The sequence below is a fragment of the Erigeron canadensis genome, chromosome 1, assembly GCF_010389155.1.
Source record: "Erigeron canadensis isolate Cc75 chromosome 1, C_canadensis_v1, whole genome shotgun sequence".
Classification (NCBI taxonomy): Eukaryota; Viridiplantae; Streptophyta; class Magnoliopsida; order Asterales; family Asteraceae; genus Erigeron; species Erigeron canadensis.
In genome coordinates, this window is record NC_057761.1 from 43,179,487 (window position 1) to 43,251,575 (window position 72,089).

The following is a 72,089-nucleotide window of genomic DNA, read 5'->3' on the forward strand; positions in this document are numbered from 1 at the left end:
ACACAATTCTTCCACCAATCTTAATTTTAGACCATCAATCTTAGCATGTAGTACTATATTTTATATATATATATATACACACACAACAAAATACATCCAAATTAAATCTTACGAGTATTTTTTCTTCCCATGGAATATGACCCCAACAGATAAAGTTAAAGAGAGTCACTGTAAAGAAGACAACCAGGCAATGGGAAGAGGCCATTATGGATGTTAAGTGCTTTCCTAAAATAGAAAGGATGGTCCACGTGTTAATATATGTGATGCTGACCCTGTTTCGTTGTTTAAGGTAACTTATCTGACACTCTGGTCCTACCATTATTTACTACCTCCCATCTATCTTTCAGTGGTCCTTTCCTTACCCAATAATTCCCAACTTTACACATTACCCCCTCCATAAGATTTCTTTTCGTAAACGCTAAATCGTTTTGATTACTTGGTTGTTAAACGATTTTTTGGTTCAAATGTAATTGTTTATTTAGGTTTTTATTTTTTAGTATAGATATAGATATTTGTATAAAAAAAAGATTTATTTATATTTCTAAGAAAACAACATTTGTTGTCACTAAAACATTTGGTAATTAAAATAACCCAAAATTTAAATGATCGTTAAGGTTTATTTTCGCCTATACGTACTACTAGCTTTAACCTTACTAATCGACTCATGGACTTTATTAATTTGCTCACTTATAACACTTTCCTCGCACTTGACTTTTATGAGCAAATTTATTTTAGCAACGACATCATGCTTAACATAACGGAATTATGGATGATCATATGCTTTTCAGTCTTCTTTAGCAATTTGTATCTATTTATTTAACATATATACTTACTTCTAAACGTAAAATAGAGACAAGTGGAGTATGTTGAGTTAATCATGCGATTTTTACTTGTTTATTATAAGTTTATGTCTCAAGGGGATAAAAGAAAATGCTAGAGTATCTTCTTTTGTCAAAAGCTAAATTTAGTGCTTGTATGGGAAAATGCCATAAAGTGAGAACTTTTAGCATCGAATACAAACAGCGTATTGTATTCTTTTTTGCCTCACCCAAAAGTATTCATATTCATTAGAGACGGTGACGTCCATTTGACCATGTGTTAGAACTTATAAAAAATGTCAAAACTCAAACTCAATGTTCATTTGTATCATACCAAGCTTAAAAAGAAGAATGCAAAATCCAAGTTCCTACCTTTTAAATTTTATATGAACAGAATGTTGAATTAAGGCTTCTAATATTGAGCATGTATATATGTTATCGAAAACATCATCTACATGACCTACAATATAAGTTCAATCAAAGTCAGTATATACTTATTGTCCAATATATCATCAAATTAACACCAACCGAATGAAAGAAAATAGTTATTTTCCATATTAATCAATTGATCATTTAGACAGGGATTTTTGATAACAACATTATTTATGATAAAAAGAAAAGATTATTGTACGTACACTAATGAAGTGATCAATGGAGAATCAAAACAATGTGAGAAATATGAGAACCACTAAAAAACTATCTCTAAGGGTGGAGCCTTTTGAGTTAAGGGTGACGCCCATACCGTATCCAAATTTCAACCACCAACATCTATAGTATTGTCGTCTATCAAATCTGTATTACTCTCATGCTTCCGATGACAACCCTTTTAGATCGGATAAGAACAACACCCGTATCGTATCCATCTGTTTCCAATACATAACCCATATAACTTTTGTTTTTTAAAATAAAATAAATAAATTATATATTTTTTTTCAAATAGGGTTTTATTAAAAAAAAATCAAAAGATAGAAAGTGAAAAACAACAACTAAAAGGTAAAGGAGGAAGAATTAATGGTTCTCACATTGTTTAGGTTCTCACATTAATCTTACCCTATATATATTAATACAAGTAATATGTTTGTGCGATGCGCCAGTGTATGTCAACGGCGGTAGTGACGATGACAGGTGGTGGAGACGGTAACTGTGTGATTATTAATGCAAAAAAAAGTAATATAGTTATTTAAGAGTTAATGTAAATGTTGTAAATTAAGTTTATAGGTGTATTCTGAGTATTTCAATTAAATGATATACGTATTTGAAGTAGTAGAGATCTTTCAAATAATGAATAAAAAGAAAAGAACATTATAAGTTATCAACACCTTAGTTAAAAAAATATAAAAAAATTAAATATTTTATAATATAGTATAAATATAAATATTTGGAAATTTGGGTTTCTCCTATAATCAAATTTCATCCGAGCACATTTGAGAAACTTTTTTTTAGAACAACAAAGATATATTATATAAAAAATCTGCTAGCAAAATACTAAAGGTCAAGAAACATTTGAGAAACCTTATTTGATAACCCTTTTGATACTATTTTAAATTCATTCATGCATGTTAGGAAACTTTTTTGCACTTTGAAAATTACATATTTGTATCAATGATTAAATTTTACATGTTGAGTTCATTAGTATTTAAAATATCTACACTAATTTTTGATATCAATTACTTTTACATGGATATCAATTACTTTTACATTAATTACCTACATCATTAGACACCGATGCCACCACTAACATTAGTCAGGTTTACTATCAGTCATCTCTGTGGGTCGCTACCGTCAATACGTCACCGCATTGCGCGAGTACCGTGTTAGGCTTTAATGAATGACAACATTCTTTGTTAATTGCACGACTTGATCTTTCAAACAAATGCTCTTAGATAACATTTAATTTTTAAGGAATATGCATTGAGTGCAAGTCGAGTATATATTATGTGGTGGACTACTAAGTTGCCAACCAATACTCCATTAGCTATAGGTAGCAAAAAACTTGGTGAGACGATAACTACATAAGTGAGTGTGAGACGACTAAGTAAAAAAGTTATTTCCTACGGTTGAAATGTTGTGAGACGATAACTTAGCAAGAATTAAAATCGGTACAATACAATTAATTTAATTAACAAGAATCCAAAAACCAGTACAATAACAATAACAGTAGACAATAACTTTTATAGCCCAAGAAAAAGAGACGAAAAATTTATTAAACATCTCAATACGTCGAATCTCACGACGTAATAGCGAATACATTAAACCAATACGTGGATGAATTGAATACGCTGGCTCCCTTAACTTGATACTCTAAAAGCTTGGCGTATTAAATATGTCAGCTAATGGAAATTTGGCATGCATGGTTTATTTAGATCCACAAATTAAATCAAAAACTATTATGTCAGTTAAGTTAGATAATTATGTGTATATAGTTTCTTTATTTAAACCATGAGAACTTTTAGAATATATATTTGTTCACATGTTTTTTTTATTCATTCACATGTGAAATAATATAAAAATGTATGTTGTAAAAAAACTTTTTTAAGAAACCTTCAAAATAGTCTTTTGTAAACTTGTGAATGAATTTGTTAATGTTTTTTTGTTCATATGTGACAAACGACTATATATAAGGTTTTAAAAATTTTTTTCTTCTGCAACATATATTTTTATAACGTTTCACATGTGAATAAACAAAAAAAAAACATGTGATCCAATATGAAATTTAAGAGTTCTCACGGTTCTTACAAAAAAATGGGTTTTCAAAATAAAGGTCCCCTATATTTGAATCTGAAGAACCATGAGAACCTCTAACTTATAACTTGATGTTTATATGTGAATGGTGTATATGAACAAATATATCTTATGTGAACAAATCAAATTATATATGAAATCACCCATGTTCACATGTGAATAGTTCTCACATGAACTTTACTATATATATATATATATATATAGTGAAAAGTTATTTTGAGAACCTTTTTTTTGCGAGGACCTTTGAAAACTTTTCAAATCAAGCTCAACCGATGATTATTCTTTACATGAAAATTGTTTTTTGATTGTTTTCTGAATAACTTATGTGTAATTTTGAAATTTATAATTGTGTGGAGGCATGGATTATCATCCGTAATACAATTATGTGGAGATTTGGATTCTTGATTACATGTGCACGAATATTGTTATGATTACATGTGATCGACTTGCATACATGTGATCATGACAATATTTGTGCACATGCGATCAAGAATCCAAATCTTCACATAATTATATTACGGATGATAATCCATGTTCCACACAATTATAAACTTTAAAATTACACATAAGTCATTCAGAAAACAATCAAAAAATAATTTTTATGTAAAAAACAATCATTTGTTGGGCTTGATTTGAAAAGTTTTCAAAGGTTTTGTAAAAAAAAAGGGTTTCTCAAAATAACTTTACCCTAGATAGACATTATAAATTAACGACGTTCTTTTTAATTTAAAATTTTTAGAAATGAGATCCTAGATAGACGAAAACCAAATAGGTTACCATTAATAAGAAATTAATTTGTTTAAAAAATGCTATATTTTTATGGAATTTTCCTTATAATATATAACAACTAGATAAGGGAACTGATGATCGTGCATTCATATGACCATATAATTTCCAATCACGTACCAAAAAGCGTTCTCAAATATGGAACGACAAAAAGCATGTCATGTGATTGAATTTTTTATAATAGTAGAATTTTCGAACCGAAATCATCACATTGGAGGTTTATACAGTTTAAGGAATTAATTGTCGCATCAAAGCCAGCGACCCAGCGTTATGGGATGTCTCAAAACTCTTGTTCGAGTTAGGTGAGCTAATATAGATACTAAATAAACGAAACTTGCAATACTGATCAACAAAAATCGATACAAACTGTTTTTTGGACGTTATGGAAGATTCACAATCTCAAATATTTAATTTCTATCGCGAAGAAACCAAATTACCAAAAGCCATCTTTGACGTCATTGTTCTCTTTTCTTTTAATTGATGTAATATAGAAGTATGAATTGTAAGCTCGCTTTAGCTGATTGGCGGATTGATCCTTCATCGGGTTATGTCTAAACTTTGCTAATTTCTAGCATCTTATTAGATTATTGTGTATTAAAGTTGTGGTTTAAAGAAAAGATTAATAACAAAAAGTCGATGAGAAATTATATAGAGATGACGACCTTTTCCAAATTGCGATCGAGAACAAAAGGACATTTGACCAAAGATCTCCCATGGGAAAGAAGCTAAACTACTTGTTAACACATGTTACCGAAAAAGAACTATAAGGATATGATAGAAGAATCCCAAAACAAGATGTTCCAAAAAAGATTGAGATATATGCTAGTTGTTGATCAAGGAGCTGTAGTCTTAAAGTGAAGGCTAAATATTGCAAACTAATTAATTTAATTTGCACATGTTAGGTGTTTTAAATTATTTTTTTTTCTTAACGATAAATTGAGATTACTAATTAAAGGAAAAGGAAAAAGAGTTGCCCATTGTCGTTTTCTACGGCCTCATACCTTGACGGTGTATATATGGAGGAGGTTAAAATGTAGACAGACCGTACTTCTACGACCTAGATAAAGAGACTATTTTCATGTTCAACTTAAATGCTTATAATAAATTGAGATTATTACTTATGGGTTATTAACTCATTTGATCATCCATTTCTCACATGAGAAATACCGTTATAGGTAAACGCAAACCTCAACACTCTAACATACTAGCATGAAACCCTAACTAATTTTAATCACATGAAGAACTTAAACTCGTAACCAGCCATTATAAAAGTAAATCGTTGGTGGTGGTTTTTAGTCACGACACGACACACCAATATGAGTATAAGCTAGAAAAATCTACATCGACTCTAGAAATTAAAGAAGTCTTAAAGGCATATAACCAATAAATAGAAATAACTCTTTGATGTTAATACTTGTGTTAATGTGTTTAACAAAAAAAAGTTTTTTTAAAGGTAGATATATATTCACATAATGACTGTATGACCTAGCTAGGAAATGCTAGAAAGTCACGAGAATACAATTATTATATATCTACAAATGTTACATAGAAATCAAAGGAAGAAAAAATGATGCTCCAAAATGAGTGTTTCAACTTAAACTCCAAATAATCCTTCGTTGATTACCTTAGTGGTTGAACACTCAGACTTTTGTCCAATAGGTCACATGTTTGATACTCTCGGCCTGTGATTGCCAGCCAGGATTTTGTCCTGGCTTTCGTGGAAATTTTACCGAATGAGGCGGGCAGGGATGAGGGTATCGGGTAGGTCTACGGTATTCAATCCGGATACCCCTGATCCAATCCTGGCTTTCGTGGAGATTTTACCGAATGAGGCGGGCAGGGATGAGGGTATCGGGTAGGTCTACGGTATTCAATCCGGATACCCCTGATCCGGCCCTTATTATTCTAAAAAAAACTTAAACTCCAAATAATTAGTGTCATTTATAATTTTTATTGGAATAACATCCTAAATTAAGATAATTTTTTTCATTATATATATTTATATTAGTATATTAATAAATTAGGTATCAAAATTTAATATCACCAAAAACATGACCAAAAGTCATAAACGTTAAAAAAAAATACCAAAAGTCAGACTTTTCATATTGAAAGGTACATAGAAAGATCATGGGACTATGTCTAAGAAGTTTTGGTCTAAAATTATCACATACTAACATAATATTCACGCATAACAGTAGGTAAATATGTTGTGGTTAAATATTAATTGTAACACTAATAATTAATATTTTGGGCACAATATATATATATAAAGAATATATACTTACATGTCGTCTTTGACTACTTGAAAGCCACAAACATTTTACATTCAATCAATAAGAAACTATTAAACCATCAAAAAAGAAAAATAAAAATTTAGTGATACCTACCTCTAATAAAAATTGTAACTTTATAGTAAAGATTTCACATGTTAACATTTTGACTTCTTTAGTGATATCCATCTCTTTTTTCCTCGATACCCAACATAGTGTATTCACAAATCATATGTCATATCAGTTTATATCAAATGACCAAGTTGCCTTTTGTATAAAGGTAAAAACAATTGATCATAATTTATCATATTGGGGATAAATGACTTAGATTTGTGTCTTACCTTTTAAATATGAGTAATGTTTTATATGAGTATTGATATGCCAAAAGTCATATTGAACAATAAGCAAAAATATAAATAACTCTTAATAGAAAAAACTAGTATTTTTAATTTTTGCATGCCTTTAATTTTACTTTGTAAGTTCTTTTGAAAAAGAAAACCCAATAAACCTCATTTTTATATATTAATAAATAAATAAAAGTTATAATTGTACTCACTATTGTACACTAATAGAAAAAATTAAAATTTATTGGTAAAAGTGACATTCCAATTTTGAAAAGTATTATTCAGTTAACATTTGAGCCATATGATTTAGGGCTCACAGAGTCAGCGCTGGTTGCCAACGGGTTGGGCTAACCGGCCCTAGAACACCGTCGCCGCTAGCAAGGGCTGGCCAGCGGGTTGAATTCGGAGGACTTTAAGCCCGTTCACTGGCTGGGAATTTCTTAGTCAAATTTGAACATTGGGGGCAGTTGACTAGCCGTTGGTGTAACAACCGTCTCAGAAATGTCCTTATTAAGTTCTTGAAAACGTACATTTGCCATTAGAACGGCCAGACAGTTCAATTTGATTAAGTTCTTGACGTACTTTAGACCTCCATTATGTGCTCATATGAAGGTCAATTTGATCTAAAATATTGATCTATATAACGAGCCCATGATTATGTGCAATGAAATAACAAAGTTCGGTTCATAAACGTTCATGTTCATTAAGTTCTAGTTCAAAAAAAATTCGCAAATGGTCCTTGCATTTATGAAGTTCATTAAATATGGAAATGTATATATAGGAAAAGATGGAAACCTAGAGAGGGAAGTCACAACACTATTCATTCTCTTCTTCTCTCTTCTTTCTCACTCTAAAACACCTAGTGCAGCCACATTTTCACACTCTAAATTCATCCTTTGATTTTGTGTTGTTAAACCAAAATCATTTGTACTTTTAGCATCCTTGTGATAATCAAAACATACTTCTTGAATCAAATCTCAGGTAACACCAACATTTGATGGGTTTTTGATTGAATTAAAAGTGTACTTTTTCAAGTTCATGTTCTTGATGATTTGGTCCAATTTTGATTGAAAATCGTGTTAATAGTTAATGGGTTTGTGTCTAAATGTGTCTAACAACATTTGTGTGAACAAATTTGGGTCATAACATGCTTTAATTTACAAAACCCATTTTTGAATATGAAGGTACAACTTGTTCTTGAGTGTCATGACTTGGTCATGTGTTATTTGATTTTGAAAAGCATTCAAAGTGTTATTGGTTAGTGTTATAGTGCATATATGAACTAGTGATATGTTCTAACATATCCTGAAATCGATCTAGACCCTGTCGGTAATCATGTACCTGTTCTTGACTATGAAACGGTCCTGGAGGGACGATCTTGAAGCCAAGATCGTCCTAGGGCAGCTCTTGGTTCTTTCGTGCTTGATTCGTTTGATCTCGTGTGTAGTCGTGTTGTGATGTTGTGTTGGTACACTTATTGGGTAACTAATCCTTTGGATCGGTTTCGCTCAAACATTGTTCTTGAACTAGAATGAACCTTGCACCTTGATCTTATTCGTGTCCTTCTTTCCTTAGAACGATCTTGAGCTAGTGAGACGATCTTGAGCTATCAACCTTTGAAAACGATCCTGACCTAGACAACCTAAAACGATCTTGAGCCTTGGACACTAAAACGATCTTGACCTTGATTCAATAGAACGACCTTGTACCAAAACCCTAAACGATCTTGTTCTATTACTCTTTATGCTTAAACATAAAATGACTTAATCATGTATTTAGACATCAAGTCCATCCTTAGCTCCATGAGGTTAATCACATTCAAGGCTACATATTGACAAAAGAGCTAGTTCCTAAAACGATCTAGAACAGCGTACATTGTGCAAACCCTAATTAAATACATTTAAGACGTGTTCTATCTTGATTATCAAAGTACGAGTTCCATGAACAACTAAATCAAGTTCTAGAGGCTAAAGTTCATTAATAAAGACATATTCCACTTATTAACACGATAAGTACTTATATGTGAGATCAAAGACGTTCAGTTCGAATTCAGTCCATGTACTTAAAGTTCACTTAAAACTCTTTTGAGTCAAAACGTTCAAAGATCTTCAAAGGACCAAATCATCAGTTCATCAAGGACATTTCAGTGATTGAATAATCACATGAACTAATATACGTACTTATTTATGATCTATGATATGTACTTAGGCATCCATCAAGACGTGCTTGGATTGCGACATATATACTCATCTATCTTTGTGCTTGTTCACTGTGCTAATACTACTTGTGCTTGTACCAGATCCCAGTGAGTTCACAAATCCCCCTTTCGTACATTTGTTCAAAGTTCTTTATCGGGGACTGAAAAGCATGAAAACTATTTTCGTACTTGTACATATGTTCGTGAACTATTTTACGTACTATATTATGAGCTTGATCTTGAACTATTTATGAAAGGATTCTTAAACTGTTTGAAGGAGTATTTAAGTCTTGAATGGGCAGGATCTTAAATACATTTATACTACTGTACTTGATCTTTATTACGTTTTAGTTCGTACATGTACTTGTTCAGTTCTTGTTCACTGCTATCAATTCATGTCCCACAGTTCAGGGAATGAACCGTAGGTAATTATGGACAGTGCTGTTTAGGATAGGTCCACCCTCATTCTCCACAGTTCAGGAAGATGCATATTACTTGTTCTTGTTCATGTCATTGTTCCGACATAGATCTTACTTGACGCACTTGAGCTATATGAGCATACTATCACATTAAGGTTCAGTTCTGGCCAATCGGTTTAGCAGTGAAAACTTATAACCAAAGTTTATTATATGTTCTCGTTCTATTCATACTATTATAAAGTGCTTGTGTTCAAAGTGCAGTTCTTGACCTAGTTCTTACCATCATAAGGTACTTATGTTCAAAGTGCAGATCTTGACCTAGTCCTTATTATTACAAAGTACATTGGTTCGACGTACAAAACTTATGGTCTTGTTCTTATTATACATATATACGTATATGTAATCTAAAAGTACATTATGTGAATCTCACCAACTACTTTTGTAGTTGACCTTTTGAACTTACATGCTTTTCAGGCTAGGTTCATAGTTCTTTAGCATAGGAGTCTCCCTTTCTAAGCTCATACTTTTGGCGATTGTTCGAGCGTACAAGTTCAGGAGCTATGAAGATCTTCCTTGCTACATCAGTTCGAATTCTGTCCTTAAAAGACAATTGTTCTGTCTTCCAGATATTGACTATTTTAAGTTCATTTATGTTCTGTAATAGCAAGCATACTTCTGTTCTCTGATTAATCTTAATGGCTGTGTTGGAACTTGTACTATGTGCAATTGTGCTTATCTGTGCATCCCGTATATTCCGCTTTAGCGGGGTGTTACAGTTGGGGAGTCGTTTGGAATTAACCCCCCCCCCCCCTTTTTAATCTATTTATACACAACTATTTTTCAAACCAAATACACACTTTTATCACATAAATCACAATTTAACATGGATCCAAGGAGAGGAAAACAACAACAAAATGTAGCTATTGTCTCACGAGGTCGAGGCATATATCGATAAGAACAACAACAATATCAACAACAACACCAACAACAAAATCAACCACTATATCAACAACAATCAAGCTCACAATACTATATTCCCGAACCACCAAGTCGAAGGCAATCTTATTCTCAACCGATATATCATCCCCCCGCAATGGATCCTCGACAATACGTTGTTCATCAAACGACCGAGATAGATCTCGAAAATTTCGATCCATTTGATTCCCACCGCAACCCAACACCCATTTTCAATGACGATGATGATTATGAGGGCGTGCCCAACACACAAGAAGCTACATTTGGTATAATTGTTATATTCATACTTATATTTATATGTTTTTATATAATTGTTACATGTTAATTACTATACATACATGTTGAAATTTTTATACACTTTTTAATTGTTAATTAACTGTTACATGTTATAAGATTGTTATATGTTAGTGTATTGTTACATTTTTAAATTGTTATATAATTGATATATGTTAGTAAATTGTTATACTTTTTAGTTAATTGTCACATTTTTAAATTGTTATAATTGATATATGTTAGTAAATTGTTATACTTTTTAATTGTAGTTGAAGAAAATGTGGTTCAAGAAGACGTTCCAAGAAGGAAATTTGCGAACCGAGCGGATAAAAACCATGGATGCCAGATGAATAGGTGGTGTTGGCTAAAGCTTGGTCGGGTTCATATATCAACATGTAGACAAGTCGGTAATGAACAAGGTCCCGATAGATTTTGGGGGCAAATCATGTAGCATTTCACAAAGAAATTGGGGGGCACAACTCGATCTAAAGATAGTATCAACACCAAATGGTCGGGAATGAATACCGCAACCACGACATTCAACGGATGTTACATCCAAGCGGTATACTTTATATATATACTTTAACTATGTCAATTATATATATATATATAGGTTTTAGGTAAAATAAAACAAGTATTAAAAGTAAAATAAATAAAACGATAGATTTCTCTTCACTAGAAATCACCGTGCATCGTGAAAATCATCGTGCATCAATTGTTTCATGAATCATCGTGCATCAAACTGAACCATGATCTAATGGTCAAGATCTTGTCTTATTTGTTTTAGTTTAATACTTGTTTTACAATACCTAATCCATATATATATATATATATATGTAGGAAAATAATTAATCCTCTTAACTTATCCTCCTAATAATCTTCCTAATGCCTTAACTCAATGCCAAGTGTAATTCACTAATTCTCTCTCATAATTTCATCTTTTGATGGTAACATGTGTCATGATCATATCGTTAGGAGGATCTTTAGGAAGATAAATTAGGATGATTGATCATTTTCCATATATATATATGGGAGATGGGAATATAAGGCTGTTAGATATCTAAGCTTAAATGTAGAACACTCGCATATTATTTTTTAAATTCATAAAAATCATGGGGGCCATGTGATTTATTTAAAATTCAACAAATATTAAAAATTAGTATATGAGGGGTTCCACACCTAAGCTTAGGTGTCGGACAACCTTATATTCACTTTTCCCTATATATACTTTAACTACGTACATTATATACATGTAGGTCAGTTTAAGGAATAACGGATGTGATGATTTGGACGTGATGACCGAAGCATTGAAGAACTTCAAAACAAAGACCGGCAAAGATTTCAAGAGTGTTGTGGCGTGGAAGATTGTGATGAATGAAGCAAAATGGAAGGAGACACCGCAGGCAGGTTCGTCCATCCGGATAAGCGGAGAAAGTCATCGGAGGGAGGCAATTATGAGTCGTCTAGTAACGATGTCGATACTACTGTGTTGCCGGATTTGAACGAGGATAACACTCCTACTCGCATAAGGAATAGCAAGGCGAGAGGAAAAAGTGTTTCGGGTGGTACATCATCGAGGGGTGATGCTTTTGGGGTGGAAGCCGTTGACTATGTGGCAAAGAAAAAACAAAACATGGAGGAAGCTAATGCAAAGAAGCAAGCACTATTGGACGCACAACTCGAGTATCAAAGTAACAAGAGTATGAGGAGTGATTTCAAGTTTTTCAACAACCCACACACACACTTAATCAATCAAAAATGTTAGCGTAGGTGCTGAGCAAAAATGTTCGATTGCGACAAAGTATGGATGAGAGTTTAATGAGTGATTTCGATGCTATTTATCTATCTAGTTTAGTTGTTTTCTAATTTGTTTAAGCATGTACCGAACTATGTTTTGTTTAGTACTTTATGTGACGGACAATTTTATGTTTAATTTATATTGTTTTATTAGTTATTTTATGTTTTATTATAAATGGTTGATTAAATTAAATGAAAAAGAAATTTAAAAAATTTGAGATGGTTGAGAAAGTCATGAATACCTAAGAAATGAGTTGGGATGATTGGTTGGGAGTTAGAGGAATGTGATTGGTGGGATTTAAGGGGGGTTAAAAATAATAGCTACATGACTCCTCGTCCCCTAATTGAAATAAATATTATGTTGTATTTAAATAAAGAAATGTATTTTATCAGATAAAATTACGTACCTTCAAAAATAAAAATGAAAAAAATTCGAAAATAAAACATCAATTACTTGCATAGAGTTAACTTGAGAGGACCTATAGAGAGTTAAATACGGCTTAGAAATTAAAAAGTCGTTATGAGTTAACCTATTGACACATAGTATCATGGCACCCAATTATCTCATGGGTTTTTTAAGGTTTCTACACTCTCCATATTCGCCTCCTTCCGCTCAATCTAATCACCCACGTCACTTTACATCACCAATTAATTAATACAAATTTTATGTCACCTTTAAAAATGAGAAATAAACAAAATTCTTTTGTTTAAAAATGTCAAATAAACAAAGTTCTATTGTTAAACGAATAAACTTCATTTGCGACTTTCCGTGCATACTAATACAGTAATACCCATCTTCATTCTCATGTTGTTTAAAGTTTTCCTTTTATCTATTTAAGTTAATTCAATATCCTCAACTTTTTCATTTAATTATACGAGTAATTCTTTTCAAGTCAAAAGGGTTTGAGCTACCAATGATGGGCGTATAGCTGAGGTTGGCATTTTATGTTTGGGTTTATAACATTGTAGCGTTTTTTAAGGGTTTGTTTGAGATTACATAGAATACTGGAGAGTGAAAACCGGTGACACAACTTACGCCGATATGATTTTATTTTGTCTTGGGTTTTGTAGTTTTCCACTTTTGTAGTTGTCATCTGACTTTGTTTCACTACAAAAGTCAAAAAAACAAGCTCTTTTTGTTGTCATTTAGTGATATATTTGCCGATGAAACGGTGTCGACTTGAAAAACATGGTCTATAAAACCAAAATTCCTGTAGTGTAATTATTTAGCTATTGTAATTTAAAAAGTAAACTAAGGTATACTTAATTTTAGGGTTAAGTCACGGAATCAATAATGTATTTTCCTTCATTTACATGGTTGTCCATTGAACTAAATTATTGATATGTATCACTATATACTTTTCAATTTTTTACATGGTTGACCAAGTTGACCTGATGACCTGCTATAACAGGTTAATCTCTATTTACATGGTTGCCAATTGAACTGGATAACTAATGTATTTTTCCTCATTTACATGGTTGCCCATTGAACTGAATTATTAATATATATACATCACTCACATACTTTTCTAATTTTTATATGATTAACCAAATGTTGACCTGATAACCTACAATAACAGGTGATATCGCCCTAATAAATCACACTGATCGAAAGTAGAAGCAGCTAGTGAAAATTATTTGGTAAACATATAGCATTAATGCTGTACAAAATTTCCCCATACAAATATTAAGACCAATCTATATATGATGCAACTATATCTCAAAAAGTATGTATATTGTTATCTTTCATTGTTCTAACTAGTCAAACACGTCCATTTTTAAAAATAAATACCAAAAACAAAATTTTATGACGATATAATCAGCTCAATTTATTGTATGTCAAATCACTCTACAGATATTACAAATGTACAAATTATAAGTGACCTAATTAAAATACATCTATGTAGCTACTTTACATACACAAATACAAAATTTATATATAATTAAACGTACAGTGTCTGATTTTCTCACTTTCACTTTCTTACACACACAACATATTAGAGTGTGTGTATATATATAACTGTATCTATAATTGTATGCAACTGTATCTATAATTCTGTCTATAAATATATAAGACAATGTGTGAGATACACATATAAAGAGTGTTACAAGGTATAGAAAACACAAGTAAGGAAAGATATTCAGTTAATTCCTATATATATAAATATTAGATTTTTTTTTTTTCTGATAAAAGAGATTTCATATAGCACAAAAAAAGCAACTAAGAAAATGGGAAGAGGTAGAGTTGAATTAAAAAGAATTGAAAACAAAATCAACAGACAAGTTACCTTTGCGAAACGACGAAACGGGCTGTTGAAGAAAGCTTACGAGCTTTCGGTTCTTTGTGATGCTGAAGTTGCTTTGATCATCTTCTCTAATAGAGGAAAGCTTTATGAATTTTGTAGTAGCTCAAGGTATACATATATATACACACAAAAAATTATTATGTACGTCAAAATATCTTTGTGTTTATAATTCTTTTGTTAAATAGATCCTTGTATCCCGTTTCTGACGGGACTGGACGAGATTGGATATCGTTGTTGTTTATATATAGTCAGTAGATCTGAATATATATATATATATATATATGAAAAATTTAAAGAAAGAAAGAAAAGGAAAAAAAAGTTTGAAAAAAGTTTTGTAAATAGATATGCTGTTTTGGTGAATGTCTTGTTGTTTATGGAACTCCGTGCTTGTTTTGTTTTGTAGATCTGCAAGTGGAAAACCATATATGGTAGTATATAATTTTTTATAATTTTTTGATATTAACAACATATAAAAATGATCTAGCTATATATAAATATATATGTAAACATAGAATTTCATTTTTATGATCAGTTGTTTTTTCACCTTTTTCTAGCTTTCAATCTTTCTTCTTTGATTCATTTGAGTAAAACATTAACTCTTCTTTCCCTTATGAATCAAAATTCTTATAAAGCTTTTTTAGGTTTTTGTATTTTGTTTTGTTTTGTGTTGCAGCTTATTTTTCTCTCTCATGTTTTTTCTTTCTTTTTACATTTCTTTCTACAAATAACTTATTTTTTCAGTTCATCTTGTTTGTATACTTGCTTAATTGCCGGTTGAAATTCTGATCAACTGAGATTCTAGATATATACATATATATTTTTTGTTTTGAAAAATGTTTTAATTCTAGGGTTTAGGTTGTTGGGTCTGAGTTAGTTGAATTCTTTGATGTGGTATTTCTCGAGAATTCAGTATGAGTTATGTGTTTTGGATTCTAGATAGGGATTTTGGAATTACATATTTCTTTTTAATTTTATATATATACAAGTTTTCTCAGAAATTTGATCTACTCCAAGTTCTTAATTATAAGTTGGATTACCAATCTGACTAGCTAAATTTGATGACGATTCAAAAAGGGAAGCTAGATGGTCTCCATCTCCATTTATATCTATATATATTCTTGTTTATATCATGCTAATTGGGTGTTAATATATATCTTTTTGTTTTCTCAAGAAAAGCATCCGATCTGATCTCGAATGCAGTACCCAAACATTTGTTTTCATCTTCAAAGTCGATTTTAGTCAATAATTTCTGTTTTTTATGCTTCCAGATACATGAAATTGCTAGATCTTAAGTATAATACGTAATAATGTTTTTCTCTTATAAAAAGTGGACACAATATTATATTAAGGAAAGGGAAGCTAGGGAAATAAGTATTAAGAAAGAAATTAATTAGCCCTTGTTTAGTAGATGAATTTGTAGTTAAGTTTTTTGTTTATCCTATTTGAGGCAGAACATGCTTCTTACGAAATGATCTAACATCGAATCTAGATAAGTACGTCGTTATGGTGAATTATGTGTTATCTTCTTGTATTATTTTGGGAATGCTAATACCGAACACCCCTCAATTAGGTTGACAAAAGGATTAGCCCTAGAATCATCATTAATTAATGGTGTTAGTTAATTCTTGTTTTATTATCCATTCTGGGATTGCAATATATCTCTAACCTATATAGCTTTTATGTATACACCAAAAGGAAAAGATGTTCCTTAATGCTTTTGCCTCTTGCCATGAAGACATGTAGCTTCATCATATAAGTGTTTTTTTTTTTTTTTTTAAATTTTCGATACACAACTTTACATAAACAAGTTATGTTCTTAAATGAACTCATATATACGTTTAACGTATGGCATAATAAAATCTATACGCATATGTCTTATGATTAGGTATTTTATCACCTAATATTTATTTGGGAGAATTTTGAATTCCATAGTGTTGTTAGTAATCCATTCTAGTCGTTTAGTTTGTTGTTCAACAGGATCATTAATTAGTTGTATATTTTTGTTTCATGTATACAGTATACTTACTATCTATATGTAACTATTCTTCATATATATGTTTTGTGTATATATGTTCTTCTAGCAGCATGCTGAAGACTCTTGAGAGGTATCAAAAATGCAACTATGGAGCACCTGAGTCAAATGTGTCTGCAAGGGAGGCACTGGTGAGCAGTTCATTTTAATTTTCATGCTTATACTTGTTATAATAAATTCTTTTCCCCAAATAATCAAAAGAATTTAAGTTATTGATCATTACCTTTTAGATCAATACTCCAAAATACATTATGGTTTTTGCGAAGTACTTTTTACCCAGTAGATCAAATGGTTGAACTTAGGACTGATGTGACTAATTTTTCTTGGGGTTTCTTGTTAAAAGTGTTTGTGTATATATACAGTATATGTTTTGAAAAGAAAATCAATTAGCTAAAAAACTAGCTAGAAGCTAGAAAATAAATATTATCAAAGACAAACAAAAACACAATGCACCTAAAACTAGCTCTCCTAAACACTTGTAATGCTTTTTGTCTTAAAAAAAAACGGCCTTTCGGGGCAATACTTAATTGACTGTCAAACTAATTAATCGTTAATCGATGCACAACTAGCTAGTAGGACACCAGATTTTCCCTAAAAGATAATAAGCTACAAACTCATTTATAGATGATAAATAATTTTTGTAACTATAAGTTTTGCTTTTTAAAACATCCATGTTAATTAAAGAATCTAGCTAACAAGAACAAAAAATTTCATCACACATGCAAGGACCAGCTGTGATATATTTTATTTTATATATATGTCACACTTAACACTAGAAGTCATGATCAGATATTAGACATAGACCAAGACATGGATCTTATAATCCTCTGAACATTTTGTGAAGCTTTGATATAAAGATTGAACTCACCATGTCAGATAATAATTATTTGGACCCCAAGACTAGTTTTAGTCTCTTGGTCTTTAGAATGCTTTGGTTGGATTGTCCTTCAAAACATCTTTTCATACTTGATTAACAATCCTTGATGCTTAAAGAGTATGTAGTAAAACACAACGTATAAACACATGCTTCGAAAGAGAAGATTCCATGACGATATTGTAATGAATAAATGAGTATATATATATATATATATATATATATCCGGAAGTAGTCTTTCCATCCCGACTAAAGATATGACTGTTTACCTCTCACATCTACTTTTCTTGCCCATCTCACATCTCCTATAAACAGTATATTAAAAACAAATAGCCTCTTAATTCTGTATCAGTGGAGAAAAAATATCGGAAATTCTTCCGCCGCCTATCTCATGCCATGCTTCTTCTTTCTCCGAGTTAGTTCCTAGCTAGTGTCATAGTATTATTTCCCCTAAATATGGGTACTCTTAGTTAGTGAATCCATGAATGATGGCTTAAGTATTTTATTATTGTTCACTTACGACCTAATTAATTAACCTGTGGGTAGTGTTAGGGTTAGTGTAAGTGGTTTATTAATTCATTAATTAGCATTCAGATATTTAATCCACCAGATTTATGTAAAACATAATTACTTAAATAATACTCGTAAGTGACCGTGGCTTATGACATATAATAAAATAACAAGAGTATAATATCAAGTTTAATCAGTGTAACTCAGTGACTAATTATGTCTGCAGGAGCTGAGTAGCCAACAAGAGTATATGAAACTTAAGGCGCGTTATGAAGCGCTACAACGATCCCAAAGGTAAATTTCAAAACGTATATTTCTGAAAATTTTATGTACGTATATTTTGAAACTACTTGGTATGACTGTTATGTGAATACTAGGAATCTTCTGGGTGAAGATCTTGGCCCTTTGAGCTGCAAGGAGCTAGAGTCACTCGAAAGGCAACTCGATACATCTCTAAAGCAGATCAGATCAGCTCGGGTATGTCTACTGCTAGACCACATTAATACACTCTAACTATATATAGCAGCAATCTGCCAATCAAAAAACATACCAAACAAAACATTAATTCCCTCATTGTCTAACTTGTGGTGGATTGGTTATGGTTCTTGTGTGATATATATTAGAAACATATGTATCTTGAAACTTTAGAGGTCTTTGAAATGAGCAATTAAGTTGATGTAAAATGTAACGAAATCGATTGAATGTGGGTCAAAAACAGTAGTTGGACGAACGGCCTGCCCACGAACATATGTTTATCTATTTATTTGTATTTGATAAGGACAATTAAAGATGTTTTTAGGCATTTGTATCACTTCATTTCAGTTGGTTTGACTAATCTATCTTTTTTTCTTTTTTTTTTTTTGCTTTTAGTCAAATGTTTTTGCTTAATCTATTTGACCCATTTAAAGTAAATCATATCCACTCGTTTATAAGCTAACAAATCAGCTTTGCCACCTCTATTAAATTAGTATAATGGTACAATGATATGTTGTCTCATATACCTTGATCAGCAGTAATGATAAATAGATCCATGGATATATATGCCTTTCATATACAGTATCAGTCAAGGCTTATAGTCAAGTATTAAGAATTGATGTCGACGGTGCTTTCTTGTTCGTTGTACCTAGCTATATATGTCTTCTGCGATATGTTGTTGGCACTAACTTTTTATGTATAAACAGACTCAATTCATGTTGGATACACTTACAGATCTCCAAAAGAAGGTAAATTAACACTTTGAATGTTCGAAAATATACCAGTTCTTTGTTTTCTTTCTTTCCTTTCTGCTTTTGTTTATCAGGTTTAATTTCTTGCATTTGCAGGAGCATGCTTTAAATGAAGCAAATAGAACCTTGAAACAAAGGGTATGTAATATATCTATGCGATGTCATCGTTTTGGCATATTACGTTTAAATTGGCATTAATGTACTTTTGGTGGATTTGCAGTTGATGGAAGGACATCAAGTAAGTTCGCTCCATTGGCATCCACATGCCCAACAAGAAATGGGATATGATAGACAACATGAACATCATCATCATCAAAATGATGAGGCCTTCTTTCATCAACTCGACTGTGGACCCACTTTACAAATGGGGTAAGCACCCGAATATCATCTTCCTATTTACTAGCATAACAAGTCCTCATTAATCAGGCCGGGCTAGCGTGATACGGCAGCAATATTGTAGCCAAAAGCTTTATACAGTATTTGTTCGACAAAATTGATTTTAGTTTAAATACATTCGGGTAACACTTTTGTTGAAACATAACCACATCACGCTGGCTCGATCAGTAAGAGAATGGGTTAAACTTGTCTCCATTAATAGACACCAAACATGCATATAATTAAACACTTCACTTAGTCCATGACATACAAACTTTATTGTGTACTAACTAGTAATGAACAGCGCACTTTGAATAACAAAAAGAAATGTTGAAGCCCGTACTGTCGTATGAGTAATATATATGAAGTGTTGATAAATGTCTTTTCAATGGCTTTAGGTATCAAACGGATTCGTTAACAGCTGCTGCAGCAGCAGCAGGAGCAGGACCAAGTTCAAATAGTTACAATATGCAAGGATGGTTTCAGTAATCATAATATTAATAACCCAACAATATATATGTATTTGTGGGTCATGTGGCAATCTTTGTTTTTACTCATAATGAGCCAAATGTGTGTTTATCTTTATTGCAACTCTTTTGAACATCTTTATTGCAACTCTTTTGAACATATTTATAAAAAAAACTATATATAAAAACATCTTGTTCTTTGCCATAATGCCCATTTTGGCACGAGTTGGAAGAGGAATTTTTAATTCTTACACACGCAATGCACATTATAACACCATATGTTCATACACAAGTGAAATATTGATCGAATAGTATGGTTGATTAGATAAAATCGTTATGCATTATAATGCTACACTATTATTAAGAATAACATCCTTTTTCCACATAAGCTAGCTAGTATGGCTAACTTGTATGCTATCCATCATTCCATCTTTTATTTTTTCTTAACAAAAACAAGTGCTCACAGCATAATTCTAACACATGGTTAATAAAAAATATGAAGTGAATGTGTTTTTATTCTACTCCTTTTAGCTAATGTAGAGATGAACCTTAATGGCGAACAAGAAGAGGCAGATGAAACCGAAGAAAAGCAATGTATGCAAAAGGACAGCTGCTCCACTAGTCTGAAAACTACCGAACTCAACACAACGCCTTTGACCCGGAAGCTGAAACAACAACCCTGGCGTAAACAATACGAATAGCACCACAGACACGAAAACCGGGCCCCAATCCAACATCTTAATTGTTGGCCTTTTACTTTATTGAGGGACAGAAGTTTGTTCAGCTTGACTCAACAATTTGTTTAGTTTGTATGTCTTTTGTTTAGTTTGTTGTTGGTGATTTGACTATATATAGAAGAGATAGTAGAAAGAGATCAGGCATAGACTACTTCGATTAGAAGCAAAGGAGAGCTAAGAGCAAGTGGAAGGGAACCTAGTGAAACAAGTCACCTAGGATTCACTGCCAAAGTCCATGTGAAAAGATGTTTTCACAACTAGATGTAGCATATTTTTTATGTTTGAAAAGTGGAACATTCATTTAAAATTGATATCCATTGCAAAGTAGTATATTTTTTTAGGGTTGTGAGTAAAAACTAATTGGGTGCATTAAAATTTGTATCTTGCTGTTAGAAAAATCATGGGACGGTTTTTAATATATAATGTACAAGTTTTTAAACATGTAATAAGTTGTTAGTGACAGCCCTAAGGGCTGTTATTATCATTTTCCATCATATTATACTATATTATATAAAAAGAATATCATTTTACTTTTGAAAGTATTGAAAAATATGTAATATTTTCATTTAGCACCTCTTAAAGTATTTTTACCTACACTATCCCTTAACATTAATGATTAAATTATACTATTAATCATTTATCTTTTAAAATATCGTCATTAACCTTTTATATCAATTACTTTTACATCAATTATCTACACCACTCGACGCCTCATCTACCACTAACAGTCGCCCCCACCACCACATTGTCGCCGCCATGATCACCACCGCATTGCACAGGTAGTGTGCTATAGTATATAATATATATATTTATCTCGATCAATATGTAACATTTTATACCACGAACTAAGTTGAAACCGATGGAACTATGATGCCTAATACTTAGTACATAGTTATGGCCCAAATATCTTAAGATATGGGCCTGCTTAATCCAACAGGCCTCTTTTTCTGCAGAAATACAACATTTCCATACAATTAGTACATTTTTGAGTAATTAATGCGATACAAGAGATGTCTAAAACGAACCATAATCATTGATAGTCGTATATATACAATATATATTATACAATTTTACCCAAAACATATACTCTTCCGTTAACAAAAAATAAATGTTGATACTTAAATTTTCAAGCCTAAAATAAAATTGTTGCATTACTGTGCATATTAACGAGGGAAGCTTAAAATAAAATGTTCGTTGCACTACGTGATTATTTTAGTGACTATTTTTAAACCACCTTCAAAATGTTTATTTGTGAAGATATCAAGACTTATTGCGAGGATATCAAGACTTTCAATTGCTAACCATGAAAACCAAAATGGGAAAATAAAATATATGCAAACCATATAATAATGATTCTTCTCTCTCGTTCCAAATTTGTTGGCTTCTCGAAGATAATTGTCTACTTATAAATTCTACTAAAAAGAAGTTATTTAAATGGTAAAAATCATATAATAATGATTCTACTTTCCAGTCTTTTCTCAAAGAAAGAAAGGCCAAAAATATTTAACAAATAATAAGGCTATCTCTAATGTTACTATGTTCTTACATGTCTTTGATTAGCTGTCACATCATATTGTTACATATTCTTAAAATCTTTATAAATCTTTTAATTTTACCTTCAATACCATTCTTACATATCCTTAGATATTCCACATCATACTCAATTACTTAAAAAATTCTACAAACTTTTAAAAATGTCCTTAGTTATATATATATATATATATATATATGGTAGAGATCTAGAGAGAAGGTTCATTTTTTAATTTTTTTAGCTTGTTTTTTTTATTTCTTTTTTCATTTTTTCACTTTTTTCATTCTTTCTTTAATTAACTCAATCCATATTATAAAAAAAAAAATTTTTTTTAAATTCCTAACCCGAGTTAGTGAGTATACATGTAAGGGTAAGGTAGGGGCTTCGCCATTAAGGATATTAATAAGGGATAGCTAGTAGAAGTGATAGGTCATAGAGAGTGATAGGTCATAGGGGGTGATCAGTGATGGGGTGATCTACCTAACGGGCTTCGCCCTTAGCCAACATGGCTCCGACATAGACTGAGAGACTTCGCCTATAGCTTACGTGCTACGCCTTTTGAAAAAAAAAATTTAAAATTTTTATATGGAATTAATTAATTAAAAAGTGAATGAAAAAATGAAAAAAAGAGTTCAAAAAGACAAGCTAAGAAAATCAAAAACGAACATTCTCTCCTTAAGATACCTTCTCATTTGATCTCTATCCTATATATATATATATGGGGGATGAGAATATAAGGTTGTCGGGTATCTAAGCTTAGGTATGGAACACTCACATGTAATTTTTTTAATCCAGAAAAATCATGGGGCCCATGTATTTATTCATTAAACAAGAAATAATAAAATATTAGTATGTGAGGGGTTCCACACCTAAGCTTAGATGCCGAACAGCCTTACATTCCTTTTTCCATATATATATATATATATATATATACACACACACACACCATATGGACACCCATGGACAAACATGGTTCAAGTTTTAAACAATATGAATATAAAAAAGTCAAGCAAAAAAATTGAAGGATGTATAAGACTATCTCCAATGGGGATGTTTTTGGACGCCCTTTGGTGCCCTTAGATACCCTTGGATATCCTTTGCGGTTAAAGTTTGTTTAAAACTAAAGATTTTTTGATGCATGCCCTTACCCAAGGACATGCCCTTAGGTACCCATACTTAATTTTTTTTTGTTTTTAGTGGAGTTAAAGGATATATAAGGATGTTTGTATGGTTGGAGATAAAATTATAGGATTTTAAGGATTTATAAGAATGTGTAAGGATTTGTAAGGATATGATGTGGCAGTTCAAGTACGCCTAAGGGCGTCCTTAGCATTGGAAATAGCCTAAGCTCATACCTTCATGGCTTCATCAGAGATAGCTTAAAAAGTTAAAAGAATTCAATTGTTTTGTCTTTATTTTTGGTCTTTCTAACATTTACCTTTGCCAAAGGAACATAATTGATATGCTTAAATAATAGGTTTAAAAATCTAGTGATGTTACATGACATGAACACATGATTAAAGGTGAAAATTAAGAGAGAGAAAAAATGAATGACATCAATGCGTCATCCACTATATGTTTTAGACATAATTTTAAACATATACTAGTACTAGTGCTCAGTCCCGTTCATTGGACGGGTAGTCTCAAGCTATATAAATCTTTTAATTATTGTGAAACAAAAAGTGTATGACCAATATCACAACTTAATGAATACGAAAGTTAAAGAAGAAACATATGAAAATTAACTCCATATAAATATTGACTCCACTTTACCCATTTTTCTTCAACTTTAGTTAAATAAAAAAAGAAACAAAAAGTGTATGACCAATATTATAACTTAATCAATACGGAAGTTAAAAGAAGAAACATATAAAAATTCACTCTATATAAATATTTATTACAATTTACCTTTTTTTTCAACTTTAGTTAAATAAAAAGAGAAATAATAAGTTTAGAATGTAGAGTATATAATTTGAAAAATACATATCAATTCATTAACAAATACCATCTCGAACGTTTTGATTTTCTTCTTTTTGGCCGTAGGTTTTTCTTAGGATTGAGAATATGTGAGGGTTTAAGAAGCCATAATAAACCTATAATTTGGACAACTAACTAAACTATAAGAGATAATAATAACAATAACATAAGAATTTAATGCTAAATAATAATAATGATGATTAAATATAAACAAAGTATATAAATAAAAAAACATTTTTGGTAGTCGATCGTAGCTTCTTTTTTTTGTCGTAGATTTTTTCTTAGGGTTGAGAATATGTGAGGGTTTTTTCCAGAGGCGGAGCCAGGTTTTGAAGTTAAGGGGGGCTTAGACTGATATAATATTACGACATTGTAACAAGTCATATATATGTAGTTGCAAGATACGGGTACCCTTCGGTTTAACAAGCTTATAGTTAATTTTTTCTAGCAATTCAACCGAGTAATTAATATAAAAATTATTAGCTATGTATCTCAACAGCTATGAATAATTTTAACAAAGAACAACATTAATATAAATAAGTTGTATGATATTTAAAAATGTCTCTTTTCATTATCGAATTTTGATATGATATATACGTGAATCTTCATATTTAACATATTAATTTGTTACTATACATTAAAATAATGAAATAAACTTATTCTTTTAGTTCTTTAAACATAACAATTTGTTAGATGATCATTAAACTAATATTATTAAACGTTACCATTTTACTTCTTTATGTTTTTGCTTTTAACAAAATAAACTTTCAATATCAATTGTTATTGATTTGGTGGTATATTTAAGAAGGTCCCCAATGGACTCGTTATCGAGCTCGTTCGCCTTACAGGGACGAGTCCACACCGTTGGGTGGGACTCGTTCCACACTCGTTTGATAGGCTCGTCCAGTGGACTAGTCCTTGCAGGGACGAGAGGTAGCGGTTTTTTTTTTTTGTTTTTTTGAATTCCAACGGCTATTTAGGAGTTTGGTTAGTTGGCAAAACAGGTCCCTCATCATCCATTTTTTTTTTTATCAAAAGTGGTTCCTAGAAGTGTCACTTTTAGTCCTTAACGACTATTTTTTTGTAACAATCAAACACATTTTATTATCAAAACACATTTTATGATCAAAACAAATAACACATTACATAACTAAAACACAAAATACATAATAACGTTTCGATTACTCGTTATCATCTTTGACTGACATTTTTCCTAAGCCAAGATTAGCATATTCGTTCAGCCACCACTTGTCGTGTTGGAGGCATTTGACTTCCCACGTTGATTTGTCTTCTCCGCATTTGTCGTGGTATGATTCGGCCCAAGTGCATTGCTCACCCAACGTGTGACCGGCATTAAAAACATCATTGACCACCCTCATGACCTTCTTGCTCTCATCCTGCAGAAACAATGAATATGTCTCTTCGTGTTTGGAGACCTTGCGGCCTGGTGCTTGTAATGCCTCAACCTGATGCGCGCATTGTTGCCTTTTCTCTCGTAGGTAACTGATGACCCCAGAGAGCTCAGTTTGAAGGAGGGTGTCCTCTTTGATATCAGCCATGATTCTTGTTTTCATCTCATCTTCGGTCAGATGAGGTCAATGAACATTCATTTTTGATGATGAAGACGCCATTAACTTAGAGAGAGTGAGTGGGTGTGTAGAAGAATGAAAATGAATTGTGCTCTGGCTTGGTATTTATAGACTCAAAACCCAACTAGCCGTTCAGGGACTAGAAGTGTAAATGTGTTTGAAATTTTGGCCGTTTGAGGGACTAGAACCGTAAATATTTTGAATTCGAACGTTGGAGGGACTGGAAATGTAAATTAGTTGGAGGAGCGTCATTTAGTTTACCTATAAATAAGGACCTCTTTGATCAAACATTTATGATAAAATCACAAACATCTAAATGACTTCTTTATCAAGAGTCTCTAACCGAAAACCACCAATGACTGTCGATCAAGTGGATGACAGTATCATGGCTGACATACTCGACCACGAAATGTTCAAAGAGGAGCTTGTTGCAATTGGTGAAAAACTAAATGCGAAAAAGCAATGGTGTCGAGAACAAATTGATTATTTACAAACTGGGTATTGTACCGATCTTGAGTGTCAATACTTTATGTATTTGCAGGGGAAGATCGACAAGATACAAGTTGTTGTGCAACAACTAGCTTGTGCAGTTATCACCTTGAACCATTTTATCATAAGAGCCAAAGTAGATTATGCGATGAAGAAATAAAGTGTGTAATGTTTTATGCGTGTTCTTGCTTTATTTTAAAATAAATTGTGCAATGTTTCAAGTACTGTAATGTTTATTTTATTATCAAATTGTGTTATGTTTTTTATGTGTGAATAAAGTGTTTTTTATTTGTGTATGTTTTAGTTTGTTATAATTTTAGAGGGTTAAAAGTGTAAAGTTTGGATAAATTGATAGAATTAAATAATTAGTGGGTCCAAAACTAGTCTTTAATGGATGAGTCCATTGGGTGCATTTTGGGGGGGATTAGTCCTTGGAGTGTTTTTTGCTGATGTGGCGCTGACAGGGACTAGTCTTAGGTGGATTAATGCACTCCATTGGGTAGCCTCTAAAAAAGAGTTTATAGTGGCAGTGGGCCATGTACTATCCTCCAACATAATGTATATTAAATAAATCATTAAATTAATTGAGACATCATCTTCTAGATCTCAACAATCAACAAACCAGAGAATGAGCACCACCAGTTTTTTTTTTTTTCAAACACCGGTTAATCTCTTATAGTCGTATCAGCAACGTATTACGCAAGAGCCAAAGAATCACTAGAGGAAGGGAATGGATATCCAATATTTATACATCGGTCAGACGGTCACTTAGTTTCATGAACGAAACTCTGCAAAATCCTTCGTACAAGCCAGCTACGAACAGTCCTTGTAATGGAATTATGGGCTGGTTAGGGGTGGCTAAGCACCTCCAGTCCCCCTACTAGCTCTGTCACTGGTTTTTTTTATGTGGTATATATATAGATAATAATAATAAAGATTTTTTTATTAAAGGTCAGTCATTTTTTTGTTAAATAAATATTTAAAAAATAGAGAATTAATAAATAGGAAGTTTTAAGCTAAAAGAGAGATATTATGAATGTCTAAGTGTACCTCCAACTATTTTTTTTAATTACGAGTATATTATTATAGATAGATATCATTGCCCTTTACCAAAACCTCATAAATTTCTAGCATCATCATAAATGTCCCTAACATCATCCTACATGGGGAGAAGACGTCGGCAAGAATGAAATGAGAGTGGACCATAAAACAACAAAAACCGACGAGTCATTGTGGATTTGTGGGGGCTTCAAAGAAGTGGGGAAGACCAAGTGTCTGTCAATCAATTTGTTGTTTATTACGCATGTTGTGCACGTTTTTTTTTTTTTCTTTTTTCTTTAATAGTAAGTTAAAGTCTATTAAAGTCTATTTTAGCTTAAGATAAATACATAGTTGTCTTCTGCTTTACGGATGTGCATGTGACTCGATATCGTTTCTGGAAATCAAATAAAGTATTGATTTTGGTCTCATCTGAAGTAATGGTATATGATGAGTACTGGTCTCAATCTTATCTGAAATTTGACACCTAGGCCAAAATTTAAACAGGACCAAAATTTGGATAAATTTGTTCATCACTACTTAATTCAGTATACAAATGCAACCTTTAAGAGAAATATAATCTTCTATATTGAAACAAATGGAAAGTAGTTAGTAGTGAAATTTAAAACTTTTAATTTAACAACACACTTTGAAGTTTTTTTACTTGAAGCATTAAAGTTTTTGCTCTCTGATTTCGAACATCAATATAACATTTGGAGTATTAAACACAAAATTTCAAAATTTTTATTTTTTGATTTTAGACATCAAATATATAAAACTACAAATTTTTTGACGACATTAAACACCTTTAATTTTTTGCAAAAACTTGAAAAAAAAAAAAAAAAAAACAGAAACACAATACCAACTAATAATTTCAATAACCTATACTATATTAAAGAGATGGAGCCAAGATTTTAGATTGGCGGGGACTGAATAACGAAAGATTCAATTTTGATCTCGACTCAATGTCTGGGACGAAATAGTTACAGTATGCTCCTACCAAAATTTATTGATCTTTCAACTATTTCATTGGTACATATTAGTTAATACTCATAAAACTCATTAGTGGCGTGACTTGATATTTAGATGAAATCATACAAGAATCTTATTTATTAAACATTACTTGTGAAGTATAAGAACAAAAAAACAATAAAGTCATCTGTTGTATATAACCAAATATTTAAACTCTTTCTTTTCACTCGATATATAACTATAACTATATTTACATTTATGTCTTTTGAATACCTGAAAGAAAATCTATGTTATAACTTCAAAAGCTTTTATACTTCAATATCAAACATCATTGCATGTTATAAATAAAATACAAAAAAGTTCTAATTGAATAATATGATAAAATATGTTCAGCGGCTAAAAGGAAAAGCAACATAGATATGGATTTTTGTACAAAGTAAAATAGAAAACACTCTAAAATATTAAGGTTTAAAAGAAGATTTATTAATATTACAAGGGGCTAAAATGAAACATTTTATCTTTAACTCAAAAACATGTCATCTCCTTCACTTATTTAGTTATATTTACCTGCAAATGAATTCATTCGAAATTTAATACAAGTTAAAATAAAAAATTGCATCTCCGTGATTCCATCGACATTCCAAAGAGCATTGAAGTATTTCTGTCTTATAAAGGTAGGTTGCTAGTTGGAGGTGGCTTAGAACCTTTTAGCCGCCATTCTCTCCGGCATTGCCTGCAACTTTCGACGATAAACATGGTTATTGGCGGGGGCTAAGCACCGGCTAGCCCCTCCCCTAGCTCCGCCTCTAATATTATAAAATATTTGGCATATGTCTTATATTTTGAAACTAGATTATATCTTGCTTAATATGCGGATAGACATGTATATAATAAATAAAATACTAGTGCCTCATAATATCGTATTAACGAATTGTAAACAAAAGGTGTAAAAATATAATGATATACTTGTTTGCATATAATTAAATGAGTTTAAATATATGTAGGATAAGAGTTATATATTGTGTGTATATATATAAATTAGTGATCAGTTTTTCATATACTTAATCTTCATATTAAGTTTAAGAAATATTTTTCACAATCATATCATTAAATTAATTCATTTTTATAATTACTCTTCATAGTTAATGCTTATATTTAAATTGTTTTTTTTTTTTGAAGGATTGTTGCATTGCCCTTAGCTAGGAGTTTTCCAGACCAGAATGCTACTCATTCCGATACCTCCAATACACCATGGAGAGAGAAACCCCCAATTAAATTAGTTGGGGAAAATCTTGCTCCCTCCGGATTGAACCCATGTCTCATGGATCCAAAGTCACCATTGAAAGACTCTCATAACTAAATTTTAAATTTTAAAATGTTATAAAATCGGTTTGATCTAACTACTTTAAGAATTGAACTTTATCCAAGGATGGTTTCCCTTCTATTAGATAGCATACATTATAGATTTTAAATATTATCATATATATATATACTAACTAATAAACCCGGGTTTAACCCGGGCGGCTTAATTAAAAAGTTAAAACGAACAAATATATAGACTTATGTATGTAATTTAGGAGAGTTTTATGTATGTTTGGTTCAACCCTATTTGTTTCTTTGGTTTGCTGGGAGGGGGTTTAGGGGAGTTCTTACACATACTGGTCGTAATTGTTGGATTCCTGATTTGTTGTATGCACATGGACATGTTTAATAGGTTTAAATGCCTTTTTTACTATGTATTGTCCATTTTGCGCTAAAGTGTGTAATGTGGTGTCTGCTATTCTTCTCTAATTGTAATGTAGTTAGACGATATTTGACCAACATGTATGGTTACTAAAATTTTTACACTCTCTATCTTTTGCCTCTTTTTGGCGAGAAATCATTTTGAAAGCAACCTCTGTACCTTCATGTAGGGGTAAGGTTGTCTACATTCTACCTCCCCCAAACTCGGCTTTTGCCGGATTGGGTATCGTTGTTGTTGTCAATATATTACGAGTATATTTTTTGATATGGAGATAACAATATACTTATAAAGATGAAAATTAATATATAAACTGATTAGGGTGATGAAAAAGTAAAAAGTAACTAACATAAATCAATGGTAGATATAAAATTAAAATTAAAGAACTTAAGAAAAATAATTTGTAGAAAATAAAGAGCTTAAAGAGTTTTTGAAAATAAAGAAAAACAATTATGACATCATATATTTTTTAAAAATAGCTTAAGAAAAAATGTTGGAATGACACATAGGAAAAAAGCTTCTAGAAACAATTTTGTTTTATTTATATAAGAGATATATATATATATATTTTAAATAACGTGTTAGTTGGTTAGTGAATAATTAGCATTACCTTTTTATCTTGTTGGTTAATATTAATACTATTCATATGCTAAATTATATAACAATTTTCATTCTAAATATCTAAATAACAATAGTTTTTTATATATTAAGATGGTGTACGCTTTAGGTACCAAAATGATATATGATACAGGGGGTTACCACCCATTTTATCTTTTTTTTGTTCATAAGTATATACCTAATATAATCTACATGAATGTCTGCGCGATGCGACGACAAAATTAGAATATTGGAAAGTGTGAGAGGTGTCGGACGAAGTTTAATTTCAAACCAAATATTTTTATAAGAAAATGATAACATATTGCGCAGAGTAAAAATAATAATGTTTTGATTAATTAAAAAAAATCATTGTTGTTTGCATAATTATTTATATATACTAAAAAGTAAAGTTGGGTTGTGAGAGGGTTGTACTATAGCTAAAAATACAACCCCTTAATGCATAAGGTATAAGTTGTTGTTGCACAACCAAAATAATTGACGGCCTTAACGATCGTTATGTTTGATTAACTAACGGTAGTTATAAAAAGGTATTTAGCGGAGTTTCTTAAGCCTTTTACCACATAACTTTTGGTTTCTAATTTTTTTTACCAAAATTTCATTTTCTTTAGTTTTGACCACAACTTTTGTTTTCTTAACTTTTGTCACGCAAATTTCATTTTTCGGCTTAATGTTAACTTTTGTAACTAGAGTTTTGTTTTTCTCTCGGGACAACACCTAAGTAAAAATACTATTATAAACAATGTTATAAAACTTTTCGAATCGAGCTAAGGGGGCGTTTGGTAAGAGGGAATCATTGAGAATGGAAATGTAATAAAGAATGAAAATAGTAGGAAAGAGAATGAGTATTTGGAAAGAGAATAATTACATTGTTTGATAACAACAGAGAATCATAATAAGAGAAATATAAAAAATAAACAAATTATGTTATGGGTGAAATTTCAGGTTTCATTATCTTGGGATCTCAAGATCATGGACCTTTAGGATCTTGACACGCCTTGACGAATTACTAACGATAAACTTCAAGTATTGTTTCTATGAGAATATTATGCAGGTAACTTGATATTTATCACAAGGGAAATATCTCTAATGGTACAAAAGAGATTCAACACATGTCTTATTTGATCAACACGCAAAAAAGACTTAGTCCAGCATCATAATTGGACTTCAAGAGGAATTCAGCATGAGGAGAATATCTTCAAACGGCTACAATATCAGTCAAGATATGTTCCAACGTTCACCAGATGAAGACCAGTAATTTCGGAAAATTAGTTACTAGGCTGCTCTATATAAACGAGGACCTGATCGATCATAGGATATACAACGTTACACACACTCACATATATACTTGCTTATTTTCTCTGCTCATACTTATAAACAACCAACACACTATTCTTTACTTAGAAAGATCGATCAAGTCGCTCTATCATTGTAACCAATTTACACCATTAATAAAAGAACAAGGCATGGACGATTGCTTCCTCCCGGGGTTTTTATGCCGGCAATCCATAAAGGATTAAGGGCTTTTCCTCGATAACAAATCTCGATGTACTTTGTTCCTTTCTCTTTATTTTCCGCATTTATTTACGTTTATCTTTCTTTATCTTGCTTAATCTATCTTATATTTGATTATATAGTTATTTGCGAAATCTTTTGACTACCTTCTTTTGTTTAAGTCGACATAATCTTGATTTATCATACTTATTTTAAACGCATCTTTGAATCTAAACCAATTTTACAAGCCTTTAACCTCACGAACGAAAGTTTGGTTACATAATTGATCTAAGTCTTCAAGGTTGATTATCTTGGATAACTTTTGACCAAAATAAATTAATATGAATTTTTTTTTAACAAAAACTAATTATAATATCATAATATAAATAATTAAAATTAATAATTAAATACATGAGAAAAGAAGAAAAAAAAGGTAATTTGATTCCATTCTCACCATTCTTTACCATTTTAGGAGGAATCATGAGAATGAAAATGATTCCCCCTTCTACCTCTTTATTTCCATTCTCTTGTGTAACCAAACAAAAGAAGTGATTCTCATTCCATTTCCACCCTACCAAACACCCCCTTAAATATTCCGAGTCCTCCCCACTAAAACATCATGGGTCGATCAATGAAATCTTAAACCATGTTTTATTCTATTGGTAGTTAATATTATAGATAGTTAATTTCATCTCATCTAAAAAAGACCATAAAAATTAGTTGTAACTAACACCACTATCAATAATTTATATATCTTGTTTGACGCTACTGTAACTTCTTCCTTCCCGAGGAGCTTCCCTGGACTTTCCAGACTACTTGCTTCCACCGGACCAACTCCAACAACCACCGTCTCTACAACATACTATCTATCTATATCTATATGTTATATATAACATATTTATATAATTATATGTGTTTTTCCGTCACTTCTCGAACTTTCAGCTGAATTGTACTTTTTACTGAAATCAGCGATCATAGTTTCTCCGTCACAGATCTTATCTCAGGCGTAAATTCACTTTCTTAGGTGTTCACAGCTCAATTCAAACCTCCGTATATTTTGTAGGATTCTGAATCACTCGCCCACTCTGGTGATGACGTCAGGTTAGATATTTTGATTTTTGACTTTGACTTTTTTTTTTTTCTGTTAGTTATTATTAACTGAAGTTACATTTTTGTATCTATATTTTATGCGCTGGTGCTTGTATCTATAGGCTTCGATATCGATATATATATGTATATAGACCTTAGTTTTCTGATTATACATATAAAGCTAGATTTTCTGATTATCTAGAGTTAAGTTTTCTGAATATGTAGACTTTAAATTCCTGATATATATATATATATATATATAAAATATGGGTAACACTCCGGTAAGAACAATTTTAAAATAAGAACACGGTGATAACAATTAAAAACTACATTTTGATGCATTAAAAGTCCATAAAACTAACATAGTGCATAACTAATTATCATTATCTAAGTGTTTAACAAGATATTGATCCGTCAAAATCGAAAAATCACGTTTTCTGTTTTGTGCATCCATCTTGGATGCATATTCATCAAAATGATGCATCCAACAAAAAACGTGATTTTTTCGATTTTGACGGATCAATATCTTGTTAAACACGGATAATGATAATTAGTTATGCACTATGTTAGTTTTATGGACTTTTAATGCATCAAAATGTAGTTTTTAATTGTTATCACCGTGTTCTTATTTTAAGACTGTTCTTATTTGATTGTCCCCTTATAATATATATTACTAGATTATAAACCTGCGTAATACGCGGTTTAAGTTATATAATTTATTACATTGATGTTTTTTGTAATAATGTATATTTATAGTTAGATCCATTACATGTTAAAAAAACAAATAATTATCATATAGTATTTTGTATTAAGTATAAGAGTCCAATATCAAATTATGTAACTATTATTGTATCAAAAAAGAAATATTTACGTTATTGTCGTAAAGTTAAAAGGTATAAATATCAAAACAACACTTTGATGGACGGAAATGAATACTTAGTTTGTCGTTGTCTCAAAGTTATAAGAAACAACACTCTTACACATCGGATATATGATCTCATATTAGATCTTGCAACATTAATTCACATTTTTATGTCCTTAGATAAAATTTTTTAATAGTAGATTTTGCAAAAAAAAAAAAATATATATATATAAAATTATACAATAGCTTTTATTATTTTAATCAATATAATATTTATCGTCATTTTAAAAAAGATTAGTTTATGTACGTTGATTCGATATGTCTAGCCAATAGGCCTTAATTTCAGCTCTACCTATGTCTATAAATCAAGAGACGACCCTGTTTTTGAGTATCATTATTGATAGTTTAATTTGTTAATTATCCTCACTCAAAAATAATTATCATCCATATGTAGGATTTGATTTGTTAATATCAATTAAAAAAATAAACAAATGACATTTTTATTATTAATAGCATGATTATATAAGAGGGTTTATATATTTGGGAATGATAATATAAGGTTGTTAGATACTTAAGTTTAGGTGTTGAACACTCACATACTAATTTTTTAATCCATAAAATTCATGGGGCCCAAACATTTATTCATTAAAAAAAATATTAAAAAATTAGAATGAGAAGGGTCCACACCTAAGATTAAGTTTCGAACAACCTTATATTCAATTTTATACTTATATATTTTATTGTAACATACAAAACTATCAAATATACAAAACTATATCTAAAATGTGATATTTAATTTTCTTTAATTACAAATCAAACTATACATAAAATTGGGGATAAAAGCCTCTTTTATGATTCCATTTTTAATAATATAGTAAGATAAAGCTTTAGAATATGGTTTTCATAACATATCAAGATATAAAATAAGATTGATTGATTCATATAATAAGATGAAAAATATATATGAAAAAAAAAATTATTTGATAACTAAGTCATGTATCCATTATTGACTTGATAAAAAAAAAGTCGATAAAGTTCTTTCTTGTATTAATATTGTTAGAAAATTAACCCCAAAAGTGTGAACTGGTTATTGAACATATGTATATAGTTCGTTTCAAAAACATTTAGCACATTTAAGGGTAATGTAATTTAACATGATATTAATTTTAATAATTTAATAAGCAAATCTAAAAATGAAAGATGAGGTAAGCAAAATAATCTAAAGGATAGAATTTATTATTGCTTTTCATCTAAGGGTCATGGTTTTTTAGAAAATGATTTTAGGGGGCTCTTTTATTATTATTGTAAGATACATAGACTTACAAGCAAACCAACTAGGTTAGATCCCTTGCCTTTGAAAGCAGAGGTCATGGGTTCGATCCTGATGCCCAACAAGGCTGAAGGTCCTTTTTCTACCTATGGTAGAAACAGGAAGCACCTAAAACTCGTGAAAGACAACATTGGGTGTTACTTTCTTATACAGACACACAAGCACACATATTTGTATCTATAGGTTTCAACCGCTTTCTAATTTCTATTGTAATCCCAATCAGTTAATAATGCTCAGTTGTGGAAAGTTTGTTGTCGACTTTTGCTGAATTTTATATCAACTTTGTGTGTGTGTGTGTTGAAAGATATTAGGATCAATGTTATTGATGTAGAACTTAAGGCTTATGTGTGTGATAGTTAGTAATCAATTTCCAATAGATAATGTTCAAAGATGCAAGGATTTAAGGAATTAGGTGAAGGTTCTTAAGTAAAACATGCTTGATATTTAGTTGTATAGTTATATTACAAGCATCATTTGGGAGGAGTGTGTTTTCAAACAACTGATGTGCTTTTGGCGATTAAGGATAGGCTATCACTTGATTGGGTTGTTACCGTCTCTCGCACATGTGTCTGATGGTCAGGGAGTTGCATACTTGCATCACTGCCACTTTTTTTAAGATAGCTACATATGTATATAAGATAAAAAATGGTAAATGTTATATGTAGATATTTGACCTATTTCAGTTCCACTATTATCATGTGAACAACATTTATTTTGCCATATTGCCAGTGTCTTGGTGAATAAAGTTAAAAAAAAAACAAAAACTTGGTGAAAGGTTTTATGTCTTAGTAAGGCTGATTAGAGTACAATATATAGACAATACGTGTACACTTTGGTTCTCCAATTCTTTTTTTTCTTTTTTTGAATAGCGAGTTAGTTGTTAGTAGTTCAGTTAGTATTCGAGACACCACAGTGACATCCAATTGGGCAGTATGCGGAGCTCGAACCACACATGCCTGGGATGAAACCCAGGATTCTCGAAAACCCCCCTAATAATCCACTCATACAAATGTAGAAAGTGGGATTTGAACCCCGGTGGATTTTCCCAAGGTCAAAGACCTCACCAATGAGCCACCAACTCATTGGCTTGGTTCTCCAATTCTTACAAAATGTATGAATATATGTCTAATTGTCTAATATTTCCCCGCAAGTTAAGGCTGAGGTGCAAGGCTTAGTTTGGACCGTAGTAGTGAATCGCTATGATGATAATGGCTTTGTGAAGATATCTACGATTTGATCATTGCTCATTGCTGGAGATAAATTTGACAAGGAGTTTTCCTTGGGCTACCTTTTTGCGAACAAAATGAAAGTCCATCTCAACGTGGTTGGTGCGAGTATGGAACACCGGGTTTGCAGAGAAGTATGTAGACACCAAGCTGTCACACCACAAATGTGGAAGCTGTTTTGATAGAAGCCCAAAGTTCACTCAATAAATACTGAAGCCATGTAGTTCGGTGAACTAGAGCTTTATAATATATTCTGATTCCGTAAATGACGGAGCGACAACTCTTTCCTTGTACGCAGACCATGAGACGAGATTGGAGCAAAAGTTCTATTGCATATCCCCTGGCCTAATGTGCCCTGAATAGGCATTGACAACAGTAAATGTATTTTTGGTATATGCATGAAGTCAAGCGTTAGAGGTACACTTAATACATCTACCCTAAGGAGGAATAACCATGTAAATATCGAAGAATATTTTTGACAGTAGACCAATGATTTTCGGTTGGGAGTTCATAAACTAGCAGACTTTATTGAGTGCAAATGTGATGTCAGGGTGAGCCAAATAAACTATTGGTTATGAGGAACGGTTCTAGCATTGTTCTGACAAAGTAAACCCAAACTTGTCTTGATACAAAAGCAACATTAATTAAAAGTGTTGTAGAAGCTGTCAGCTACGTGTAATTCGACTAGTAAATCTTGTAGTATATAATTGTTATCAAACATTTATAAACTATTGGTTTTTGAATTATCTTGGAGTTCGAAGTCACAAGGATTTTGTGGAGTTCTCGATTCGGTAGTTAAAGTACAAGAGGGCTAAACTTCCAACAAGGCCGTCTTTTCTTGTGTAGTAAAGGCAACAAAGGGTGGCGGCCATTGTGGTGGAATGCAGCGGCAGGAAACAGAAGGATTGGTTGGATGTACGACGACAGAAAACAGCAGGGTGCGGCTGTTTTGTGACAAGGTGGCCGACTAGGTTAGGCGGAGGCTGGTTATATTTGTGACAAGGTGGCCGCTTAGGGTTAGGCTGGCCAATTATTTTAGGGTTAATCCATTTAAGGCCCTAATACCAAAATAAACTTGGTGAATGATTGTATGTTTGATTAAAGATAAACTATTGTATGTTTTATTAAAGATGTTTAGGGTATCAAGTTGTCAACCAATCATCAAACAATGCCTGGATGGAACCCAGAATTCTCGAAAACCATCCCCCACCCTTACAAATTTAGGAAGTGAGACTCGAACCCGGTGGAATTCCCCAAGTTCAAAGACCTTACCAATGGGCCACTGCTACGCAAAAACCCCCAAATAATCAATAATCTACCAATAACTTTTGGGGTCTATATGTGATAAGTGTCCAACCGTGGGAGCCCAAATTTCTACTAGACTGCAAGGAAGATGGACGATATTTCTTTGCTATTTTTGCATGGGTTATATATATTATGCATGTTTAATTTAGTTGTTTTACTTTTTGCTTGTCGTAAAGTAATGTAGGAAGTGGTTGCATACTCCTAAGAATAAGGAAACATGGGTAGATGTGTTCTTGGTTCTCTGCCTATTCAATTCTTGTAATGTTTGTTTTGGAAATTAGTGACGAAATTGGCAACAAACTCTCTCTCTCTCTCTGTTATTTCTTTAGGTGTATAACCCACTCTAAGGGTTTTATCAATATGAGACCACAATCATGACTCTGAGATTGTGTATCTTACCTTTTTGTTATATTTTTCAGGGTATAACATCACAGATCTTTCTCGAGAAGCACAAATCCGGTGGTTAAAGCCGGGGGAGGTGCTTTTCATACTGCAGAATTATGAAGAAAGCCAGCTTACCCATGAGCCTCCTCAGAAGCCACCCAGTAATGTTTTCAATTTTACTCTGGTCATCAGTTTGTTGAGAAGATATGTGTCTTACACTAGCTTGCTGATATTTCTGTTATCTTGTTGATTCAATACTTTTACAGGTGGCTCTTTGTTTCTGTTCAACAAGAGGGTCCTCCGGTTTTTTCGCAAAGATGGTCATAGTTGGAGGAGGAAAAAGGATGGAAGAACTGTTGGGGAAGCGCATGAACGTCTAAAGGTTTTCAGTTATCCGTTCTGATCTCATGGTTATAGTTCTTGTATTTAGGAGTCAAATGTGGGTGTGATTGAGGTTAGGATCTTTTCCAAGTTCTTATGTAAATAAGCTTCAACTGTATAGAAGCTCTCTTTCCAAAGAATGAAATAAGTCAAAAAATTGTGTAAGAACCTAAATGCTTGTAAGACTTAGTGAACCAGTCAACAATTAAGTTTGCTCTATATAGTCGGACACTTTAGACTTTCTAATTTGGTATTAGACATTTTCTTAAGGGTTGGTACATTTTAGGTAACAACTCAGGTTCCTAGGTGCATGATATTTGCACATAAACAAAACACCCTCTGATTCATTCTATTGATAGAAGTTGCTTGTTGATGCAATGCTAAATATGTGACAATAATGAGAAACTTGATTGTAGCATTATGACCTGATGAGTTGTACTTTCATCTCTATTTTCCCTATGTGAGTGTAGCTATATTTTTCTTAATTTTCAATTCATCTGCCCGTTAACCCAATGTACAATTATTTTCGTATAGGTAGGAAACGTTGAAGCTCTAAACTGTTATTATGCACATGGTGAGCTGGATCCGAACTTTCAGAGGCGTAGTTATTGGATGTTGGATCAGTGAGTATCTGTCATCTCTTTATGGGTTCGCTTATCGCACAAACCATTGCCTTGTGTAGTTATGTTATAGCTAACTTAGTTTTATGAGCATTTGGTCCACATTGTTTCTATCTCAATTGACAATTGATCCGAAATACCCTTTATGGGCTTGCTGATAGACTTACGTGTTCGATCTTGTGGTGGTAGGGGAATGGATCACATTGTACTTGTTCATTACAGAGATATAACCATGGTAAGTCTCGTATTTTCTAGAGAAAGCTGAAATTCTGACAAAATACTTTCCCTTTTATCAATCTTTTATTATACTAAAGCATAGTTGCTCTAATAACTTGTTGACCAATCACAACTCTTGATTTCTTAAAATTGACTTTTGTTTTCAATTTTGACTTTAATTTACATTTTTTTTCATCACAAATGTTTTTACCCAATAATTTTAATATAATAAATAAATAATAATAATTAATATATATCTGATAGAATAATAGCTAATATTTATCCAATAGAATAATAAGATATATATATATATATATCAAATAGAATAATAACTAATAGTGAATAGTAACTAATAATAACTAATATATCTCTAACGGAGCCGTTAATTAGTGTCGTTAAGTTTTCTATGTGAGTAGCACGTGAGGGGTACTAATGTCCTTTCACCTACACAAACATAGGGTGTTCAAAGGTATCCTATATCCGACCCTGTAATATGAAAATCTGGTCTGATTTTATCTGAAAAGTCGGATATTCGAACTTCGGATATCCTAAATTTCGGATCCAGATGATGATTTTTGAAAATCTCGTGCATTCGAAAATATCCAAGAATATCCGAAAAATTTGGATATTGAAATTCACTATGCGAAAGTTTGAATATTCAAAAATCGGATAGCTAAAACTTGCATATCCCCCTAAAATTTCGGATATTCAAAATCTCGGATGAAGGATTTCAATATCCGAACATATTCAAAATTTTGGATATTCAAAGTTTTCGGATATCCGAAGTATCCAAATTTTAGAAAAAAATTAAGTATCCTAGATATTTTCATATTGAGATTAAGTTTCAGATATTTTCGTAAAGTTGAGAATATTTTCGGATATTGAAAATAATCTTTTTCGATATGTTTTTTTGACATTTTAAGATATTTTCGGATTTAAGAAAAAAAATATTGAGATTCTTAAACTTTTTCAAAAGTCACTATCCGAATTTAAGTCTGAAATATAGGATATCCGACTTTTTGAAGAAAATCGGATCAGATTTACGGATAACAGGTTTGCATATGGATAGTTTTGAACATCCCTAGGTTTGTGTAGATGGAAAGACATTAATACCCCTCACGTGCTACTCACATGGGAAACTTAACGACATTAATTAACGGATTCGTTAGAGAGGGATTGCTGTTGCAACTGGAACATGTCTTCAGGGACTATCGTTGCTAAAAATTCAAGAGAGGGACTGCATTTGCAAAAACCGACAAACCACAGGGACCATTCTTGCATTTAACTCTAACTAATATATATCCAATAATATGTTCTATCATATAAATATATCTTTCATCTAAAGATAAGATATTATTTCCAATAGTGTAAAATTAGAATGTAATACACCATGTGATACAATAAAGCAAATAAAATGATAGTGACCAATTATGATTTTTTAATGTTCAAATATTGCTTAGTATGTCACAATTTACAACTTTGATGGACATATTATATTTTGTAAAATTCAAATATTGCTAAGCATGTCACGGTAAACAACTTCAATGAACATATCTTTAAAAAGTATTTCAATATAAAACTCAAAGAGTGGATATATAGATCAAGTTTTTATTACATAAAATAGTATATTAAATTTTAAACTATTATAAATTAACATCCAATATTAATAACGTCGTAAGCCCCGTGTATTAGACACGTGCCTAAAATCTAGTATCTATTTCTAAAGATCTCCACAACGAATATATCCACTTGCATGTTTATGCACTTGGGTTAAACTGGCTAATGTGTATTCTCATTTACAAATAAGAGCTGCTTTGCACACTAGCTGGATGAAATTATGCATGCCCACCCAAATCTTTTGCAGCCTGAACTATTATGCAAGAAGCTGCTTTACCATTTCATACAAATATATATAAACACACAAATACGGACAAGAGGCTACTTTAGTTTTAACATGTACACATGCACATATTAAAAGTAATGTAATTGAAATTTGCAGAGTGGACATAGTCCTGGATCAATGTCAACATTTTCTACAGGATCTTCTGCACTTATTCAGGGTTCCAGCTCCTATGCTTCTCCATTTGCTCAATCTGTTGGTGCTTTCAGCCAATTTCGTGAGCCTTATGATAGCACTTCCAGTCCCAGTTCTATAGAAGTTAGTTCGGATGTAGTTACTAAGTCTAATGGAACAAGTCCTTTCAGTCTAAATGAAGGAACAGAGGATATTGGCCGTTCACCTAATTTTGAAATTGATCAGGCGTTGCGACGGATAGAGGAGCAGTTAAGTTTGGGCGAGGATAACTTGAAAGACCTCAGTGCATTTTATAGTGAAAACGAGATTTCAAATCATTTAGGATTTTCAGTTAACGAGCTAAATTATGACGGATCCGGAGGGATGCAAGAGGATTTAAACAATTATGTATCTGAGCAATATCCAGGTTTATTTCTTTTGTTCAGTTCTCATGGCTGTCACAGCATTAGTCTCTTTTTGTTTCATATATCTTAAAACTAATTGACCAATGCCTATGTTAGTAAGGCCAACTAATTTACGGGCAGCAGCTATTTATAAGTAGAAGTGGCAAGGGTGTGTTGGATTATGGGTCAAAACAGGTTAAGGTTGAAACAAGCTATGTTTTAGTACAAGTCGAGATGGGCAGGGTTCGGTTCGGTTGACCCACAAGCAATTTTTTGTCCATTTTTTAGTTTCTTGTATAGATGATCAATGCAAAAACGATGAGTCTATGATTACAATGACAGTAGTGTTACAAGATCAATCTACATATCTCTAAATATCTGAACAAAACAATATGAGGTTGTATGTAACTAAACCATACATAGGAAGGCTACCAAAGCATTTAGACCATCCACTTCTAGCTTTCATTTGACCCGTCTGACCTGTTTCAGAATAATATACAACCCATATTGACCCATTCATAAGTAAATTGGTTGAAATTAGATTTTTTTTCTGGTTACCTATTAGTATTCCTCATCTATATTGTTTGTTTACTATGATTTGGTTAAAGGTGAACACAAACTAATTGTAAAAAGAATGTGTAGGTGGGTATGTGAGACCACATCAATACCAGCAACAATCAGAGGGTGGATTTTCCATTACAAGTCAGCAAGATTCAGTTTGGAATGATGTGATAAAATACAATGGGAATGCAGTAGGTGATGGTTCACAAAGGAATCAAGATTATCCTTCAGACAAAAATGTAAGTTTATATTGGTCGTCGTCTTTGAGAAGTTTATTGTCAACTGGTATTGTGTCATAGACTTGATAACCTTATAATACCACCACTTGAAACCTTGTTGCTAATGTGTTTCTAGATTCACTTATTTGATGTGTTTTTATTAATTATCTATGACTAAGCAGGGAAAACTTCTACCTCAACCAAGAAGAGACCCACTGAAACAGCAAGAAAAACACAATGCTGGATATACTGATGCAATTCATAACTGTAAGTCTAGCATTTTATCCCCACTGTATATTTTCATATTCTATAATGCATCTTCTCAAGTCTCAACCATGTATATTGAACCATGTGTTAACTCAATGCCATCTCCAGCATCTGTATTACTGCCTCATGAACTTGAAGAATTCAAATTTCCTGCATATACTTCAAGAAATTTGTCTGAAAGTTACCCAGACTTCTACTCAACGTTGTTTGAGCAAGGACAAAATGGAATGCCTCTTGAATCAGATTCAAGTCTGACAATTGCACAAGAACAGAAATTTACTATTCGTGAGATATTCCCTGAATGGGGTTATGCATCTGAGCCAACAAAGGTATCTTTGATATTATATGAGGATGTACTCCTCAGGTGTCTCTGTTTGTTCCTTCATGATGGTTGCAGATGTTATGTCGCGAACTAACCCATAATTCAAAATCCGTCCTTTCATCATATTGTTTTTAGATGGGTGCAGTGACCTAAACAAAATTAACTAATCATTAACAAATTAAATTTTCTTAATGATTACTACTATGGGCCAATCAGGTCTGCAGGTCAATGTGGTTTCTCATTCTAATACCCAACCTGCAGATCCTCCCTTTAGACATGTGTTAATACATGGATTGTTTATAACATTTTCACAATTAGTGTGTCGCAAACTAACCCATTAGTTATTTTCAATTATTGGTAAAATTAAAATTCAAGTGTATTAATAACACTTTTCTTGATTGATAATATGATATAAATTTTTATATCAATTTGCAAATAAAAATTATTACCATTAGAGTTTAAGATTAGAAAAATGATACATATGTCCAAACTATATGCCTGAAAAGAAGATTAACGCACATATCTAGATTGAAGGTGAAGATAAAGCCAAGTTCAATTTGAATGAACTTATTTGCCACCACTTCAGTCGGATAAAACCAAGAAACGACCTTTATGTACTTTTTATCATTGAATATGAGGTTTGGAATTTTGATATGGAAGGTACAATTTTTTTATGCACTTTAATGACAGCCCCTGGGACCATAATTAGCATATTCCTTTAATAAATATTTATGATATCTTGGAACAACGCTAATACAAATTTAAATCCTCTCCTTTATCACTAGAATATAAGTAATATAAGGTTTCTATAGCATTGGAACATCAAACGTGTAGGCTCGTAGCATCAAGTGTTCATCCTAAACCATTTCTTATAACTTCATTATTCATGAAGCATAATACTTAAACTTACATGTGAGGAAATATGATATAAGAATGCTAATGGTGAATTGGGTAGATGATGGCGACGTGTTCTTCTCTTAACAAAAAGATTTTGAGGACATCCACACATATTTTGGGGACATTTATTTATGCTTATATTTTTTTATAAAATTTATGCAAAGCCAACGGACTGGTCTTGATTATATTTTATTCTTTTGGTTTATTATATAAGCAAAATCTAATTTTAATACATTAAGGTTTCTGATTGGTTAATTGACTTTTAAGCCAGCTGTCTTTTATTAATATAAAGATGGCTATTATACGTTACTTGTGTATATTCTTTTGGTTGTTTGTTAGTTTAGTACACCACAACAATACATGTTTTCCTGTTACATGTGTGTTCTGTCAGAGTCATTAATATTATAGCAAAAATAACATAGAAATAGGAAGATGGAAAAAGAACGGGGAAACTGGCTCCAATTTGTTGTTTTCTTTGGCCACCTTCGCCACTCACATTTGAATACAAGTTTCATAAGAATGATAAGATGCTTACCTACGTACATATATATTGATGCAGGTACTGGTTATTGGGACTTTCACACAAGACCAGTCCAGAAGAGAATGGTACTGTATGTTTGGTGACACTGAAGTTCCTGTTGAGATTATTCAAGACGGAGTCCTCTGTTGTTATGCTCCTCCTTCTTTGCCTGGAAAAGTTACTCTTTGTATCACCTCTGGCAACCGAGAGTCTAGTAGTGAAATCAGAGAGTTTGAGTTCCGTGATAAACCAAACACTTACATCCATAATGACCCAACGGATAAAAAATCTAGAAATTCTGAAGAACTATTGTTGCTTGTAAAATTCGTGCAAATGCTACTGTCTGATCATTCTATTCAAAATGGAAAGCCAAAAATTGACCTGACTGGTTCAATGGCTGGTGAAGACTCGTGGGCTCAAATATTTGAGGCTCTTTTAGATGGAAGTTTGGCATCATCTAATGCAACTGAGTGGCTTCTGGAAGAACTTCTAAAAGACAAGCTGCAACAATGGCTTTCTTCTAGAGTGTTGGGTAAGAATGATGTTCCAGCCTTGTCCAAAAGAGAACAAGGGGTGATACATATGATTTCTGGGTTGGGATTTGGATGGGCTTTGCCCCCAATTCTTAACTCTGGAGTCGGTGTCAACTTCCGTGACATTAATGGCTGGACTGCCCTTCACTGGGCAGCTCGATTCGGAAGGTAGTTGTTATATTTATATATATTTCTAATCTTTTGTGATGATTAAATAGATAGAAAGAAGAATATTAAAAACTGTAATTCCACCATGACTAGATCATTTCCACTGGTCTGCGGAATTGATTATCTCCCGATAGGTCTTCTTGATGCATTCGACCTCCCAGGCTGTTGTACATAATATAACTTTTGTAATCATATTTCACACACTAGTTACTAATAAAACGATCCAATAATATTAGACGAGAAGTGTTGCTCATCACCCTTGTTTCATCCATTTGTAACCTGGGTACCCAACCCACCATTTTTGCCACCTCTACAGAACACTAATAGTATAAGAAGTTTGCATTGCAAGGGATCCACTTAAGTGATTATGTACAAGACTTCCTAAAAGATATTTGGTCACTGATAGTTACAAACTCACAATTAAATTGCACTTCTGTTATAGAATAGTTAAATTGAATTTGAATCTGCATTCTATTAAATTATATATGATCATTCAACTATTCAAGTAGATTCATGCATTTACTGTTCTTATTTATTATAGTCCATATTAAGAGTTTCTTGAGGCAGGACTCAGCTCCTAACATGGCTTACTCAACATATAAGTATATATATACAATTTATATTTATATGTGTGGAATCTTCTGTATTGCACATTATGGATATATGTGTATGTGTGTAACTGCTGCAATACTTCAATTGATTTCTTTTGATCGGTTATAACAGGGAGAAGATGGTAGCTGAACTCCTAGCATCCGGTGCTTCTGCTGGAGCAATCACTGATCCCAGTCATCTAGACCCAACTGGTCAAACTCCAGCTTCTGTAGCTGCCAATTGTGGACACAAAGGGCTTGCTGGTTATCTTTCAGAAATGTCGTTAACCAGTCATCCATCCCTCCAGCTACAACAAACTGAACTTTCCAGAACTTCTGCTGATATAGAAGCTGAAAGAGCAGCAGTCGATAGTATCTCAAAGCTAAATCTTATTACAAATGAGGATCTCTCTCTTAAGGACACTTTAGCTGCTATTAGGAATACAACCCAGGCTGCTGCACGTATACAATCTGCTTTTAGGGCACACTCTTTTAGGAGAAGGCAACAAAAGGAATCAAATGCATATGGTAGTGGAGATGAGTATGGTATACTTCCAAGTGACATTGAGGGACTTTCGGCAGCATCGAAGTTTACTTTTCGAAATGGCAATGATCATAATGCGGCTCTGTCTATTCAGAAGAAATACCGAGGGTGGAAAGGCCGGAAGGACTTCCTCGCACTTCGCCAGAAAGTAGTGAAAATACAGGTATCCTTCCTATGTCTTTTCACTCATAATCACATGCATGGTCACCTGTACCTCCTAGTAAATCACATATGGTAAAGCAACTTAGGAGGTTCTATGCCCAAAATATACAAATTTTGGTACCTCCAACCCACCCATTTGACCTTTTTAATCTACTTGGGAGATTAATACAATCACCTTTGACCCATTCAAAACTAAATGAGTCAAAATTACCGCCTCTCCCTTCAACTTCTTTTAAGAAAAAGTTTTCACAGTACGAGGGGCTGTTTGGATTTGTGTTTTGGAACCGGCAATATTGAGTTTTCAATGTTTTGTTGACTGCATGATTGGTTTTTAGCCTTGTTATCTTCTTACGTATTCTCGCCTTTTTAACTTTTGGCAGGCTCACGTAAGAGGTCATCAGGTAAGGAAAAGCTATAGGGTATTCTGTTGGGCCGTCGGTGTAGTTGAAAAGGTTGTGCTGAGGTGGCGTCGCAAGGGAGTAGGCTTGCGTGGATTCAAGCAAGAACTGGGAGCCCTTGATGAAAGTGAGGATGAAGACTTCGTTAAGGTATTTCGAAAGGAAAAAGTAGATGCTTCTATTGATGAAGCTGTTTCAAGAGTGCTCTCCATGGTGGAATCTCAACAGGCACGTCAGCAATACCGCCGCATGCTTCAAAAATACCGACAGGCCAAGGTAAGCCTTCTTCGTATAACAGCATTATAAATTTGTGGTAGCAAAATGGCAGGTTGGCTAGGTTGAGTAGCGGGTTATGTTGAGTTCTGGTCAAAATCTGTAGTCTATCGACTATCGTTATAGGTCGGGTTGACGTGCAACGGTTATTTCAAACATTTAAAATCTATGAGTGTATACTATAATCACAGAAATATATTATTTATGACTAGAATACAATTTGACCAACTTTTGATTCTTTCGACTCTTTTCATGTGTTTTATCTTTATGTTGCTCGTGACCGTTTAGAGATAAACATATCCCGGATCAACCCTTTTCAGGTTAAATTTGCCACCTATAGTATCCGGAATTTCTAATCTTCTACGTCTCTACTACTAGTGATTGTGTAGAATTCAAAGATAAATTCAACATATAAGATGTTGTGTATATTTCTAAAGCTGTGATGGGTCAAAAACTAATTATTAATTCATATTCAATAAGTAATTATTTGTTACATACCATTAAAATGAGAACCAATATTTTTACAAAATGATTTGTTACTTTTGGCATCTAATGCATTTATTGTTACTTATAACCTGAACCAGCCCCTTTTAGGTAAATGGGTCAAAGTTGCCCTCTTTGTATCTTTTACATTTGTTGGCATTTTTATTATATACACCATTACATCAATTTATGTTCTTGTGACAATTCATTTACAAGGTTGGTTTTTATAATGCAGGCTGAACGCGAAGGTCTGGAGAATGAAGCAAGCTCAACTTCTCAAAGTGATGTAATGAATACGGAAAACAATCATCTAAATCAGTTTATGTAGAAAAAGTTGTTGCTTAGCCTAATTAGCGTCAGGTGTTTATGTGGTAGGTCATCAAGGGTTTCTGATTATGGTTGTATATAGATACATGTACTTTAGTTTTGCATTGGTATTGGGTGTGTTGAATAACTGTAAGTAGCACAAATGGTTTTCCTTTAAGCTCCATTTCTCGCTGTCTGAATAGGCAACCATGCTCTCTAATTTTTTGTTTCTTGTGATACTATAAATGATGGGGCTAGACAAATATGATCGATTGGTAAATAGTTCAAAGCTGGTACTTTGTATGTGATTGAAGGAGCTGGAGTAGTTTGGTTCGTGATACAAGCAAAATACAGGGATCTATTATTACTAATTTTTATAGATGATATTGAGGAGGTTTTAATGGAAATATACTATGCAGTAGGCCAAAAGTTGTGGTCTGTGTATCATTGGCTATTAGCCTATGAGGAATGTGTTTGCTTGCCATGGCTAAAGTAGCATTTTACCGAAAAACAATGGATGTTAGACTGCGAATTGAAGGGGGTTGTGTGAACGGTCAACCCCCATAACAAATTATGGTAGGCTCGACCTTAGGCCACCTCCTCAATTCAATGGAGTTCACCAACCTAGGTCATGATCATTGACCTTGTCCAGGTAAGTGACTTTCCTGTTGCTCTCTCTCCCTCTGTATAACTCACTCTTCACATCGCCGATGTGGGAACATCAAAATCTCTTATTACCGGTTTTTACTCTTTTTTTTTGTTTCCAAAGCTTTTACCTTTGAAGTCATCTCGTATATCGTATTTCGAGATTGGATTGACATTTAGTATTGTTAACTATACACAATTAAATAAAAATGTATCTTTATCTAAGTACTAACTGGCTGTATGTGTGCTATTTAAATAACTCGTTTGTTCGATTAAACACTGGTAGCACTGACATCTTCGCAATGCATTTTTGCAGCTGCCACCATGGTTTCCATTTTTGCAGATAGATTATATATGGCAATAGTCATGGACTACAGATCATATCTACCTCGAAGGTAAAAAACTTTCCAGCTAAAAAACTGAAGCGATAACCCAATTCATTGTCAGGACCTACAAATGTATATTGAAGGTAGAAAACATCCAATACCAATGCACTCGCGCTAACCAAGATGTATATGGATCCAAGAAATAGTTCTTAAAACAATATCAGAGTAAAAATCATTTACCTTCATTCCTTCAAGCAACTTATGTTATTTACAAGATAGGCCTTGAGCATCTTTATGGTATTTACAAGGACTTGACTTTACTATGAGTATTATACTTGTATGAAAGTAAAGTGGAAACTAGTATTTCCATTGTTACGAGGCTCTTGTATTTACCAGATTCCTTTAAATTGGATTTTTCAACCGAGTCGTGATATATTCTAAATTCTTTCTAATATTAAGAGAATGACACTTAAAATCAAACGAGAAAAGTAACAAAAAAAAAAGGAGCGAAATTACATGTCATTAGCATATAGTTTTAAATCACAATATCACATCTCAATGAGTTAAAAAAGTATACGTGATTTTCCTTTCCAAAAGTCATGGACCAATTTATGTTCAAACTTAGGCATCATATCCAACAAAGCAACTGAATATAACATAACATGCTTCTGGTTTCCCCCATGTAAGTACCACTTTTTGGATTTAGGCAAATACACAAATATCAGCTCAGTATAACAACCAACTTTTCAATCCCGGAATCAACTACTACTCCGTAACAAAAAGCATCATATGCACAGATTCAAAAACCATATACAACATAAACAATATTATTTACAAGACGACGACCAGACGTAGTCAAAAGTGAGCTCACATATATCTATATACATAAATCTACCCGAGTGTATGAAATAAAGATTTGGTTTCTAAAACCACCTTCAACCTGAAAATTGTACTCTATTTGTGTGTATATATATATATATATATATTACTACATACATGTAACTGTATTTATTTTGAAGTTACAAAGATATATACCAGATCACATTCTTTCGCCCGCTTGTGGGGATGCCATCAACTAATTCAAATGCTACAACTTCTCCTGAGATAGGAGCAGAAACCGAAAAGAAGGCGATAATCGACCACAAAAAGTCTACTGTCGAGTTCCTTCCATCTACTGATGACATGGAAATAGAGATAAAAAACTACATGGAGGAAAATGAATTGGTTTCTGTATCTAACTCGCTCTACAAAATGAACAAACCTCCACCAATAAATGACATTCATATGTACATTATATCGTCGCCATGACTTGTTTCCTGAAATTGAAAGTTATTTAAAGAATTAGCCAAAGACACAACAAACTCCAAAATATAAACTAAATTACAGACATCCACCAAGCAAAACTGCATCCAAGTCACCTAAATTAAGAAAATAGTGTATTATGTCTGAAAATAAGCTTTTGCGACAAGTTGCCACAATTTTATGTAGAGTTGTAGACACCCTATGGGTTTTTATTAAGAATGTTGCAAGCATAATATTGTTCTTGTAGAAAACACAAAATAACAATACACTTTGACAAAAACAAACTATGTTGGACGGAAAAGTGTCAATTCAATGGTCTCCTATATATAACTAAAAGCCAGATATAGTTCTTATGAATGGGTTGAGTTGGGTGATTTTGTCTAAAATAGGTCAAATAGGTAAAAATACTACTGTAGAAATTGGCTAAGAATAAGAAACAACTCAAATAAATTTAAGGGGTCGAAACTTTTAAGTCCCTTAAAGTTTGTTTCAAAAAATGTTTATAACCTCCCAAACCATATGGTTTAAGAGATATGGATAAGTTGTAACAGAAATTACTTATAAATAATTGGACAGAAGTGTCTAGGAACAACCCAATCAGACACAAATTGTTCCTCCACTTGTACCAAAAATATTAGCCGTTACGACACGTTATCTCACATGTCCAGCCCATTCATTTTGCCACTTCTAGCCACAAATGACAAGATTAAATTTTGAAAATGAATAGGAGACTTACCCTTTTGAATATTTTGAACCCCGTTAACAAAACGCCTCAAAAAACAGGCACACATGGTTAGTTTTGTAGGATTGAGGTTCAAAGGCTTCATCGGAAAAAACGAGAAACTTCTTGATAAAGTTGATTAGCTTCGAACGGTTTAGATACATAGCCATCCATTCCAGATTTAAGACATTGTTCATGTGTAGCTTGAATAACATCAGCAGTCATAGCCAAAATTGGGACATGCCAGTTTGAAATATTCATGTTGGATTCGATATCACGAATCGTTCTTGTTGCTTCAAACCTGCATTGTATGGAATATTTGTCAAACACCTAAAATTCCCCTTAAAAATAGAGACAGAATAGAGGTATCTTGAAGACACAAGCGATGACATTACTGGGGAAGACGACACAAAAACTGGAATTAAACCATGTACAAACGCCAATATTTCAACTATTTCAATACATGAATGGTTTGACTTTTTCAGTCAAACCAACTAGATTCTCCAATTTCATCAATGATTTTATGCTCCAAAAAAAAAGTTTTTCCATTCGGAGGTGAAAGTTAGGAATGTCCAAAAAGTCAAAATCTATCTCTTCTTGAAATTATGAAATTAATGCAATAAGTATCTAATGTTTTGAGCGGTTTGACTTATAGGTCAAATCAACCTCTTCTATATGTTTCATGAACAACTTTATGCTTCAATAACCTGCTTCAATTTGACCATGAAGGGTCGTTACTTTGACCAAAATGTCGACATAGCTCGTACTTCGGCTAGTAAATATACTCATGAACTTCAAAATGAGAACTATACAGCACTTACCCATCCATTTCTGGCATTTGGATATCCATAAAGCAAGCGTCAAAGGAGTGAGGTGGTTTCAACAGTGAAATAGCCTTCCTTCCACTATCGGCACACACCACATCTGCTCCATATTTCTTTAGAGCACCGGCAGCCACTCGAAGGTTCACATTGTTATCATCCACCACTAATATTTTCCTGCCGGCCAATAACTTTGATAAAGAAAGTTTCGGGATCTCCCCATTTCTAGAACTATTCTTGATTCCCCCCATTGCACGTTGTAAAGAGGCCGCCAACATGCTTACTCTTAACGGTTTTGTTATGACAGGTGGCGAAGAGAAGCCATTGATTTGATGGGACCCACCAATTGAATTTGTTAAAAGAAACATCTTCGGAGGAATCTTGTAATCTAAAGTTCTCAATTTATAAGCGAAAACCGCCGAGGCGTTTAAATCTTTATCCCAAACTTCCTCTTCGATTAGAATCACATGGATGGTTTTACTTCCGTTGGTCAACATAGAATATGTGTTGGTCAAACTCGGGACGATTTCGACATTCATTCCTAGCCGTTGGATGTAATATCTTGACACCTTGGCGCGTACAGGTCTTGGGTCAACAATGATTGCTTGCATGTTGTATGACTCTGGCTTTGACTGACTGTTGATTCGCTGCTCATTTGGATTTGAAAAAACGGCAGTGAAAGTGAAAGTTGACCCGATTTGAGGGACACTATGGAACCCAATCTCACCATTCATCAGATTGACTAATCGTTTGCTGATGCTTAGACCAATACCTGTTCCTCCATGTATACGAGAAATGGAAGGACCCACTTGCATAAATGGCGTAAATATTCTAGATTGTGCTTCGTAGGGAATACCACAACCCGTATCCTCCACTGAAATAATCAGAGTTACAGAATCAGATGGGCCCACTACTTGACCCACAGTTTCAAACCTTTCCCAACTTAGGTTTCTATCAGCTACACGAAGCCCACTCAATGTGTCTGTTGAGGATGGTTCGGTTTCTACGCCTATTGACTCCATAACTTCCTCAAGAAGGTGCACCGTTACAAAGATGTGACCTTTCTCGGTGAACTGGCCATTATAAAAACAATGCAAGGCCACTGTTACTAACATCATAGTAAAAGAAAACTCAATATATTGATTATTCATGAAATTTCACAGAGAAAACAAGTGTTGGCGAGTCAATCTAACCCGTTTTGACCCATTCCAACCCTCACGATTTTCGACCTATACGTAATAGAAAGTGTCCTACCTTAATGGAGTTGCCCATGAGGTTTGTAATTATTTGACGAAATCGCCCTGGATCACCTATTAAAATTTCTGGGACATTCTCGGATATGTAGACCGCCAACTGTCATTACCCATACATACCACAGAAAAGTAAGTACAAATTCAATCGATTAAACTCATATCTAACAAAATGATGACATAAATGCTTACCTCGACACCTTTTTCTTGTGACTTTCCAGAAAATAATGACAATACATCATCCAAAATAGCCCTTAAATTGAACCGAACCGCCTCAAGCTCAAGTTTTCCAGATTCAATTTTAGCTTGATCAAGAACCGCATTTATAAGCGAAACAAGAGCTTTACCGCTAGCTTGAGCTGTTCTAACATAATCTTGTTGTGTTACATCGAGAATAGTGTCCATAAGCATATCCAGCATCCCTAAATTCCCAACAAAACAAACATAAAATGTTAATTAAATTCCTAAAGAGGTTTTCATTATATTCTTAACTCAAGAAAATTTTAAAAACTTACCAAGAACACCATTCATTGGGGTTCTAATTTCATGAGAAACAGTGGCGAGGAACTACAAAATGTAACCAAGATTTAGGATGTTTGTTAATTGTAAATAACTTTAAAAAAAGATTCATAATTTTGGCTGTCAGAAAAATACCTGAGACTTTGCCACGTCAGCAGCCTCTGCACGTAATTTGAGTTCTGACATCTGTTCATAATCATCTTCAACTTTGGCTATTCTGTTCACTGTTGCATGAAAGATCTGCCCAACAAGCAAAGTAATCACAAGAATACCAAAACAAGTTGATATTGCCAAGATATGCCATGGCTGTTTTTGTGTGAATCTGCATGGCCAAATAAAACATCAGTACGTTTATAGATATATATGGAAACAAATAAGCCTACAAAGTCTTTAAATTAACACAAATACCTATCTTACATGTCTGGCACTCTTCAACTAAAAGGGAGAAAATATACAAATAAAGGATGTTCTATATGGCATCCGCGTGCAACATTCAGCAATCTTACGTAATAATGGTCACAAACTTCAATCATGGATATGCATAGACAACTATAATACATGTAAATACTATTTCACACCACTAAATTCTAATAAAGACTATTTTTTATAGGAATAAAAGGATGCATTATGTGTCATCATGGCATCTTTATGCTGGATTCAAGAACCATTCATTACAAAGAAAACATCAACTTCAATTGTCACTGCTAATACATCTGTATACAACTAAATACAAGCATATATGTAAATAGATGTAACAATCACCTGCAACGCATCTCATGCTTTCTTGACGGATCACCAAAGTTAAGAAGGCTAACATGCTGCAAACCAGTGTCCAACACATCGGTTCCATACATACTAATAGGGTTCGATATATTAGTTGTGTCAAAAACGTTCACATAAATGGTTTGCTTGCTTGCAAGCTGCTGAAGTAGCTTCTCTACCAAAGATTCAATATCAAACACTCCACCAAGATACCTGATTTTGCCCAAAAGTCAACAATAAAATCATATAAGCACTTTAGTTATAGTTGGGTTTTTTTTTGTAATTATCCGATTAGACAATTACCCGTCGGTTGCTTCAATTCTTTCCTCTGGTGTGGCATTAGAGGGTAAATCTCGCTTATAAACAGCAAAAGTCAAAATCACTCCAAGTCGGTTTGACTTGAGAAGATCCAAAGGGGCTGTGAGAACCCCCTTTCCTAATTCCCTTGCACGCAACACGTTTTCACGATCTTCCTGTTGATACACAAAAAAACAAAAGCAACGTTACTTATGAGGGTGTTTGGCATTGTGTTCGGGAAGTGACAATTTCGATTTGCATCTTCAAATCGCAAATAATTTTGTCTTTGGAGTTTTGATATGGCAAATTTGTCTAATTATTCAGAGGCCAAATATCAGTTTAGGAGTAGCTGCGAGAATAATGATTCCAATTATTTGATTATTTAGGCATCACTATAAATGTAAATCTTAGAAAATCCAAATCTGCCAAAGACTCGGATATTTGATTATCAGAAATTCACGCACACACATACAATATTTCACCTGTTTGGTAACAACAATTCTGAATACTTTTTATCACTTTCAGAACACCCTTCTAACTGTTTAATTCTTTCATATTACTTCTTTTGTTTTTCTGTAATATAAATATTTAATTACCTTTCCGGTCAACATATCAAGAGAAATAACATGAGCAACGGTGTCTTGTGCAAAGATAACAGGGGCATATTCTTCTTGAATTGGTGACGGTTCCAATTCTTCCGGGTTATAATCATCTTTATCTGGGGTCATCTTCTTTATGGTCCATCCTTGTTGTTTCTCAAATTGCTCTCTTTCTGAATGAAGTACCCGTACTGCATATGCCACCCCACTTGTTAATGGCCTCTCAAACGCAGTTCTTTCAGTGTACTTGGCAAACGTCTCCTGTTAATCAGACAAAGTTAACCATTTGGTATTTTCTTAAGATCCTAAATAGTCCAGTTATAAACTCCAATTCAACAATATCAACCAAATCTTTTGTTTCCCTTTTCAAAGACAACATGGCTAACTTAGAAATCCCAAATGGATTAAGTACATAACTAACCACTATAAACAAAAAGTTAACATTTTTATAGAAAATACTTACTCATCTGCTTAATCACTATTTGATCTTTGATTGACGCACTAAATTATCTGATTATGAGCCTAATTCGGCAAAATCAACCAAAATTCTCATTTCATCATTGATTAGGCACTACCAACCAATAAAGCTCCAAACTTTATAGGAAAAAAAACATAGTACCTTGCTTAATTACCATTTAAGCATTGATTAAGAAACTAAAGTTCCCTAATTCAAAAAAAAGTAATCAAATTACTTCTACAAATAACAAAAAAGAAGTCAAAAGATTGAGCAACTGAAAAACCCCAATTGAGATTAAGACCTAACTAATCACTAAAAACAAAAAAGTTTCCATTTTTAGAGATACAAAGTAAACGAATTAAGTTTTTCGTGTTCACGTTATCGTGTAGGGCGAAGTCTTCACTTGATTACCATTTGATCTTTGATTAAGAAAGTAAATTTCCTTAATTCAACAAAGGTAATCTAATCATTTCTACAAAATAACAAAAAAGTCTTAAGATTTAGTAACTAGAAAACCCCAATAGAGATTAAGTCCCAATTATAGCCACTAAAAAAAAAAAAAGTTACCATTTTTAAACAAAAAAAAAAAAGTAATAAAAGATGTTAGTACCTGATCAATAGCAGAAGGATTTTTACCATGGTGAAAAGTTGAGATCAAAATAGACATAGCTTGAACATGATTCATACTAACATTAAACTGATCTTGAAGCATTCTAGCTCTTTCATCACACATATTTGCTAATGTTTCTTTCCTTTTTTCAATAGCTTGAGATCTCAGATACCAAAAAAAACACAAACCAACTATTGTACCAAATGCAAACCACAATATCAATAGCTTCCTCCACCATGTTTTCTTAATAACTTTCCTTGAACCAATTTGTTGGTATAAATGATGATGGATCTTTAATATATTCCCATGAAAAATGTCAACAAATCTCAACCAAAACAACCTTCCATTATTAGAAGGCTTCATTTGTGTTGTTGTTGTTGATGTTGTATTATTAATAATGAATGAATTCTTGATTGAGATCATTGATACAAAAGAGCAACATAGCATCAATACAAGATGTCCCACTTTTAAGCCAAATCCAATCAAATGGATAAAACTCATCCACACAAGTTATTAACTAAAAAGTTTACTTCTCAAATAGTATACTAGTGCATATATTTTTTGTATATATTATATGCATAAGTATGAACAGGGTTCCACTTATCACAGCTGGTTTCTTCTAAAGAATATATATATACATATACACATATTCTAATAAAAAGTTTCAAAAATAATTACTTTTTTTAAAAATTGGAAAAATAAAAGACCTTATGTCAAATCCTTATAAAGTGTCTAATCAAGGGTCCAACTGAAAAAACTAAAAATAAAAATATTAAACAGAAATATTGAAGGAAAGTTTTAAAAAAAAAAAAAAAAGGAATACGGATTATGTTATCGTGTTAGAACTAAATGCTAAAAGCCCAGATGAGGGAATCAATTAATAACCAAAAAGAAAGATTCTTTATTACAATTAAAAAACAATACAAAATTAATTTAGCTAAAATAAAGAAAATCCAAAAAGTTATTAGTAGTAGTATGGGATAATGAAAACTAAAGGTGGGTAATTATATGAAGGGGTTTGACTTGAGTGAGAGGGAGTAATGAATGAATGCAGAATGAAAAATGATGATGGGAATGGATAGATAGATAGAGAAAAGAAATGAGTATATATGTATAGAATTATTATAGAGATAGTTGCAAAGAAAGAAAGCATCTTGTATAAGTTAAAGTGAAGAGAAGAAGAATATGGTTGTGAAATGTCATCTAGCTAGCACACACCCCCATTATCTCTATCCATACCACTCCATACCATCCCTCCAAAAAGTCCAAACTCCAAACTAGTTAAAATTTAGTCTTACTAATTATCCATATATTGATTGTTACTTAAAAAAGGATTTGCGATTTAGCGTTTTTAAAATCAAATTTTGAGGTGAACAAAATATACTTGGAATTATAGACAGAATTTTTCCATGAGACTATCTTCAATACTAAGAATATCTTTGGGCGTTTTAAGCTGTCACATCAGGTTATCTCTAATGGGGTGTCTTTAGATGTTCTTGGATATCCTTTATCGTTAAAGTTTTTTCGAAACTAAAGATTTTTTGAATGATGCCTTTACCTAGGGGCATGTTTTTACTTGTCTTTACCTAATATATTTTTGCTTTTAGTTATAGGTAAAAGGATATGTAAGAATGTTTGTATGGTTGAAGATAAAATTATAGGATTTGAAGAATTATAAGGATTCATAAGAATATGATATGGCAGCTCAAGGTCGCCCCTTAACATTGGAGATACTTATATCCTTACAAATCCTTAAAATCCTTACGAATCTTCAACATTCATTTCGTTTTACCTTCAAGTATACAAGCATCCTTACATATCCTTATATTTATCTACAAACAAAAAATTAGTATTGAAGATAGCCTAAGGATGAGCCCTTAGGTTAAGGCATACATCAAAAGATCTTTAGTTTTGGACAAGCTTTAATGACAAAGGATATCCATGAACAACTAAGGGCACCTAAGGGCACCCAAGAACACCCTCGGACAATCTCTAATGGGGTGTTCTTTCGTGCTCTTAGGTGCCCTTAGTTGTCCATGGATATCTTTTGTCATTGAAGCTTGTCCAAAACTATAAAAAATTGATGTATGCCCTTAGACTATCTCTCATACAATTTTTTTTTCTGTTTGTTTATAAATGTAAGGATGTTAACATGGTTAGAGCTAAACTAAAGGATTTTAAGGATGTGTAATGATTTTAAGGATTTGTAAGTATATAATGTGGCAGCTTAAGAACGTCTATTGGAAATAGCTCATTGGAGATAGTCTAATAAAGTTTTTTAGAGTTAAAGTTTGATACAGGCAAAGATAATTAAAACTTATCGTTAAATATTGTTGTCTATATAAAGTTAAAATAATATGTGACATTATTTTAAGGATTTTAGTTTTACTAAAACAAGTTTAAGATTTTTACTAGTGCTATTTTTTTACTTTATATGTGAGTTTTAATATTTTACTTGTCAGATTTTGTTTGTGGAAGCTATGTAAGAGAGGTTTATACTAGTGTTATTTGGATCTATCTGATTTTATAAGGTTTATCATCCACGAAAAAATTTTGATTAAAAACATATTATATTATTAACTTAATGAAATAGGTAACGATGTTCACATGATATAATTTAGTTTGTTTTATGATTAATTATTTTAAAATGTTTTACTTTCAGTAAATTAATAATAAACGAAAAAGAAGATGTAAATAATATTTTCAAATTAGCATGAACCAGTCGTATTTTGTTACTTACTAGAATGTATCATGATTATTCATATTCTTTTTTTATTATATCAACATGTGGTCTAATTTGTACCTTTGTTATGATTATTCATCTTATTTTTCTATTATACTAACATTTGGTCTAATTTGTAGTTTTGTACCATATAAAGTTATGATTTCTATCAAATTTTGGTGCTTGTAATGTTTCACATCATCACTCAATAAACACATCATATTTATAAAAATGTTTGTAATTACATCATCATACAAGAACACCCGCATATGATAATTTCATATTACATAAGGTCATATCAGCACGACTCAACAATTACATTATACCCGTAACAATAATTATAATCATCATATTTTTGTATCAAAATATAACATAATAAAATAAAAACTAAAATAAACATATAAATAAAAATTTTGGTTGTTGGGGTACCTGTGTTTTTCAATTCTTCATTCACAATACAGATTATAAAAAAGATCATGAGATTATTAAATAATGATCATTTTTCGTTTCCGTGCAACTTCTGAATGAATCGGGGCCATGCAATTGTACAAAGGTATAGTCTTTATCTTACTAAACCTCTCATCAGATCAAGTAAATGCCTTTCCAAAGAATATATATAGGTATATAAAGGTTGGGTATTATAAAACATATATTAAAGTAAAACAAATAAGATAAGATCTTAACCCTTAGATCATGTTTAAATTGATTCACAAACCAATTGATGCACGATGGTCTTCATGATGTACGATGATTTATAGTGAAGAAAACCCTATTGTTTTATTTGTTACCTAGGTATATAAATTACTTTTGGAAATATTTATTAAATAAGGGATTATTAATTACCTACTTTAATTAATAAGAAATGGGTTTGTTGATTAAGTTGGCTAAAAAATAAAGATTGAATAAATTATAATGAGAAAAGACTCCTAGGGCATAATACGGGTGAAGATTATGAGTCTGCATGCTACTTCAATATGTCCGACCCTTAGAACAACTAAAAAAAACGGTAGATTGATAAGAACTGTTTAATCTCATATACCGAATTGGTACCCACATAATCCCCAATAGCGATAGTGTCAAGGTAATTCAACAACTTAAATTCAATTCTGTCTCTGCCAAGATTCGAACTCAGGTTGCTCCTAGAAAGTGGTAGCTGGTGGCCAACTCTTATACGAGAGGTATCCGTGCAATGCAGCGGCAGAGCGGTGACGACAGGTGATAGTGACATTAACGGTGTGGTTGTCAGTGTAAAGATAATTGATGTAAAAGGATAACATAATTAATAAAAATGGGCACTTGTGAAATACCTGTATGAGATATGTGTGAAGATTTTTTATTCTATCTAAGGGTGGTTTAGGGTTTAGGATACAGGTGTTAAAAGGTTAAGAGTAATAAAGGTAATTCAAAGACTGAATTGTTTAAAGGAAAAAAATAGTCTTTCTCTTTATTAGACAGTATAGATAGATTACAGTCATAAAACTATATAGACATTGTGTATTTGTGTGTGTGTATATATATATATATATGGGCAGAGGCAGCCAGTAAAGAATCCCAAAGAAGATAAAATTAAAAAATGCGTAAGAAAAAAAATCTAAAAGGAGGCAAATATTAAAAACCTATAGAAAAACTTTAAAAATTGATGAAAAGTTTAAAAATTATATGACAAAATCTAAATTTTGAGGAGGACATTGACCCCCCTTGCTCCCCCATGTGGTACCGCCTCTGTATACGGGGTTGATTATTGTAAATCAAGTATTAAAGTAAAACCAATAAAACAAGATCTTGATCATTAGATTATGAAGAAAATTGATGCACGGTGATTTACAAAGCACAAGTATATATTGATGCACGATAATTTTCATGATGCACGACGATTTTCAGTAAAGAGAAACCAATTGTTTTATTTGTTTTACTTTAATAGTTGTTTTATTTTACCTAAAACCATATATATATATATATATATATAGGTAAAAGTTCATGTGAGAACCATTTGAATTAAAAGAATCATAAGAACTTATATATTATAACTTGATGTTTATATGTGAAATGGTATATGTAAACATATTTGTACACATATGAACTATCAAAATATACTTATAGTACCTATGTTTATATATGAATAGTTCTCACATAAATCCCAACCTATATATTGCTACTAGAATTAATAATGTGACAATAACAATAGTGCCTAATATCGCAAAAATTAATATGAAAGAGGTGACATATAGTTAGCATTACACATAAAGATCACTTGTATGACTTGATTACGTTGTTAGTTGAAGCATGTATATACTCACCTCTACAAAAATGTATGTCTTGTATGATATATTAGAAATATTTTTTTTTTCCGTATCATTTTAAGTGTGTTAGCTTGACTTTTTAAGTTTTTTTTATTGACTTTGACCTATATATTATTGTTTGTATTATATTTTAGTTGATAAAAGTTATATCAATAGAAAATACGTTTAAAACTCAATTCATTCATATATTTTATATCAAAGTGTTATATAACATAAGTGAAAATATTTATGTTCAAAATTAAAAGAAAAAGCCTTGAAAAGTCAAATTAACACACTTAAAACGGGACGGAAGGAGTATGATGCAATGGTCTAATATTATAAATCGGTAATGAATTTGTTCTCGTTCAAATAAGTATTTGGTTCAAGCTATCTTCGTTTTTTATTACGCTATTTAATTTGTTATTGGCTCATGGATAACCTGTTTCGTTATCAATGTCATTGTAACTTCCTACAGATGACCTCCATCCATATGATATTTGGATTTTTGTGTTAAATGAAGCTCATGATATGGAACTAGCCATATCCGTCTAACACAAGGTACTAAATAAACACGTATAGAGGAAATAAACAAAGAAATTGATAGTAAAAAGAAAAGGTTTTTTCACAATCCTCATGGATAACTTTATCAACCATGCCTCAGAAGTTCATTCGCATGGAATATATTAAAGTTAATGGCTTAAGACAAAGAACTACACCTAAGGGATAGTTTGTTGATACATGGTGATATTTGTACCATTATTTTTAATTAATGTATTACATTCATGTATTACTGATTACAGTAAGCTATAAAACTTGTATATTATGATACATTAATTAAAAATAATGATGTCAGCTTAAGGTTTTAGAGGCCTTAAATGATATAAAAATTAAAGTAAACATAAAAATATTAAAAATAAAGTAGCTCGAATTATGTTATTAAACTATTAGATTTAAAAAGATGCAAATGTTGATGCAAAAACCAATAAAGATGTTATTGCAATGAAAATTATATAATGGTACTTAGTGCAAAGTCCAAACATTAAGTCGAATATACAAAATATTGAAGACCTAGATTTTTGGAGGCCTAAAGCAATCGTCTAGTCTCGTTTTACTGTTGAGCCACCTATGGATACTGATATCAACTATTTTTCTTAAGGGTTTTGTTAGTGATAGCCCTTAGGGTTGTCAGTAAAAACTAATTGGGTGCATTAAAATTTGTACCTTGCTGTTAGAAAAATCAGGGAGCGGTTTTTGATATATAATGTACAAGTTTTTAAACATGTAATATGTTGTTAGTGACAGGCTTAAAAGCTGTCATTATCATTTTTCTTTTCTTAATACATGTAATACCAATAATTCAAAATATGGTTCATACTTCTCTTTTCTCATTTTTGTAATGATGATATATATATAAGGGGTATTTATATATAGGGATTAAATGAACCAAACAAATACTAATGAGATTTTATTTATATTCGCTTATTTACCTTAACAAGTGAACATGTTCTTGTAGTCTAATATTCTCTTTCAAATTTGTGTCCATGTAACTCCAACACTTAAGAAAATAGTGATGCATTAGGGTTTTGTTTGCACCTTCATAATCTCGCTCGACATTTCTCTTTAATCTCAAACTTTCAACATGTTCTTAGGGAAAAGCCTATCTTGGTTTTGTATTTCGTGGAATCTTTTGTTTCTTATATATCACACGATGTATTAAATATTAAGAAGGTTATATGAATCTGAAAAGTAGTTTAGACAGTATAAAATATATATATTGAAAAAAGTAATAACGAATAAATACCCATTACATGTAGCTCATTTGATTGACTTAACGGGTAAAAACTAACGCGGTTAGCTCAATATAGTATTTAAAATTGGACGCTTTGTCAAGTGTAATTTATTTATAATCTTTTAACTTTAAGTTGGTTAGTGAAAAACTAGGCTCACTTCCAACAACTAAAATGTAATTTACCTTGTTGCTACGATTGTTCTTCTCAAATACGTGCAATGGTGCAAGAAATTAAACCATACATAATGTGTAAAGATATATATATATATATATATAATACTAGTGCTCAGACCCGTCCATTGAACGGGTAGTCTCAAGATATATAAATCTTATAATAATTATAAAACAAAAAGTGTATGACCAATATCACAACTTAATGAATACGAAAGCTAAAAAAGAAACATATGAAAATTAACTCCATATAAATATTGATTCTAGTTGACCTTTTTTTTTCAACATTAGTTAAATAAAAAGATAAATAAACAATGTATAACAAATATCACAACTTAATCAATACGAAAGATAAAGAAGGAACACATGAAAATTAACTCCATATAAATATTGATTTCAGTTTACCTCTCCCCCACCCCCCACCCCCACAACTTTAATTAAATAAAAAGAGAAACAAAAAGTGTAGAGTATATAATTTGAAAAATATATACCAATTAATAAAAAAGACCATTTCAAACGTTTTGATTTTCTTCGGGTTGTGATATGTCCATTTATATGCATATTCCCATATCGTTTCTAAGTCGTTTTAAGCTTAATTATGTGCAAATTATATGTATATTCGATGCTTTGATAGTATTGTTAGTGATTTCAGGCTTAGAACAGGTACATTGACTAGAAATAGCTTTTTGGAAGGTTAAAAGATGCAATAGGATGATTCTTGGATGAGTACGAGTGAAGACGAGTTGAAAAATACAAGTTTTGCGAAAACTGGAAGCTTGTGCGGCGCACAGGAAGTTGTGATTTTGGACAGGGAATTTGGCGATTGTGCCTGTGCGGCGCACAGGAGAGGCGTGCGGCGCACAGGAGAGGCGTGCGGCGCATAACGGGTTAAGGAAAGTCTGAAACATGGAAATCTTTGGTTTTGTGCGACTTATAGATGGTACGTGCGGCGCATAAAAGAGGTCGACTGAAGGGTTTTTGATTTTTCACTATAAATACAAGACCAAAACCCTCTCATTCGATATACAATCACCTCTAGTCGATTTTAGGGTTCTTTGGGGCAATACTCAGCAGTTTTTTCGTCCATCAAGGTCTAAGGGTTGTTCGTGAGCTTCAAGGCATTCGGTTATCGATTTTCTTAGCGTTTACTTGTTTTCTACACATTGGTATAATATGTTCTCTTATACTTTTACTTTTTGTGCTTTGTTTATGATTATGAGTAGCTAGATAATTCGTCATCCACTGAGATGAAGTGATACATTGAATAATGGTTGCATAATCTTTTGAATTCAAGTTGATTTGATTTAACGTTGTGTCATAATCTTAGCTTATTAATTCTTTGTTATTTAACTCTTAATTGCGGATAGTTTTTGCATGATCTTAGTGGTAACTAGGCTGTGTAAAAGTTATTTTGATTGCTTGGTTAGAAGCAATTGTTTCTATGACGGGTACGGTAGAAAGTAATTAATAGTTAATAAGAGTTAACGGGTTAATGGTTGGGTACAATCAAGAGACACAATTGTTATCTAAATAACCAAAACAGTTAGTTGGCTAGGAAAGTTATGAAAGGCGTCTTGGGGTACCGGTCTTAGTAATAGAACTAGTTAATTAAGGGAATTGAATAAAGTAATGAACTTGACGGGTACGGGGTAAGTCTTTGTTTAGTTCTCGGTTATTAATCAACATATTCGAATTGGTTCTTCATTTAAGTGTCAACCTAAATAATGTGTGTCATGGAGTCGAAGTAGATGATCTTTTAATTCTATTCGATATACAACAATTCTCTTTTCGATAAATTCTTTGGAATTTCTAACTCTTTCAATCAACTAACGTTAATATAAAAACCAAGATGACGTGATGTCTTTACAAAACCAAACTCTTTTTAACTACTTAAAACGCGCTAGCTCTTTGTAGTCTCCGTGGAACGAACATTTACTTGCTTTAATCTATATTACATACGAACGGGTCTACTGCCCGATTGTGTGTGGTATTCGATTTGGAGTATTTTTAAGGAATTTAATTTAACTAGATTTTCACACATCAGGTTGTTCCACTTCAAAACAATCCATACATGCACAACACGGAGTCGTAGATGATGGTTAACATGTGTTGGCTTAAGATCTTCAATATGAACTAATGTGGTCTTATTTTTTGTTGTTGAATAAAAAGCCATAATGAACCTATAATGGACAACTAACTAAATTAAAAGAGATAATAATAACAATAACATAAGAATTCAATGTTAGTCCTTGAGATTTAACTCAATGATTGAAAGACCATCCCCCTTGCAAGAGGTCTTGTGCTCAAGCCTTGAGGAGGACATAAGAATTAAGTCCCTTTATGAGGGCTTGACTTGGGTATACCAAGGTTCAAGTCTGAGGAGTCAGGGTTTACCCCTATTAATCGTCGTGCCTTCGGGCGGATTAGTAGGGGTTTTCCCCTCATCGGGTATTTGAAATAGACAATTCTACTTCGAGTGAGCACTTTAGCGCGGACCCGGTTAAGACAACGTATGTTAGATCTCTCGCTGTCGAATCGCGACACGAAGTTTCCAACAAAATTCACCTTTTAAAAAAGAATTCAATGTCAAATAATAATAATAATAATAATAATAATAATAATAATAATAATAATTAAATATGAACAAAGTATATAAATAAAAAACCTTTATAAAAAACCTTTTTGGTAGTCAATCGTAGCTTTTTTTTTGCCGTAAGTTTTTTCTCAGGGTTGAGAATATGTAAGGATTTTTTTTAGGTGGTATATATATAGATAATAATAATGATATATTTTTTTTATTAAAGGTCGGTCATTTTTTATTAAATAAATATTTTTAAAAAATAGAAATTAATAAAGAGTGGGTATTAGGTTAAAGGAAGGAGATTAAGGATGTCAAATTGTGTACGTGATTCCCAAATATAAACATGTAAAATCCCATTGACAACACCAGTTACAAAAGCCATAATTAGGCCTCGGGATAGAAAATCATTAGCAATAATTATTGAATAAGAGTTTGTAATTAAAGCCATCAACAAATGTAAGATGACATAAAAATTATAAGATACATAAAAAAAACTACTATGGGAAAGATCATGGAAGGTATGACTAAAAAAGTTAGTAACAAGAATAACAATAACAATATTCTTAGTGATAATAAAACCTTCAAAAATATATCTCAAGCATAGATTAACTCAAGTTCATTTATAACTTTATATTATAATAACGAATGATAAAAATTCAAGAATTACTCATTCGGGCATTCCATCAAAAACTTGACGTGCGTTTCATCTGTAACCCTTTCCACGTTAATACATGTAACAATTGATACAAAGTACAATTAGACCACGTAAGAAATATTGAGGAGACTATATAATTAAACAAACCCTTGTGTGACGTAAGTGTTCTAAACACCACCTGAAGTGCTTCTGGTCCAAAGAAAAAAAAGAAAGAAAAAAAACATAAATTATAATCAGGGCTTATCATGGTATATCCAATTTCAAACAAGTTTATCTATAGAAAAGGAACGAACAATCAATTAAATATTAATCTTTAAAAATATAACTTACTAATGAAGATATATTGAAAAAATCATGAAACTAATTTAAATTTATACCTTAGATCAGCCATTAGGATTTTGGGAGAGGTAAGTGAAGATAAAAAGAAGGAACAAACGACGATTAGATTAGTTTTTTGTGAAAAGTTTTGGCTTTTTAATTTTAATTGATATAATAATAGATCGACTTAGAAAATTAAAATAATATATAAAAGATAGAGGATTAATTAAGAGAGATTATTAGGCTCAAGGAGGGGGATTAAGGGTGTAAGTGTACCCTCAAGGAGGGGTAAGATAAAATGAGTCCAGCTAAAAAAGTGCATTGATTTTCGTAACTTACACACTACCATTATCATCTACTACGATATACAAGATTTTTTGGTAAAAACACTAAGACTTTCCGGCGACAGGCCCACCGAAAAATCATGTGTAAGTTATTTACCCATGTGTAAGTTAACTTACACATAATTTTCCGGCGACGCGGTGGCCGAAAAATCATGGTGGTGGTTTCCGGCGACGCGGTGGCCGAAAAATCATGGTGGTGGTCGGAGTTAACTTACACATGTGTAAGTTACATGGACTTTTTTTAGGTGGACTCGTTTTATCTTTCCCATATATATATATATATATATAAGGGAAAGATAATTTGAGACCAACTAAAAAAAGTCCAAAAAATGACCATTGATTTTCGTAACTTACACACCACCATCATCATCTACTACGATATACAAGACTTTTTTTGTAAAAACACTAAGACTTTACGGCGACGGACCCACCAGAAAATCATGTGTAAGTTAACTTACATTGTGTAAATAACTTTCTATTTACAATGTAAGTTAACTTACACATGATTTTCTGGTGGGTCCGTCGCCGTAAAGTCTTAGTGTTTTTACAAAAAAAGTCTTGTATATCGTAGTAGATGATGATGGTGTACAAAAATCAATGGTTCTAATTGGTCCTAAAATAAGAGGTGGTCTCAAAATATCTCACCCCTATATGTAATAAAGGGGTAAATGTAATAAGTTTGAAATCCGGACAATAAACACTACTGTGCCGTAAATGTAATAAAGTGGAAAGTGGAGGAACAAAAAACCCATAAAGAAAAAAACTTTAAGGAAAGATATGTCACAAAATCACAAAGTGATTAGGCCATCACTACTCTTCCTCGTTTGCTTCTTTCTTTATCGTCATCCCTCTAAATAAGTTTTAAATAGAAAGTTTGACATAGACACTCCACATAAGCGCACGGCTCCTTCCTCTATTATCCAGTTAGAAATATATATATATATATATATATATACTAGGGTTTTTATCCGTACGATGTGCGGATGTTGAATTGATTTTTTAAAACCTACAATATTGTCATTGATAATCAATAAAATATAAAGCGAGCAACATTTAAAAACCCAAAAAAAAAAACTTAATTGAACATATTTAGAAACCTAATGGTGTTGCATCTAACCTGGATCAGGAGAATTAGTTTAAGCAAGGTTGACGGTATCTTGTGGCTACGTATATTCTTTCAACATCATATTTGATTAGGAATAACTATAATCATAACCCATGAATGTCTTTATTAAAAACAATTACTACCCGTAAAAGAAACAAACCTGTATAATCCGTAACATCAATAAACTGAACATTCATGAAAAGACTGAACCTGACAAAAATATGGGTATATCGAGAAGACTTATATACCGATTCACATAAATATAATAACTCACTTTTCATAACGGGAGAATGTTCATTTGAGTCTAGTTTTTTCCATGGAAACCAAGGGATAAATTATAGCCCTTGATTTTATTTCATCCAATGGCTTAGATCTAACATCAAATTAATTCCCTTTCTCCCACATCCCATCATTTCTTCCCAGACACACACACCTAGACATAACACACACTTTCTGACCACCACCATCAACACACTCTCCGGTGACTCTTCGGCAACTCTCTCCTCTTTCGGCGACGGCAACCGCTACCGCCACCGGTGACTCTCTCTTCTTCCGGCGAATATTTCAATGGGATTCATTACGTCTCTCTCTCCCTCCTGTTTTTTCGGTCGGCGATACAACTGCCGTCACCACATCCTCCTCCTTCTTCTCCAGCGATACTACTGCCACCACTACCGTCATCTCCGATCACCCCTGAAACTCATAGAAACACACACAATCGCTCGATCTCGATCTCTCTCTCTCTCCAACGACAACGGTAACAACTACCATCTCTTGGATCGCCGCCCATCAAATCCATATCATTCCCTTACGCGTACCTTGACAACCAGTTTAGAACGGATGAGGGCCACTGGCCCGTTTCGTATCCACCCGAAAACGAAATTGATTAGCCGAAAAAGTCACCGGAGAAGATTCGACGGCATTAGTGTCTTAGTGATTACCAATCAAGCTTGATTTGGCTTGACCAATCAAATATGATTAGAAAATATCGTCAGAGTAATTCACCGGAGTAATTCGTCGGAGTAACCAATCAAGCTTGATTGGCTTAACCAATCAAATATGATTGGATAATGTCACCGGAGTAATTCACCGGAGTAACCTATCAAGATTGATTGGATTTTGATGATTGTTGATCCAAGGGCTTAAATTAGTCCATTGGTTTCCACCATTTTTTATGGATCCATGTGAATACAACCTGCCTGTTTCATTATCAAAAGTTCAAAACACATATACACACTATGAATCAACTAAAACTAAGAAAATAAAACCTAAAGAATAATAAATATATTTCAGAATCACTAAAAAAAACTTATAGATTTAATTTTATTGTGTAGAACGATGAAAAAAATATGTGATTTGATATTAGAGTGGATATTGGTGTGATGTTTTGATTTGTGATATCATTTATGTAGTTTGAAATATTAAAAGTCCTATAATAAAAAATTTGAGAATATATAACTTGATGGATGCAATGATTTTGTTTTCTCTATACGGTTTTTTACTTCCATGTAACGGATTTGATTCCTTAATTTTACATATATATAGTTTGTATTTAATTAATTGATGGTCAAATATTGTTAAAAAAATATGGAGATGCCATGTAAGATAGAATCCTACGTGGCAATCTTTGAAGATAGTTTTGGGTTTGAAGAGTGTCTAAAAACGTTTGGTTAACTACTCTTTTAATAAATATATATATATATATATTTATTTTATAAAACGACATTTTAACATATATGTTAAATAACACCCATGTTAAAAATGAAACTCAAGATTCCTGAAAAACTCTTCAATAATCTACTCACGCAAATATAAAAAATGAAACTCAAATTCAGATTGATGCTCTCATAATCAAAAACTTTATCAATATATCATCAAGCTACCAAATCCATTGGCATCCAATTAGAAATTTACTTTTAATATTCTACAATTAAAATTGGATACGACCATTAAGACCGTTTTTAAATATTCATTCTTTTTGTTACATTAATTTTACATTCTCACCCATTTTACTTTATATTTTTCCTTTTAATCATTCATCTTATATATTAATACCCCATACTACTTCATAATATACCCAATCAAGATTGAACAAATAATAAAAAATAAAATAAAATAGAATAAATATCACCTTTACCTTTTTTACTTAGATGAACACATTTGCCTACATTTCGTCAACCTTGCTTAACCACTTACTTATAATTTCTCTTCACTCACCTCTTAACAATGGTCTAAAAAATATATATATGGATTAGTTTATAATAAGTTTTGACCATTCATAAGAATAAATATTTCATATAATTATATATTGTACAATAATTAAGTTAATATACCCTGGTTTTTCTACATTTAGTTGAATTTAAAAAGATGATCTTAAAACTTTAAAATTTTGTTATTTCACACCCCATAATATGTTTAGAACTTATACACCATGCAAAAATATTAACTTGTAATCATGACAATCATCAAGATTAGAAAGGACAAATGAGATGGTAAAAGCTATGTTAGGCATAGAGATCAAACAATGTCATTAAAGAAAATGGATAAAAAACACTATAAAGTGAAAAATAATGACATGAACTTTGTGAGTGTTTTTTTTTTAATTGATACATAGTGTTTAGACTTTTATGCGGTTCTCGCTATGAGGCTGGGGAAGCGTCTCGTCACTCTTCCCCGGTTTTTCAATAGGTACTTGTCCGCTCCCTATTGTAAGAAATGCCTCGCCACCCCTCCGGCCTCCCCACCCCTCCCCACCATTTTCTATTTTATTTAAACATATAAAAAGTAAATAAAGAAAGAAAGAAAAAAGAAGAAAAGACAAAAGAAGCAAGAAGAAAAGACAAAAAAAACAAGAAGAAAAGACAAAAAACAATAGGTAGAGAAATCGGCACCACCCTCCCAAAACCCTCCCACCCTACCGGTACCAGTTGGACGGGGCGGTGTTCAAGCCGGTACCGGTCCGGTACCTACTCGTTGTCTATGTGCTCCATCCAGCCTTAAAGCCACATGAGGGATATGGGATGCATGAAATTGTTTTATATTTAGAACTGTAACATGTATATTTTTGCTTCTAGCGTCTTGCTAGTAATAATTTTTGCCGTTTTAAAAAAATGCATCAACGATGTAATTATTCAAACGTATTAAGGGAT

The 72,089-nt window shown here is 32.3% G+C and overlaps 4 protein-coding genes across 4 annotated transcripts; 2 read left to right on the forward strand and 2 right to left on the reverse strand.

Moving 5' to 3' along the window:
* Positions 1–14,836: 14,836 nt before the first annotated feature.
* On the forward strand, positions 14,837–20,477 carry LOC122602558 (agamous-like MADS-box protein MADS4). The gene is made up of 8 exons (XM_043775162.1): positions 14,837–15,035; positions 17,009–17,090; positions 18,570–18,637; positions 18,721–18,820; positions 19,525–19,566; positions 19,666–19,707; positions 19,790–19,938; positions 20,343–20,477. The coding sequence occupies exons 1-8, from the start codon at positions 14,851–14,853 to the stop codon at positions 20,431–20,433; spliced, it is 759 nt and encodes a 252-aa protein (XP_043631097.1). The 5' UTR covers positions 14,837–14,850; the 3' UTR covers positions 20,434–20,477.
* A 461-nt stretch (positions 20,478–20,938) lies between these two features.
* Positions 20,939–21,148, reverse strand: LOC122596886. Its single transcript, XM_043769532.1, has one exon. It carries the CDS (start codon positions 21,146–21,148, stop codon positions 20,939–20,941), a length of 210 nt encoding a protein of 69 aa, XP_043625467.1.
* A 12,206-nt stretch (positions 21,149–33,354) lies between these two features.
* Positions 33,355–48,887, forward strand: LOC122602867 (calmodulin-binding transcription activator 4). Its single transcript, XM_043775477.1, has 13 exons — positions 33,355–33,695; positions 38,826–38,951; positions 39,057–39,172; positions 39,706–39,794; positions 39,981–40,026; positions 42,007–42,448; positions 43,068–43,225; positions 43,387–43,471; positions 43,580–43,800; positions 45,250–45,911; positions 46,635–47,208; positions 47,588–47,881; positions 48,597–48,887. Exons 1-13 carry the CDS (start codon positions 33,686–33,688, stop codon positions 48,687–48,689), a joined length of 2,916 nt encoding a protein of 971 aa, XP_043631412.1. The 5' UTR covers positions 33,355–33,685; the 3' UTR covers positions 48,690–48,887.
* Positions 48,888–50,449: 1,562 nt separating this feature from the next.
* Positions 50,450–57,728, reverse strand: LOC122599895 (histidine kinase 3). The gene is made up of 11 exons (XM_043772505.1): positions 56,977–57,728; positions 55,907–56,170; positions 55,317–55,486; positions 55,014–55,226; positions 54,387–54,573; positions 54,248–54,299; positions 53,925–54,154; positions 53,737–53,835; positions 52,483–53,555; positions 51,677–51,962; positions 50,450–50,954 (listed from the first exon to the last, which is right to left on the reverse strand). The coding sequence occupies exons 1-10, from the start codon at positions 57,475–57,477 to the stop codon at positions 51,764–51,766; spliced, it is 2,988 nt and encodes a 995-aa protein (XP_043628440.1). The 5' UTR covers positions 57,478–57,728; the 3' UTR covers positions 50,450–50,954; positions 51,677–51,763.
* Between the last annotated feature and the right edge of the window lie 14,361 nt (positions 57,729–72,089).

Bases quoted from the DNA above. Each gene is read 5' to 3' on its own strand.
- LOC122602558 (XM_043775162.1), top strand. From the start codon at position 14,851: ATGGGAAGAGGTAGAGTTGAATTAAAAAGAATTGAAAACAAAATCAAC. The intron at 19,567-19,665 runs GTAAATTAACAC...TTGCATTTGCAG, and splicing joins TTACAGATCTCCAAAAGAAG to GAGCATGCTTTAAATGAAGC. The intron at 19,939-20,342 runs GTAAGCACCCGA...CAATGGCTTTAG, and splicing joins GGACCCACTTTACAAATGGG to GTATCAAACGGATTCGTTAA.
- LOC122602867 (XM_043775477.1), top strand. The intron at 39,173-39,705 runs GTTTTCAGTTAT...ATTTTCGTATAG, and splicing joins AAGCGCATGAACGTCTAAAG to GTAGGAAACGTTGAAGCTCT. The intron at 43,226-43,386 runs GTAAGTTTATAT...ATGACTAAGCAG, and splicing joins ATTATCCTTCAGACAAAAAT to GGAAAACTTCTACCTCAACC.
- LOC122596886 (XM_043769532.1), bottom strand. From the start codon at position 21,148: ATGTTGGATTGGGGCCCGGTTTTCGTGTCTGTGGTGCTATTCGTATTG.
- LOC122599895 (XM_043772505.1), bottom strand. From the start codon at position 57,477: ATGAGTTTTATCCATTTGATTGGATTTGGCTTAAAAGTGGGACATCTT. The intron at 55,227-55,316 runs GTAATTGTCTAA...GGGCAAAATCAG, and splicing joins AGAATTGAAGCAACCGACGG to GTATCTTGGTGGAGTGTTTG. The intron at 54,574-55,013 runs GTGATTGTTACA...TTGGCCATGCAG, and splicing joins AAGCATGAGATGCGTTGCAG to ATTCACACAAAAACAGCCAT.